The sequence below is a fragment of the Colossoma macropomum genome, unplaced genomic scaffold (assembly GCF_904425465.1).
Source record: "Colossoma macropomum unplaced genomic scaffold, Colossoma_macropomum, whole genome shotgun sequence".
NCBI classification, from domain to species: domain Eukaryota; kingdom Metazoa; phylum Chordata; class Actinopteri; order Characiformes; family Serrasalmidae; genus Colossoma; species Colossoma macropomum.
Window position 1 is genome coordinate 27,509,441 of NW_023494788.1, and position 59,541 is coordinate 27,568,981.

General features: G+C 39.3%; 2 protein-coding genes across 14 annotated transcripts in view; both read left to right on the plus strand.

The window, feature by feature from the left end:
* ablim3 (actin binding LIM protein family, member 3) overlaps positions 1 to 599 on the plus strand; it is a 95,471-nt gene extending 94,872 nt beyond the window's left edge. For all 7 annotated transcript variants that reach the window (XM_036568985.1, XM_036568987.1, XM_036568988.1 and 4 more), the window contains one exon: positions 1 to 599. This exon is cut by the window's left edge and continues 1,012 nt beyond it. The gene's annotated coding sequence lies outside the window, so the exon portion shown is untranslated.
* Positions 600 to 4,551: 3,952 nt separating this feature from the next.
* afap1l1a (actin filament associated protein 1-like 1a) lies at positions 4,552 to 48,851 on the plus strand. 7 transcript variants are annotated; one of them, XM_036568994.1, is made up of 20 exons: positions 21,801 to 22,346; positions 22,465 to 22,512; positions 30,105 to 30,254; positions 31,357 to 31,440; positions 31,529 to 31,614; positions 32,241 to 32,352; positions 32,833 to 32,931; positions 33,426 to 33,634; positions 35,363 to 35,542; positions 35,758 to 35,841; positions 39,813 to 39,876; positions 40,309 to 40,461; positions 41,152 to 41,363; positions 41,818 to 41,963; positions 42,071 to 42,128; positions 44,736 to 44,841; positions 45,496 to 45,663; positions 46,706 to 46,881; positions 47,314 to 47,439; positions 47,842 to 48,851. In XM_036568994.1, the coding sequence occupies exons 2-20, from the start codon at positions 22,476 to 22,478 to the stop codon at positions 47,866 to 47,868; spliced, it is 2,277 nt and encodes a 758-aa protein (XP_036424887.1). In that variant the 5' UTR covers positions 21,801 to 22,346; positions 22,465 to 22,475; the 3' UTR covers positions 47,869 to 48,851. The 7 variants fall into 7 exon arrangements, with proteins under 7 accessions (XP_036424888.1, XP_036424890.1, XP_036424886.1 ...); XM_036568995.1 differs by lacking the exons at positions 21,801 to 22,346; positions 22,465 to 22,512 and adding an exon at positions 4,552 to 4,666; XM_036568997.1 differs by lacking the exons at positions 21,801 to 22,346; positions 22,465 to 22,512 and adding an exon at positions 4,552 to 4,666 and having other exon boundaries at positions 30,105 to 30,230.
* Positions 48,852 to 59,541: the final 10,690 nt, after the last annotated feature.

Consider the following 59,541-nt stretch of genomic DNA (forward strand, 5'->3'; position numbering starts at 1 on the left):
CTTTGATTTTATTTTTAATTATTTTATTTTTTCTTCAGCAACCTGTTTTGGACTTGTTCCATTTTGGCTTATGGCATTAAGTTAATACTCATACGCTATGTCACATTTGCTCTTTGTTTATATCGCAAGCGTGCTTATGGATTGATTGTTCGGACAATCAGAAAGGCGTCCACTACGATGTGTAATTTTACTAGAGTGTACATGAAACTATTGCAACAAATAACAGAACTGACCACTATTGCACTTAATTAGGACCTAATAGTGACGTCCTTAATGCCAAGGGATAATTATGTGCATTGTGTATAATTATATAAGTTTTGGACCTCACAAACAAACAGGTAAAACAGGTCTCTTTGTTTTTTTGTTTTTTTTGTTCCGCCTTTGCGTGTAGTGTTTACTGCCTGTTTGCCATTAGAATGTTATGAAGTGTTCTACCGGCTTCATAGTCAGGTGGGAGGTTGAAGTTAGAACATATTTTTGATTCTCCCTTTTTTTAAACAGTACAGCTACCTGTCTAGCTAACTTTATTTATCTGTCAGTACAGTTTCAGCAAAACTATGTACATCTTATATTTAAATAAAAAGGTTGTTTCTTGTGTAGGAGTGTTCTATGTGTGTGTGCTGTTAATACTACGATATGACATCTAGAGCAGTGTTTAACACCTAAACATAGAAAAGGCAAGAATAAAGAGGCCAAAACAAGTTCTTTGTATGATGCCGTAAAAGAAGCCCTTTTGGTTCCCTAAAAAGCTTTCAGTATGTGGTTCTTAAAAGAACCATTTCTGTAAAAGAGATGTGTGAGTGTGAAGGCCCTCATCATAATGTAAAGGTTCTAAAGAGAGATCTTAAATTGGTACAGAACCCTGACACCCCTTACAAAAAGTTACATGAATTTTCACATGTGAAAATCATGTCAAAAATGTCATGTAAAAAACTTGTGATTACTTGTAAACACATTGTTTTTGCACACTTAATATGTGAATTTTCTCTAAGCGATTATGTGAAAGTTCTTTAAACCTTTAAAAGGTTCCTCAGCCTCACAAATCTTTTTCAAACATGGTTCTTATGAGAGCCAAAAAGTGGTTCTTGTACAGCATCACTCAAAGAATGCTTTATGGGAGAAGTATTGGAGACACACATGCAGTGCACTTTCAATTTTCCTGCCATTTCAGGTTTGTCATTAGTTAAGTAACAAGCTCTTCTTGGACTGAATCAGGTGTCTAAAAGCAGGAAAAACAGTGCAGGTGGGGTCCCATTTCCATTTAAATTTATTTAATACCACCAACATTGTACTTTATGGGTGGGCAACAACAATATTTTATCATTATCATGACAAATTTCATCACAACACAACAACTGCATGTTGCTGTTGTCGGAAGAAAACCTTGTATCTCCAAAATGATGACTTTACAGCAGAAGGAAAAAACATACTTTACTGTTAATGTAAGGCAATGGAACCAGATTTTTTTCCAAGCAATTTTGTGTGATTTCTTTTGGTCCATTCAACATGAAATTTACACACAACATAGAGAGCAACAGGTATTTTCAAATTATGTCAAAAACTTAAAAACATCAAAAATGGAGATACAAGGTTTTCTTCTGACAACAGCGATGTGTAATTATAAAGAGAGCATAATTTGTCCTGTGAATTTACTGTAGCTCAGTGAGTGAAACACTGAACAAAAATCATTGTACTCAGTTTTTGATAGATAGATATTATTAAATGTGGCACTACTAGAGCTTTTCTTCTGTTTCAACTTATCAAATTGCAGCTAAATATCATGATATGTATCATGTAATGTGAAAATGTCTTGAAGCATCATGATATCTTTTCTGCCATATTGCCCACCTCTTTTGTACTTACACTCACTGACCTCTTCATGAGGTCTACACAACTAGATGAACTATTTCAGTTTACAGTTACAGATATCTGTTGTCATACACAATTTATTGTTGGTCACCACAATGTACACAAATGGCCAATGTGGCTGCAGGAGAACACTTAAGAGATGCCATCCATCTAGGATTTTCCTTAATCGGCCAGGTTTTTGGCTGCTTGTCCTGAAAAAAGTTCCCACAAAATGTCCAGGAATCCAAGCATTTTTACATGTTAGTAGTTCTTATGAAGTATTTTCTGCTTCTTTTTGTCCAGTAAAATCATTTTTTTACAAAGTATACATTTGTATACCCTCAAAGAACAATTGTTTTAGAAACAATACTGCTGGTAACATGTTTAGGCCCTAGGCAGTACTACAACAAAAACTGCTTGTGTTTTGTAGCTGAACTGACATCTATCTACAATAAACTGCATCATGAGCATATCCATCCATCCACAGAATTTAGTAAAAAAAAATCCTCTGATTGAATGTCCAGGAATTTTACACAGCTTAGGTGGTGACCCTGAGCAAACTTAATATAACTTACCTGTTTGAAGAGGCCACAGACCTTTGTGGATAAGATTCTAGATTGGTGACCCCTTCACTACCTTATTTCTGACCACAGCAGTGACACTAGCATGGTAGTGGCATGCTAGTGAGTGCGGAACTGTTGTGAGTGTAACAAGCATGAGATCCACCACCCAAAAATATACATGCTGAAAATATTCAGCCCAGGTTTGCTGACTGTAACTAAGTCTTGGGCAGTGGACAGAGATTAGATGAAGCTTCTTTTTCCCATTACACCTTAAATGATGTAGCAGTTACATTCAGATGCCTGCAGAATATCCCCGTTGTGGGACTAATGAAGGATTATTTTATCTGCACGGGCGAAAGATTCACGTATCACATTCAGCGCAACGGTATGAATCTGGTAGCCTACTGGCTGTTGGAAGTAACCAGACCAGAACTCAATAGGGTTCATTATTATTATTATCATTATTATTTGTATTACTGAAGCAAGCACTTAGGAAGACAATGAAAATGTTACTTCCAGAGGATGAGGACATATCCGAGCAGGTAGGCATTGAGAAATGCTGAACTTAACTTACTGAGCTAGCATTAGTTTGTAGCATGTCGACGGTGATGGTTTACTCACATTAAAGACTAGCCACCAGAGCTCTCTGCTAGCCACCTTGGTTGTCTCAGTGTAGCATATAAATTATAAGTATGCCTAAAAGTAGGAAATGAAAGAAGTTATTTTGCACAAAGGCAATGCTGGGTGTGTGTAGCAGGAGAAATACAGCTTTCTGAAGTGAGCTTGTCTGCATCATGTGTGAAAACAAGCCCCAGTCCAGCCCTGGGCAGGGGGACGAAGGTAAAAAAAAAATTATTCGAGTGAACGTTTTGCAGTTCGTACGCATGTTTTCTTTTATTCGTGGTCACAATTTCTTAAATCGTTCCCGCGCTTTCTTTTAATCGTGGGTGCGTTTTGTTTACTTCGTGGGTACGTATTCGTGGTCATGTTTTATTTTTAACTATTTGTTATTTTGATTCGTGCGCAAACAAAATAAATCTAGTAGATACAGGCCGCTAACAGCTCCCTGAGACTGTCTGACGGGTTTTGATGTGTTAAACTGATGAGATAATGAACAGAGATGCTCATCAGGTCTGATGTTGATTTGGGGATGTTATGAGGAAACTGCAGCTCATCTTCACAGCAAACGGCCCACGATGTTTCTGCTCCCGCGTCAAGCTGCGGTGTTAGAAACCATCACACAATTACAGGAAGATCAGAGTTTCAACATCCTCACATCAATATATCTACATCTAATCCATAGATCTATTAAACTCTCTCGCCACTTGACCTCATCCCACATGAATGTGTCTGTGTGTGTTTAATTTGAGTTTGCTGAAACGTTGACGCTGATCATTTCTTCCTGTAATTGTGTGATGGTCTCTAACACCGCAGCTTGTCGCAGAAGCAGAAACAGCGCTAAGCGGCCGCGCTGCGTCTCTATCTCTGTTAAATATGATCATCAGAAAGTGCAGTTTAGTGAAGATTGTGGTTGTAGTTTATTGTCTTTCTTCATTTCACCACCAAACTGCAGCTGCACTGATGAATCTGTGGGCCGTTTGCTGTGAGGAGGAGCTGGAGTTTCCATAACGCCCCAAATCAAAATCAGACGTGATGAGCGTCTCTGTCCATTATCTCATCAGTCTAACACATCAAGTCTCAGGGAGCTGTTAGTTACTCCTGCACAGGACAAATAACGCGACCTGTGTCTACTACATTGATTTTACGCACGAATAAAAAACAAACAACGTGAAAAATAAATAATGACCACGATTAAAAGAAAACGAGAGAACAAAATCGTGATCGAATAAAAAACGTACCCATGAAGTAAACAAAACGTGCGCACGATTAAAAGAAAACGAGGGACCGAATTAAGAAATCATGACCACGAATAAAAGAAAACGTGCGTACGAACTGCAAAAAGTTCACTCGAATTCATTATTTTTTTACCTCCGTGCCCTCCGGGCCCCCGTAAGTAAGAGTAAAGCACCAACGATGGACAAGCCGCATAAACCAGTCAATGAAGCGCACTAGGACCCAGAGTCCAAGTCAGAGGAAGTGGCCGCATGTGTTTGACTTAATTGAGGATGTTTCAGTGCAGTAGCTGTGGCTCTGTCACAGAGCCCGCAGGAGGCTGTGCGGAGTGCAATGCTCGGTCCAGACAAGTCAGGGATTTTTCTTTGACGCTCCACACATGGAGGTAAACAACGGAACATGTGAGTAGATTGTTGCTGTCATCACAGCTAATCTAACAACGTTGCTCGTTCATTTTTATAGGTGTTTTTTTTGGAAGACATCTGAAGGTAGTAACAACAGGTGGCTGGTGCTATCTGCACATTAAATGAAAAAGTACAGAGGAAACATGTAGCAGCATGCAGGCTATCTGCACACGACTTACCTTTAATCCTCCTGGACGAATTTCTCCTGCATGTTTCTGTAGTGAAGGTGTGCATCCAATGGATTACTCTATGAAGAGAGCATGCTTTCCTCTTTATTTTGAATACGTCATTGTGCAGAATGCAAACATCATATATCCAGCTGAAAAGTCACTGAACCGCATTAGCAAGCATAATAGTCAGCATTCCCCATCCAGTCAATTGTCAGCTGTCCCCCTCTTTCCGGGACGCTGCTGCTTTACTGTCTTCAGCTTAATTCGGAGCTTCATGCAGACCCTCATATTCAAAAGTTAAAAAGAGCTCCTACACCTGGAAAATAAGCCCACGTGAGTAGGAGAATGATTAAGAGGCTCTCAACTGGGGTTACTTTTCAATTTCTTCTGGTCTCAGCTTCTCAGACTGGCCTTCACCACCACCACTCCTCTCTTTGTTTATAATAAGTAAAGCCAGTCTTTATAAGAAGCTGAGTTCTAACAGGACCCCCATGGTGAAGGGTTTGTAGGTTTAAGATCTCCTGGAAGTCCTTGTGTTTTAGTAGCTTTCTTGGCACAGTGCTTTCCGCAGGAACTGTGGAGAGCTGCTGTTGTTTTCGGTATTTTCAGGAGCAGACAGCAGGAGCTGGTTTCTTGAAGTGTTTTTTCCTTCTCAAAAAGCCCCTCAAAAACAATGAGGTGGTTCCATCAGTGGGGCAGAGACTAGGTGAGGATTATCAGTTTAAAAAGCGTAACAAAGTCAAACATCAGATCATGGTTGCAAAAGGTTCTGTGTTCAATGTTGTTACTATGTTTAGGTTTAGGGTTAGGATTATGTTCTGGGCTAAAGTTAAGATTATATTTAGGGTAAGATTTAGGATAAGAGAAGTAATGTTAATTGATACTTAATAAATCTTAATCACAAGTTAAAGTGATTGATGTTAATTAATACTTACTTAATATGTCTTACTGACAAGTTCAGCATCTGCAAAGCATCTACAGTGGATGATAATAATATGTTACAATGAATGATGAGTTGTTAGCACATTGGTCTGACCATATGCCTTTATACTGTACAATGACATCATCTACCCAACTACCTCCCTGAGCACCATCCAATGATTCCATAGCCATCTGGGGGCTTGTGTACCATCGTAAAACACATACTCACACATGTACAGGAATGCCTCATTAGAGGCATGAGGCTGAATACCAGAGGCATGAGAGTAATTAAAGTTCTGATCTTGATGTGTTCATATGGACTGCAAATAAAGACTACTTGATTACATTTTTTTTGTTGTTGAAAAATAATAATAACCGAATCCGTGAATCAGGAATGATTAGTTGGCAATTTTCATCATGATAAGTATAAGTGGTCTCTCTTAGAGTGTCTGGTGGACACCAGGGCTGAATAATTTGGAGAAAATATGTAATTGGCAATTTTCCCAATATTGTGTTTGTAATTTAACTGTGATTATTTTCTAATAATGAAGCTCCAGGCCCTTTTTTGCCACGAAGACCAGCACATCCATTTTTTGCTTGCATTAATAGGTAAAAAGTAGAACAAAATCATTCACCTCTATTGGACACACACACATTTTGAAACATTTTTCTATACTTGTTTAAATCATTTTGGAATCTTTGCAATCTCCATAACATTTTGAACAAAATCATGAGAAATCATGTTGCACAGCAATGACTGCTGGGAGGCAGGGGAAGTGTTGGAGGGGGTTTCACAAAGCAGGATTTTTCAGCTTCACCAGATAACTTAAGCTTGAAGTCAAGCCTGTCCGATAGGAAAAGAGCTGAGCTGATTTTCCTGTTGAAAAAACCTCAACTCTGGGTTTAAGTTATCTGACTAACTCAGAATTCCTGCTTTGTAAAATACTCACCTGGAGCGAGATGGTGTTGGTGCTGATTGTTTGCAAACTTTGGTGTTCAAACAATGCAGATGCATTAAATAGCATAATTAATAGAATGTCTATTCTCCACAATACACCTCATCACAGTTTTACGTTGCAGTATCACAATATCATGATGCATCGTTACATCCCTATTGTTTGACCTTCTTTGGAAACACTTCTTTATTCAAATCAATCATCAAAACAAGTGATATATCACTTGAAAGCTAATATAATCTGCTGGGACATACACTGTGAATACACTATATCACCCTCTAAAGTGGTTCAAGGATAAGAAGCTGCCGGCGCAGTCACTTGAGCAGCTTTACCTGGGGATGTGTTTATGCGCTATATCGTCAGGTGAACACAGGAGTGTCAAACTTCTGTGTTGACCTGTATTCCTTTATCACCTCCTCCTCCCTCTGCCAGCTAAGGCTCTGTTGGCTACAGGTTAAGACCAGCTTGTTTTGTGGTGCATTTAAAACTGTTTTTTCTTTCTCTTTGGAATATTTGGCATTCTTCCTGGTGGATTTCTTCTCTCTCCCAGAGTGTGAGTCTGTTTACACAAACACTAGAGAGAGAACGAAAGGGAAAAAAAAGAATGTAGCAGACATCCCATAGGGAGCAATGTTGTTCCTGCCTCTATTTATAACCAATCTTGCTACCAAAATGGCTTTTTGTTTATGGAAAAGTAGACCAATTTTTTATTTGTTTTGTTTTTAAAGAGTCCATCAGGTTCAGTTAGTTGTAGGCATTCTGGGTCTCAGGTGAGATGAGCTTAATCAAGTTATTTGCTATTCGGCAAGGCTAAATAAAAATGTCGCTTTATTGATTTCCCGAAAATCAATGTGTGGATGCTTTTCTCATTAAGTGACCCACATTTGTTTTGAATGATTAAACGCAGAGCAGAGTCTGTTAGTTAGCAGAACTGAATATTCTTCAGGCCTTCCTAGACGAGTGTTTCAGGTAGGCGTGAAGGGGAATATGTCTGTCCCCATGGAGCTGTTTTATGTGTGGGATTGTCTTTTTATTTCAAAAGCTGCACTGAATCATATTTATTGTTTCCTCCATCTTTCCCCACAAACTGTGAGCATATGGAAGAGCTTATGAGTGTCAAGAACAAAGATGTCCTGTCTTGTAACTCTAATAATGACACATGAATCAAACATGTATGTAGACTAAAACTCCACTCACCACTCTAGTACCTTATATTTGATCATGGAGATCATGAATGCCCGGCATTATATGGGCCAGAGCAATGAAAAGACAGTGTTTTCTGTTTGCTGGAGTTTCTGCATGCCTGGACCAGTCTTGATTCAGGCAAGCTCATCAGGGCTGCGAGTCAGCACAAAGCAGTCTGTTCCCTCAGGCTTATGGGAATGCCACACTTGAATTAATACATGGATATGGGTTAGCAAGCTGTAGCTCAACAATACAACAGTCTGTCAGTTCTCCTTTAGAGCTTCAGCACTGAAAGGCAAAAAGCTTTTCAGACTGCATTCTGAGTTAGAGAGTGACAGGCTTAGCTTAAAACAGCTTTGTTTGCATTGACTGTTTTGTGTACCAGACCACTTATCTCACCTCATAGTTTATGATATGGCAAAAATAGAATACCAAAATATGTAGACCTGAAAACATTTTCATGATACACAATATGTATCACAATGTTTTGTTTTTCTGAGGTTTGATAAGCAGGAATAGACAACACATTTTACAAATGCTTTAAAATGAGTACAATAATTATTTTAAAATGAAGTGTTTTACGTACTGGACAGTGTTACATCTAATTATGCAATGTAACAACCAATTAAGCGGCATCCTCTGACATTGTAGGATTGAGCCAGCCGTCTCTTAGTCTTGCAGATGATCAGAGAGTCTGGTGTGTTTTGTTCCTTTCTATGACCAAGAACCTCCTACTTTGACAGGAGCGGGCCATCTAACTGACTAAAACTCGGGATTTGGGATCATAAATAGCTCTTGGACCAATCAGGGCTGAGCTTCTGACCAATCAGGGACAAACCTCTGATGAAGCTGGACTCCTGAGCCTTTTCATGACGTCTGTGGCATCAATCATGTGAAAAATTGCTTTTTAGCCATATTCCCCAATAAGCACTTATACAGTGGCATTGCTTTTTACTGTTATAAATGCCTTACGTTATACTTATTTACGTAGCATGATTTTTTTTCTTCTTTGACAATTAGCCATCCTCATGTTTCACATGATTGGCTCATCATGCTTTCATGTGCATGTGCATCTAGATTAATCACAGCTTGAGTATCTCTTGCTGAATTTACAGAGAAAATTGTACCCGCAGCCATACAACTAATTAACTGCTGTTCCATTTGTTAGGTTTTGTGAAGCTGGAACTAAGTCAGGAACCCTGTCTAAGTTGAACATGCTTCATAAGACAGGCCCCAAGAGTAATGATTTCAATGCAATATTGAAAAAATAGTGTTTCACAATTAAAAATTACATTGCTGATATGCCCTTCGTATTTTCAGAGGGTCTGTCATTTGCTGTATTCCCTGAAAACCACTGTCAATGTTCAGAACTTGGCATCTAATTCATCTTATCAGATAACAGTGGGTGAGAAGGGGAAGGGGCATATGCTTTGCAAGGACCCACACTTTAATGACAGGTCGTTTTTGTGAACTGATAAATTCTAGTGGTCAGGATTTTTGGATCTTATTTTGTTAGCCAACTGGCTTGGCCGGCATTTAAGAAGTTCCGTTTGAGAACTGTATAATTATACATTTTTAACACAAAGTATTAAAAAAGAATTGCAGAAAATTGCATCAAGCATGGGAATGTCTATATCATTCCTAGTGACAAAGAGATTATATAGTCATATCCTTCACCCCATTTGGCAGTGACAACTGCATGAAATGGACTGACAGCAGCTCCCATCTCCTGCTTTCAAGTCTAACAAAGGAGGCTTTAAACAGGGTTTGGTCCAGTGTTTAAGGCCTGTAACATAACTTCAGTGCTTTTTAGTGATGGTTAAACCACCCATGGTGAGATTCTGTTGTTTGCGGTTGCCATGGTGATACCCCGGCGTTCAGCCCTGCCCAAGACATGACAGTAAGCAGAAGCTCCAGCTGGCAGCTAGAGGAAAGCCAGAATGCATTATGCTGTAAACATCAGCACCCGATGCTGGTCAGCCCACAGTGATTTTAGGGTTATGCTCTCTGCCTCTCAGTCTTTTCCACCCTGACTGGATAATGCTATGTGTGCACATCTACATGCAGGTGCAGGGAGGGTTTAGAGTGGCGTGTCTGATTTATTAACCTGGCTCTGAGCAGAGCACTCATTAAGTCTACGTTTAGCGGCGTTGACCCACTAAGCCTGATTTCTCAGGGTGTATCTGAAGGTGAGGTTGGGGAAACATGCTGACTTTGTAGCTGCACTGTAACCATTGGCTTCATATGAATTTGTCGGGTCTGCAAAAGTGATTTATGGAATCTTCCACTCAAGTATTTGGCTCGATGGAGAGCTGCCGTGATGTTGTTAAAGCATAGTGTCTGTACACTTCCTCGACATCTCTCCTCTGTGTGTGCTTCCTCTCTAGAGCTGATCTATGAGGAGAGGGCAGGGGTCGAGACTGCGCCCTAGTGAGGGGAATTTTCCGACTTTCCTTAAATTCGATGCGCACACATAGAGCAGACACACTCCCATGGACATCCTCTCCATGAATATTCCCAGGACAAAGCCTCCAGTCTTTGTGCGGCCACAATGTCGAAGGGTTCTGCACAGTCTTAATAGTGTCAGTGGAACACAGTAGTCCTTCACAATGGAAAAAAGCAATGGCCAATGGAAGGCATAGCTGCAGAGTGAAATCATGGGGGTTTTTGAGTGATAAGCAATATGAATTAGCCTGGCAGAACTGAAGGCCTCTTTTGTCCCGGAGCGTGGCTGACTCACCCTCTTCGTGCCATATTGGGGCAGGCAGTGAAAGAGGGCTTAGGGGCTCTGGCTGGGTTGGTGGCGGGTCACTGACCTTTATGGTCTGACAGCACCAGAGCCAGCATCCTTCATTTCCACACTCATTCACCCACTGCCATCCCTTCAGACTTCTGGAACCGAAGCTCAAGAAACTCTTCTGAATGTACTGTAGCGATGGAATGGTCACAGGTTCTATTGATATAGCACTGTATAAAACCCATTGATAACCATAACCTTTCAAAGTTTGAGAATTCCAGTTTAAAAGTGTCACTCTCCAGTGTCCACTGAAGAGCAGGGTAAAAGAGGGCTAACAAAGTATGCAGAGAAACAGGTGGACTACAGTCTGTAATTGTAGAATAACAAGGTGCACCTATATAGTAAGTGGAGCTGATAAAATGGACAATGAGCGTAGACACAAGGAGGTGGTCATAATGTTATGCCTGATCGGTGTACGTCGCACACCAGCGCAATACATGTTTACATAGAATGTAAATAGTAAACAGTAGTAGTGCTGGTGATAATTAAAAAAGTTGCATAAATTGTAATTTATTCGTTGGCATTATAAAGAAATACAAGATTCTCTATCTATCAAAGTAGTACCTAAAGCTGGGAGCACATATTGAATTTTTGATAATTATTGATAACGGCCATCAAATCAATAGGTGTATATTACACATACACAGCAGTAAGCTGACACAGCATGAGTGAGTGTCACACAGGAGCATTAGCTGTCACACTAGGAAAATTGCATCTGAATGTGACAGTATTTTCCTTTCTTAATTTTAGTTGAATGTTTAGTAGATGGATTTGTAGTAAAACCAGCCATAGACATACAAAATACTGAACAAACAAAATTGCGAATCATCCCTAGTAATACCTCTAGCACAATGATTTCAGTATGTATAATTACTTCTTAAACGTTTCAGTATATTTTAACATAACTGCGATAACATTGAAAACTAATATTAATTTTGGTCACTGATATCATGTAAAATTTTCACACTGTTCCATCCCTACAGTACCGGTGATGACGGTGAGTTCCACCACCTACCTAACCCACTGACCTCCCTATCACTGCCTCCTCCAGCTCTACAGGCTCATATGACATATAACAGCCTGCAGGGGATTTCCCACTCTGCCCAGCCCACTCGAGCAGAGAAGCAGATAGACTGATGAGTTACAGCTACCAAAGCTGCGTCCAGCTTTCGTCTTGAAGAGCTGCGGCAACCTGTTGCTTGATGATCAGTAACATTATACATGTCAAACGTTAAGCAATGAGACTAAGCAGTCATGCCGCTGGACTGATTTTTGTTTTGCAAATTCCATCTCTCTCTCTTCCCCATGTGGCTGGGTGCGAGCTTCAGTGGTTACAGTGTATGTGTGTGTTTTTGTTAGTGTGTGTCTCCGTTCACTCCCTCAAACCCGATATCATTTGCAACGAGTGATCTGGTTGGATTCTCTACTTCTATCCTCCCTTCCATATTCACTAATGCATGAGGTCTGTCTCATTCTGCTTTTAGTGCAGACTATGAGGCATTGATCTGAAGGTTGTGATTCAACTGCATTGATTTAGGTATGTTCGAATCAAATTAAAATAATGTACAATGTTAAATGTACAAAGATTAAAATGACGTACGTGTGCTGGAGCTACAAGATATGGACAAAATATGGTAACCCCTTAATGCAGGTCAAGTTCATAAGGTTACATGAGAATTATATAAGCCTTTTATGACGGCTGACATAAACATACATAAACATTTATAAACACGTATTCCAATAAGTGGCAGTTGGCAGCTGATGCTAGGTGCTGTTATAACAGTTTTGAGGTGAAATGACATCGCATGTTATGACAGTTGACTTTGTAGCTCATTGTATTTTTGGTTTGTCAAACATGTAATGGTGAACATGTTACACAGCTTGACAAGTGAGACTGGTTGCAAAATCGAGTACTTCTATGCTTTGACATTTTGTGGTAACACTGAAATGAAGCTCTACTGTACTGTACTTGCGAAGGTTTAATCCTAATACTCTGTTTTATATATTTTCTCTGCCCCTTAAGTAAAATGAGTATCATATTTATGCTTATAACATCTTTATGAAGCCCTTTAGCAATACCATAACACTGAAATGAGTTTTGTATATTTTTTCCCTGCCCTTAAGTAGAGTGAGTTTCCTTTTTTCATTAATAAGATGTTATGAATCCTAATAGTAATGCCAAAACACTGAAATGAGCTATGTGTATTTTATTTTATTAGCCTTTGAGTAAAATGAGCAGTTTGTGCAGTTTCTTTTTACTAAACATTCTGACACTCGAAACACTGCTTCACTGACTCACGTCTTCCTCTCGTTCTCTTAATTCTCATTGAAAAACGATCTTGATAAAGGATTGTTTCAGGCCATTCTGTGTCGTCTTTGGGTTAGAAATTTTGTCAGGATTGAAATGCCCAGTAGTATTGTAAGACGTGCTTCATTAGAAACAGGAGACAAACTGTGAAACTGACACAATGCCACTGAAAAGTCAGCTGTCATAATGTACTGTGTCATTTCACACCAGAAAGGATTATAACAAGTGTTATGTCAACTTGACACTGAAGCTGACAAAAGCAGCCTTTATGACAACTGCTGCTTATTGAAATAAGCCTTTATAAATGTTAAAGTAGGTTATATTATGTGTTATGTCAGTTGTCATGAAGTGTTACCCCAAACACTTTTTACTTTACTATTTGGAAAATGCCAAATATATGATAAGAGGCTGGTATATGTTGGTGGCCTGACAGGTTTGATTATTCATCTTAAATATTTATGTATAGTCATACTATTCTCTCATGAGCGTGACTGGCGAGCTCAGAGCCTCAAACCTGTTTGTTGCAGTGAGTTTTGACAGTAGATGAAGAGGGGAGCACTGTTGTGGTCACTCACAAGCGGAAATGTTTGGCTGGAGGAGGGTTAATTTCACTCTAGCCAGTGACCCTTTAGGCCATAGACCGAAAGCTGCATTCCACAGGGTGGAAGTGATTACAGTTTCAGTAGTACCGTTGTCTTCCAGTGTGTCCTCTGGCCTTGGTACCAGGTCCAGGACGTGCTGCACCTTCCAAACATTATCCCTGCCGAGCTGCTACTAGGGTGGTCCTCCTCAAGTTCAGACTGGCCTGTACCTCCAAAAGCTCCTCAGTTCTTTGCTCCGCTCTCTAAACATTGGCAAACTAGCCAAATAAAATCTCTCAATAAAATAAATAAAAGCAAAAGCTAAAACCATAATAGTGATAAATAAAACAATAATTCTAATTTGTTACACCCTTAGCATCCTGTATAACTCACAAAAGCTGTATTTGAACAAGAGACGGTTGCAGATTCTATAGCAGCACATGGCACGTGAGCAGCTGGGCTTTAGCCTAACTATTAACACATTGTTATCACCTACTGGATATATTCTTAATTGCAGTAACCAACAAACTTGAAGTTATGGTTAATTATGAAATGTACATATACTGTATGAATGATATCTACTCACATTTGTTTAAGTGGTGTATTTTTAAAAGTAATTCTGAATTGCACCACAATAATCTAATTGCATCGTATGGGATCATGGTCAAATTTGTTCTTACATGAAGACCTGAACCGAAGTAATTCCAAAAGCATTGGAATAGCACAGTTTGTGAGGATTTAAAGAGATTTACACCCCTACTGTACAGTATAATAGGCTCCTGGCAGTGGTGCAGCCTCAGGCCGTGGTGGGAAAGGGGAGAGAGATGAAAGCTTCCTGTGTCCCGCTGAGCCAAGGCTTGCCTTCAAAGCAGGTTAATGCTTAAACAGGTGAGTGGGAGTATCTGGGCTATAACTCTGCCACTGTGTGTGTAGATGGGCTGAACAAGGCGACCTTGAGAAGGCCTCCTGCTAATGATGAGCTTCCTCAGCTTCAACCACCGGCTAAACCTTTTCACTGAAACAGGACTTATTAACCGTGGCAGCGCCTGCAAGGCACTAGAGTTACGTAGGAACACTCTCTGCAGTGGCCCAATTACTACCAGGCATTGCATTGCTGTGCAGGATCATCACCATTTAAAGCAATAGCTAATCAAACATTAACACAGTTTTCCTCGTATCCCAAAATTCAAATAGATTTACTTTTGTAGTTTCTGACACTGTATGGCAAAAATGTACAGAAGTGTGTTGAATGGCTAAAAATGAGGGTTGCTGCAACTCGCTGGCCCTGTAGTCAGGAGATTGTGGCCTTGTATTTGAGAAACTGTGAACTCGATTACTGGATACCTGAATACCTCAGTCATTTATGGCTGACAGCATAATAAGTCTCACTCTTTCTGGATGGGTAGGATGGCCTCTAATACTAACTAGCGTGGGCATCTTTACGCTGATGTAACAGAATTGGCAGTTAGTGTTCTCCAAGAGAACTCGGTGCTTAATGATATTAAGTTAGTGGCAGAATCGTGCTATATGGGAGGCCCAGCTAGCAGGTGGATTTGGCCATGATTTGCTGATGACAACAGAATATGATATGATGACAACGATGATGACAACACTATGTGATATAATGTATATGATTACATCCTCTGAAGACATGTTCTTTAACAACTTAACCTGGTTTGAGACAACTGTGTAGTTTTGCTAGTTGCTAGTTGGTGTAAGCTTCCATTGCTTGTTAGCTACCTTAGCCTAGTAGCTCTAGTACAAAACTAAAGAAGCCAGCTTCACACACCAAACATGAAATTTTGTTTGCTTAAAACAGATCTTTCATTGCTTTAAGGTGACACTATTCAGATTTTGTGATAGATAATAATATGGAGAGAAGTCAAGTAGCTGACTTCAGAATTAATTAGATTTTCAGTGAACTGTGGCTTTATTGTGGCACTATTCAGGTTTTTGATGTGTAATATTATGGGTCGAACTAGTGTAGAAGGTAGCTGACTGCACTTATGGCCTTTGTTTCAGATGTTTGAGAGTTGTAATTTTTGAGATGGAGATGCAAAGTGATCTAGAGTCTTCCTAAGCATTAGTGCAGCCACATTTGGGAATGAATGCCTTGAGATAGTTAAAGTTAATCAGTACTGCCGAAAAATGTAGGTTTTCCCAAGCTTTACTATGCCTTGCACCTTCAGCGTTGTGTGTCTATGTACTGCTTTATTTTATGATAACCTGAAGCATGTTCTCATCCATTAAAAGCAGCAGGAGTGACATGCAATTTCCTCTTTTACCACACAATGTGCACCAACCTTAATGTAGTATATGGCTCAAGTCACACCCGGAGAACTGTAAGCTTTTCCACATGCTCACCTGCTACCTTTTTTCTCTGTGTATGGTTTATAGGGCAGACATTAAGGAAAGAATTGCAGATACTTCTCTGATATAGCCATTACTCTTTATAGGTTTGAGAAAGCATAAATATTTGAAAAAAGACAAATGTAGGTCACTGTCAGGCCTGAAATATTCAGCCTAGAATCCTCATTGTATTGTTCTGATAAAATACTAATCATCAGGCTTACAGTAAGTAGATGTGGAGAGACAGAGTAAGCGCAAACAAAATGGAACAAGAGGAGGAGTGATAGACTGCAGAGGAGGAATAGGAAACAGAAGCAAGGGAGTGATAGTCAATGTCATCGGCTCAGACAGGAAACTGCTGCTTTTAAAGTGCGCTGCTTACCCAGAGTGTTTTTCACCGGTGTAGCCAACCAATACAATCAACACGCATATATATAGAAGTGTTGTTTTCTATTTCTACCACTTGGAGTGGGTTTGTTTGCTTGTGTACGTGCAGTTTAATGAGGTAGGCAGATGTTCTGTTTTCAGACATACAGTTCTAAAATTAAAGGCGCCAAAAAGGGTTCCTTGGAACGAAGCCATGGAAGAACCACACTAGGTTTCCCAAAGAACCATTCACTTGAGTGTTTCAATTGAGTTTATTAGAAAAACCATCTGTACTGATGCTCAGAAAAGCATATTGTGATGACTGAGTTACATTAAGGCTAGCTTGGTTGTTTTTATTAGCTTATAGAACAGTGGCTAGGCTAGCCGTCAGGATTGGTTGACACCACAGGAATTTCCAATGATTGTATCATGTATTAGCGTAATGCGTGCTGGGTATTCTAGTGAAAGATCATTTCTGAGTGAAAATGAACCATATTAAATTGTGAATTCTGTAAAATCGATGAGGCTAAGGGATATTATGCTTTGCTACAGAATACTGAATAACATGGTAAACAACATATTAATCTCACCATATTAACATATTAAATTAGTTTTAGGCCAGGATGTTCTTTAAACAACTCTTTTCAGACAAGTGTGTGTATTCAGGCTCAAGGTTTACACCGTGCTAATCAATGGCCTATAAGCTTCCATTACTTATTAGCTACATTAGCCTTGAGGCTCCAGTGCAAGACAAACAGACCACTTGTAAACAGTGTTCAAACAAAAAAAAAATCAAAATGCATGATGGTTAAACAAAAAGCGATGGAGAATTGAGTTGAAACAGTACTGTGCAAAAGTTTTAGGCACCTAAGCACATTGTTTAAAACCATTTATCTTGGTAGTGAGCATGTTTGTGTTTGTAAAAACACCACATACCTTTGGAATAGATGTGAATAAACATAAGGACAGTTAAAAAGTAACAGGAATCCCTTTAAAAAAAAAAAGTAGTTGCTATCTCGTAGATTAGTTTGAAGAACAAAGTTTGGTTTCACATCTCCCCCGGATGACGCCAGCCATCACATGGATTTGTTAAATCCCATCACCAGCACACTTGATTTAATTTAGTGCAGGATTTATTTGCCAAACCAGGTATTGGATGAACAGTACAAACAATACAGGGCTTCCATGTGGAGCGTTTGGAAAAGGTAAAAAAAAGAATACATTGATGTACATAAAAATACTACTTTTTGTATTCACATGATTTGTATTTATTGTAATAGTGGTGTTTCAGTGCTAATAAATGCCAGATACACAGCTTAACTTTTGTACAGTAATGCATATCTAATAGATATCTCAGCATATATCATGTAACAGTTACATCACAATTGAAGTATGTTATGAAAAAGGGGGTTTCCCTCTTTTCCCCCCTTTAATTTTTTTTTTCTTGGTAAGTGGCATCCCCTTGCACCCCTTTCAAATTGAGCTCTGGCTGTAAGTGTGACTAGCCACTGTGACTTCACTGTATGCACTCCAGCAAACTGCACACAGTTGAGAGGTTTTCCCGTGGGAATGTCAAGGTGTCCAAATAATAAGCTTTTATTTTTCTAATCTCTCAAATGTGGGAATTTCTGTGTGATGTCAGCTGTTTTGGAGCTCTGCACGGACTTGGCTTTCTCTCCTGCAGCTTTTTGGGTGCTGCTGATGTGAATATGACTGGAATTCAGAGGGATATCTTCGTGGCTGAGTGTGGTTAGGAGAGGATTACAATGTTTGGAGTTGCTTTCACAGTTACTGCCAGAAACTATAACTCCATCTTAGCCTGGCTTTAGTATCAGAAAAAACACTTTCTTTTTTTTCGTTACCTGGCTGAGTCACAGTGATGTTTCTGATCCTCTTCAGCGATCAGTGACTAAGCACCCAGAATGCCATCACACTATGTGGTACTGATATGATGTGGATTACGGCCTTTGTACGTCATCTTGCCGTAGCATCTCCGCTGAGTCACTTGTTATGTCCATGTTGAGAAGGCACACATCAGATTAGGGGGCAAAGCAAACATCCTGTAACAGCCCAAACATCTGCCTCACTGCAGGATATCCACATTTGATGAGAGACATGAGGTTTATGTTGGAGGGCTTTCCCTTGCTATTGACTTTGGGAGTGCTTAGGCAAGATGTCATCTCGCAAATCTGATGCGGTATAAAAGAAAGCTGTGGGGGGATTGTGTGGAGAAATTCGAAACCCACTTATGGAGCCTTCTCCCTCTCCGAATTTGTGCCATTTAATATGGATGGACTGCAGCTGTCGGTCTGTATCGCCGACCCAGTTGTTTGTGTGGCTCTGTTAGTGCATGTTCTTACTTATGTAGTTTCAGGAGGCTACAGACTTTCTGTGTGTGTGTGTGTGTGTGTGTGTGTGTGTGTGTGTGTGTGTGTCCCTGGGCACCTCTGAGGAGGTCACAGGGCAAAGTGCTCCGTCATTGTAATGCTGTCCACTGTATGTCAGCTAGGGCAGTCTGCAGAGTTCAGTCACCCACCAAGCTCTGACATCAGTAGAGTGAGTTATAGTCTTATTTACAGCAGGCCTGGACTTTTCAGCACTGTTAGAGCAACAGTTCAGCCATAAAATTACATTTTCAAAATTCCACTCTAACCCTAAATGTAGCTGATTGGCCAAGACATGTTTGGTGTTTGAAGTTTGCTTCTTTTGCACTGGAGCTATGAGGCTATCCAGCAATAATGAAAGCTTATACTCTACCTATTATCACTTTTCAAACAGCATGTTAAGTCATAACTCACTTAGCACAAACCACATTAGGTTGGTAAGTAATATCAAACAGACTTGTTTGCTGACACTGTATGTAATATGACATACTGTTATCTAACAAAATACCGAATAGCTAAAAACATCAATAGCAGTCAATTTTTATTTTGGTATTTTGTACATTTTACAAAATGGAACATCACAGTGTTGAACATGAGCAGCTCTACAATGAAAAAAAGTGTTATTTGGAAGTTACATGATTGAAATGTAACTTCCAAATGTCATCGAACAAATATGTACCTAAATACGTCTGTGTATCTAGCATATAGGCTTCCATTACTTGTTAGCCACATTGACTGCCTTTGGGTTAAGCCTACTATTGTGTAAACTCTTTAAACTCTCGTTAAGAGATGCAGGGTCATTGTGATGTGCCAATATCTGGTCAAAGTGTTTCTGGACTCACTTATGATTCACTTTCTCTTTTATTCGTCTTCTCTTAAAATGAATAATAAAGTTTTTTTGCTTGGTTTATTGCTGCTCTTTTATGTGAGATGTGAGACCACCATGTTTGAAATTGTCCCTTGTAAATAAATTACATAGTTAGATAACTGTGCTGTTTTATGTACAGTTAGATCATTGTTGTGGAGGGATGTCTGGAGTGAAATTGCTCTTATCTGTTTTGTTTCCAGCATATGGCTCATACAGCACTGCGTCATCTTTCAGGGTCTCAGCTGTCTTTTTAACAAGAATGATCTTAATATGCTTTCGGGAGTGTTTTAACTATAAGAACAGACAGAAAAAGTGTCTGCTTTCATGCTTTCAGAAGTAGAAAGATGGAGCCACTGATATGAAGGGCTTATCTGAGCATGTGTTTGTGCGTGTGTATGTACATAAGATGATCCACACACACGCGTGAGCGTGCCCTTCAGATATTCTGGCAAGTTGGATCCTGCACAGCAGTCTGGACTTTTTGTCAGTGGGCTGGAGCGGCCCGTGCACGCCAGCAGTTGACTCCACTTCGCATGAGAGAACTCAACAGAGAGAAGTGAGACTCACCTGAGCATAGCTGGAGAATGACTCCTTTGTGTATTAACTTACAGCGTCTTGAAGCCTGGAGTGCGCTCTGTGGAAAGGCCATAGTCCTCACACAGATAAAGCACTTTGCATTCTTGTCTACATATGGAGCAGAACAAATGTTCTCCGATCACTTCTCCAATCATTTTTATATCACATTTTGTGGGACTGTCACAGTGAGAAGGTCAAACCGGCTCAAATTACCATATAGTTATACTTTTCAGAACAATACTGAAAGTGTAGAGTGAGGTTAAAGAGCTGGCAGAAATAAAGCCTGCTCAAAGCTGGTCAGAACTGGTGAATGAGGCATGCCTTCACACTTTTGCTCAGACTGAGGAGGGGGAGGTGTGAGTGTGTGTGTTTTTGTTTTTAGACCTTTGTGAGGACCAGATTGTTATAATGATATTAGCATGAAGGGGGGCACTGAGGGTGCTGCGGTACCACTAGATCTCAGGATTGTTTAACTATGACTGATAAAAAAAATAAGTAATAACATTAAACTGAACAAAATCATTTGAGAATAGTAAAGAGGTGTGTTTAGTTGTTTTATGGTGGTGCAAAATGCCAACCTCACCAACTCTTGGCCACTAGGAGTAAAACGAGCAGATTTAGCTGTCCAGATGAAAGTGTTTTAGGCTATTTCTGAGCTACGAAGCAGCCTAATATTTCTTTTTCACTTACAATTAACTGGTGTAATTATGTCCCATATTTTGAATACATTAGTTGTTTTTTTAGCCATTATTTTTCCAGCTTTGTGCACGTTCAAGTATTGAATCAGTGTCTAGCTTAAATGTGGACATGATATGTTACCCACTCTGCACATCAACAATCTGGATGATACTGCTCAGCTCAGGTGTTCAACAAGTTCATCCAGAATGAGTAAGAGCCAAGAAATCAGGATGTGCATCAGCAATATGATGAATTAGTTATGCATTTTGTCATATCTTGCCACATAATAGCACGCTATGGCATGTCCCGTTTAATGTACACTAGCGTTCAAAAGTCTGGGATCACTGTTTTCAGTTAAATCTACCAACTGGGATAAATCTATGTAATAATGGTATTGTGATGCTACAACTGTACGCCTTCACAGATTTCAAGTAACTTGTTTGAATCTGTCACAAAAGAAATCTTAAATATATTCAGAATGTACTCAGATGATTCCATAATGACAGAAAACTGATGGTAGAGGTGGATGATATGACAAAAATATCGTATCACGATAGTTAAAAACATTTTCACAATATGTATCATGGTATTTTTACATATAGACACAGTGCACTAGTAGTACCACATTATACAGTCATGTATTGTGTTATGTATTGTACCTCATTCAAAAATCCCTCAAAGCTGAAAACTCCTTAGAACTTCAGTGTAAATGGGTGGAGCTAAACTACTGTAGACTGAATAGGTGGATAAATATAAATGTGTTGATTCTTGTGGCATCACAGAAACAATTACAAGTGGGCTGTTTTTGTAATTTAATTGTAATATTGACTGTAGGGAATGGGTAGTAAATGGTATGTTTTGAACCTTTCAACAATGTTTACATATTACTTCAAACTTCTTTATTTCAAAAAATCAAGGAAAATTGGTTTTCCATGATATAAACCTTTTAAATGACAACTAAAAATTTATGACAAAAATACATAAATAAGAAAATAGCACCTTTTTTATCAATTTGAACTTTTTGAACACTAGAATAAATAAAAAAAATATATTTTGCGTGCATCTCCAACTTAAAACACCTTCATGCGTCTCTGCGTGTGAGGATATTTTTTACAAGAAACACTTCTCATTTTACCATAAATGTACCTGGAAAAGCTAAAAGGGCTAAAATGTTGCCTTTTGGTTACTGAGGTTAATGTTAGGATTAGCTTTAAGTGTGGACATACATTACTGAGCTATAGAAGTACACGAGTCAGTGGAGGTACTCACAAACATAGTAATACCAACCAGTGCATGTGTGGGGGTGTGTTTACACAAAGCCTATCCCAGGTACTTTAGAGTCCCTGAGGACTGCAGATGGAGATTGGGTGCTTATACTAGCTGTGCACACACTCTGTGAGCACCCTCCCCCGATGATGCATCAGAGCAGAAAGGGAGGGTAAATTCCCCAGTTACAGCTATCTTCACTCACCTCCATGAGAGAGAGAGAGAGAGAGAGAGAGAGAGAGAGAGAGGAGAGGGAGAGTGGAGAAAGAAAGGTAAAGGCAAGACAGTCACATTGCTGTCTGACTCAACCTCAGTTTGCAGTTCCATTGTCTCTGGTCAGTAGTTACACATTTACAGCTCCTTTGTTGCTGATTGTATGATTTTCTCCAGCCTGGTAGAAGATGGTGGGCCTGGCTGCCTCCTCAGCAGCTGTTGCTGGTAGGTGTTTTATTACTCATTCTCCTCTTTTCCGCTCTTTTTCCTCTTCTGGCAATGATGTAGTACTGGACAGCTCTTGCCTTTGCTCAAATGACTTCCCTAATGGCTGGAGCGAAACGTATCAGTTAGTTGGACTTGGCTGTAAATAAGGAATAAGGAATATCTGAATCAGACTGTGCTAAATCAAATCAAACACCTGTTCAGGCTGAAGTGAGAAACAAGTTATTTACTGTCCTTTTCTACGAATAGCTTCATAGATAAAGCTGTTTTAACTGCTTCTTTCTTGTAAAACCTGAGCCAAACCTGCTTTACCACCCTATTTGTGCAAGTGTAAGTGCAATACACAAAGATTTTTTCCACATAGGTGTTTATCGCATTCTTGGGAATTGCTTTCTCAGTTTACTGTCTGTGCTTTTGTCAGCTTAAAGGTGTTTGAGTGGGCTTTTTCAGTGAGGTGAGGAATGCGTCCAGGCTTTAAAGCCCATTGTGTGAGGTGGCGAGTGCTAAAAGGACTAGTTCAGCTGAGGGGAAACCACCAAAACACTGCTTCCAGCGCCAGATTCCTCAATACAACTCGAACATTCCGGCACCAGCTACATCTGCACTGGTTTCTTTTTAAAGTGAGCGAGAAAGGAAAAATAGATAATCATCTGCCATAGGCCTCTCAGATCTCGCTGACAGACAGGGTCCCTTTAGTACAGGCCTGATCTGAAGGAAAACAACAAGCACCCCTGCCTTCAGCAGAGCCCGCAGGTTGGCCGGCCATGGCTTGGAGTGCTGGTGTCGGTTTCTGTGTTTGCAGTGCAGTGTTTTGATGTGATGTATAATCAGAGAGGACCACATGTGTGGCTCTTGGGAGGGGAGTGGGCATGTAGGCCCATGTTGTGCTTGGCTTTGGAAGTGACCCTCCACAGGTGCAGCTGAAGATAAAGAGGAGCTCCATGCGTTTGATCTCCTCCAGTGAGAGCGTATCACTGTGGGAATCGTATATGCTTCACTGCACTAGTGTTGCTTTAAGCTGGCTATAACTGGCCCCAAAGGAAGCTTTTTTCATTAAGATCTTAGAACGTGCTGTGTAACCTGGCTGGGGTAATCCTAGGCCTTACTCAACAGTTATGCTACTTTCTTAAAAACAGATTAACTAAAAAAGCCATGACGTGGAGAACTCTGCAATCCAGTTCTTTCTGTGTTTGCTCAAGGCAGTAAAGCTGGGCGATATGGCAAAAGTATAGCATCATGATACTTAAAACATTATCACAATTTGCCATATGTAATTTTTATGAGGTTTGTGAAGTTGGAATGGACTGTAGGGCCATGTTAAAAAAAAAAAAAAGATATGAAAAATTATGAAGAGGCAAAATAGGACACTTTATAATTTGTCTAAATCTGCTTTTTTGATACCTTTGTTCAGTTTTCTAGAATGCTGACAATACCTGGACAGTGTTTGCCCTAGAGTATGTTTTTTCTTAGGCCAGGGTGGAAGAAACTACCAGAGATGTCATGTGTATTAGTAGTGTCATCAAACACGTGCAGGGCTGGAGCACTATCATCTCACTATCATCTCACACAATACACTAAGTTCATGTTTAGTTTGTTAATGTATGTCATTTATTACATACATGACAAATATAATTATTTGCACATATTTCAATAGAATATATAAGAATAATGCTACTAACTCTTAAACCAGCACTTAATATAGTTTGGACTATCAATTCTAAAAAGAACCTCTAATACAGTCATATACAAAAGCTTGAACACCCCCCCAGTCAAATGACATGTCTTGTTGATTTTAAGTGAAAACACATTCTCCACAGGGAACAAACTTAAATATGGCATTTTTTCTGCAATTATTTTGCTGAGTTTAATATATTGAAAAAAACAAAACCTACGTTCAACTGAAAAAAGAAAACAGAAATTATACATTAAAATGTGGTGTGTTCTCTGTAGACAATGTGTAATCTGATCACTGATCTACTTTTGATTATTAGAGCTTGAGTAAGTTGTAGGAAATTGATTGAATGTCTGATTTGGCTTATGTTCACTCATCAACAAAATGATGAAACACCACACTTAAGTTTAGTATTAAACACAATATTTCAACAAAACCACCCCAAATTTCAGTTTGCAGAAAAACTTTATTTCTTTAAGGTCCAAAAAGTTATGTGATTCAAGCCTACTGCATTAGCTAGATGCTGCTCCTCTGATTCAAGCCAGCTCGCTATGCCACATGCAGCTATATTGCGCTGCTTTATCATGTTGCTTTAACACACAGCTATATCAATGATCGGATCCTCTCTGGACTTGGGTTCTGAATATAGTGCATTTTGCATTTGACAACAGATTGAGAATTTTACTTTGGCCAAAAAATTGTGCATTACAAAAATGAGACACTGCAAAGTAAACACTAGCATGTCAGTTACATCATAATGTCTATATCTCATCCAAAACGCAGTGTGGTGAATTTCTGTGGTCGGGGAAATTCTGCATATTGTGATGTCATTATAACGGTATCATGTTGAATTGCCAACCCCAGTTCGTAGCTGTACAGTAATTTATGGCTTACCTATAGAAGCTTGAAGGCTTTCTTTGGTGTCTGATACCTTCCGATACCTTGGTTAGATTCTCAGTTACAGCTTATTTCTGACTATAATAACTAGATTTCACACTCAAGTATCCATGACTAATACACCCCACCATGCTTCCTCCTCAACCATCACAATGTGATGGCACCCCTACTCAGTCTGCACAGCCTATGATTCTATGATTTTCCGAATTTAGGGCATTTCCGAAGACGCTGCCAAAATGTTACCCACTCCCAGTTGTTGTGGCACATTAAGTTGCTATTCAACCATGTCTCCTGAAAGGGGTCATCATCAGGGCAATGTGGTGAGCTAAACCAGCCTTTTTTCTTTGTGATGGCAAGAGCTTGTGTCAACAAGTCTGAATAGGGAGGTTTTAAACATTCAAACACGCACGCTGGAACAACATATACACACTAGTGGGAGTCTACCCTGGAGGCAGCTGAAGGGCATGAGGGGAGGAAGCAAGGTGTTTTTTCAGTAAGCAAATCACCAACAAATAAAGGCCTTTCTGCTCACAGCTATGGCCTTTGGATTGAGAAAGTCAGCTTTTTTCACTAGCAGCTCCGCTGACCTAAATTTCAGATAAATAATTTCAGTGAGTGGGCGTATGCATGCAACTGTATATGTTTGTGTGTGTATGTGTGTGTTTCTGTGTCCATAAACTCTTCACCTTCCCCATGGAGAAAGCTGATGTTGACTCGTTTTGACATGAAGACCTCTGGACCTCAACACCAGCTCACTGGAAACCCACGTTTCACTAATAGATCTCAAGGCATTTGTAAAAGAGGGCAATGGCCTTAGTAGGGCTGGGCAGTATGATATATTTTATTGTTATTGTGATAAATTATATCACATTATGCTTTTCTAAGCACATTGTTGATATCTTTAGTACTTAAAAACACTGACCAACTGCGTGTTACATTACAAAGATAGCATGATTAGGCTTGCCTAATTTCATTTAATACAGTACAATATGTGAAATGTTTTATTTTTTTTGTTTGTTTTTCATAGTATTTTTTAATGTGACACTACTGTGGCTTTTGTGTTCCAATTTACTAAACCTCAGACAAAGCTAGATATCATGATAAATGTTGTGTACTGTGAAAGTCTCTTCAAATATTGTAATACTAAATATTTGCCATATTGCCTGTCCCTGGGACACAGTATCAGCAACATTGCAGCAAACAGAGGGTCATGCAGAATGGTTTGGTGTTGAAATGTGACATTCTAGAGCAGGGGGGTCAAACTCAATGAGTAAAAGGGCCATATTTGAAACCTCTACAAATCTGTGGGCCAGATAAAAATAATGTTTTTGTTTCATTTTTAATTAATGTTGTGCTATAACCCAAAGTGGCCATTGTTTATTCAAAATATTCAAAAACTTCAAAAGTAAAATATAGGCACTTGTAGTAAACCTTGTAATATTACATTTTAAATATTTAATATTTAATAAATACTTGAAATATTTAAAATTTAAATGTCCCCAGGAGCTTGGTCTTTTAAACCTACCTATCTGCTTGAACTAGACACCTGATATCCATTCTTTGCTGCAAGTTCTAATGTGTTTGCTGATATAACTGGTGTGGAATTGCATAGAATTATGTGGAACTGAGGTGTAACTGCTGTCTCGTAGATTGTTGTGGCAGGCGAGTCAGAGTGCAAATATTGTTGCAGTGCATCCTGGGGACTTTATTGAAATACACCATTACATTACACTAAAACCCTAAATGGCTTTAATTATATCCCAACAATTACATTATGCTAAACCTTTAAAAAATTTTGAACATTTAAAGGTTCCCCTAAAAGTTAATTGATATTTTTGCCAATGTTCTATACAGCTTGCCCAAAAGAGGGCATTTGTGAGCATGGGTAGGTCATCTGAAGCATGTTCCCAAGCCCTGTCATCATGCATAGTCTTTCACCTTGAGATGAAAAAAGTGTCTGTTAGCTTTTCCTCTTGGTGTCTCCAAACATTGTTTTTAGAGCGTGGATTGTTTTGAAGGAAAACATGAAATGATCCAGAAATGTACTGTCCAATCTGTCTCCTGTCTATTTTCTTCTTGTTCTTGCTCACTTTTTCCCACTCTACTCTCTGCCTGTAAATGAATTAAAGATTTGTGAGCATAACTGATTGTCTAAGGAGCTGGCATATGAGAACGATTCAGGTCCTGACCCATCACGCCTGTTTATCGCTGTAAGCCCCCAGGCCCTGAGGTGGATGCCTTGGCTGGCCTCCCCCACTGTTCAAGCCAAGCTGTCCAGCTGTATGATGGACACAGACAATCACAGCCGCTCCTTTCTGAGCTTCACTCCCCCTCTCTCTCTCTTCCCCTTCTCTAGCAGCGTGCAAGTGCTGCGGCCGTGCTGTTGATTATGAGCTCATGTCCACTGGGTCAAGAGGTGTTCGCAGAGCACGTTTATTTTCCTCAGACAAAGCTGGGAGAATCCACCCACACCGGCAGGCCTCCTGCCGGAACGCTCGCCCCTCGGGGACGTTGATGAAACTCTGATTTATTATTACACTTGCTTTTGAGCCCCCCAAAAACCGGGTGGTAGGTTTGTTTGAACTTGCAGAGCAGGCGTTTTTGATTGTGTTTTTTTAGTTCATTTGCTTACTATGCAGGTCCAAATGCATGGGTTCTACATTAGCAATTGTTGATCTCCAATATGGACTGGGAGTGTGCAGCTTAGGAGGCATTTACTGGCGTGCCGATTGTGCAGTTTGTGGGCGGCAGCATCTGTTGCAGCATCCCAGGAGTTTTAGACTCTGCATGTCTTTCCTCCAGCAGCAACTCAGCTGCTTAGTGTGAGGCGCAGTTGTGGTTATCTTAGGACTGAGACTGTACCTCAGACATTATTAATAATAATAATAATAATAATAATAATAGTAATAATATCCATGACTGAGAAAGAGCTAGGATTTAATTAAAAGCTAAATTAAAAAGATATGTTTCAAATGTTTCTTAAAAATGTGTCCCGAGCTTAAGCACCTAATAAAAGGTGGAAGTAAACTTCAAAGTTTAGAAGCATAATAACAGAAAGAGGCCTGTCTGTTGTTTCTGCATTTCACAGAAAGTATGTGCAGAAAGCCAATATTTGCAGATATTTGATCACATGTCAGAACATAAACAAACAGACATTCTGTATTGTACTCAACCGAGAAAGCTTGCCATTTCAAACAGCTTGGCTAACTCCTCACACCAGGAGGTGACCGTGATCTGTATTTCTAGTCAAAAATGGAACAGAATCATATAATGATCTGAAATTGGATGCATGTAAGTACAAAAGTCATAAAACTCACACATCCAGACAGCAATAAAGTTACGACGTTAGGCACGAGTTTTGGGCTGTAATTTCTTCAGACCTGGATGTTTGCATCATACATGGTCACATGACCACCGTTTATTCACATGGAAATTTATGATATTGTTCATATAAAACAATGATGCTGTATATGTGAACATAAAATGCTTTAGACATGTAGCTGCCATTATAATCACCCTTTTAATCAGCCTGCAAGATCTCACTTCTCTAACGGTTGAAAGGCTTCCCAAGCATCTCACTGTTTCATGATTCAGAAAATGTTTAACATGGATATGTGCAGTAGGAGATTAAATACAGGGAGTAGCAGTGGTCATCTGTCTGGGAAATCCAAGAAATTTGTTTCCAGATGGTACTAAATCTATCAAACAACCACAAAGTTTGATGAAAAACAGTAGGTAGTTCAGCCTGGAATTTTCTCAAGGGAGGAGAGAGAAAAACACCAACATGGCTGATTTGGACAGAGATAAAATCACCAAGGAGCACCTTTTATTGAGCACCCAGGACTTCGTGTAACTAGCCTAGCTACGCTGAAAAAAAGAATGCTGACTTTACTTAATTCAAATATGGACGGTTCCACATGAATAAAATATATTATGTCAACACAATTCAGACCAAAAATGAAATGAAAAAAATGTTGATTTGATATAAAAATGTAATTGATGTACTAATCTAAATCAATTCAAATCTGCACTTTTTTTCAGTGTTTTTGCATGCTTCGTTCTCTTCAGTTTCTGTTCTGATTCTCCCGGCTAGGCTGAGCAGCCAGTCAGAATTTTCTCTCACTTCTGGCAATTCATCATCAGTTGAATGGGGGCTGACACCAACTAGTGCCAACTATGCGGGCACGCTGCTAAAAATTAGGCCAGTCTTCAGCTGTAGACACCCAACAAAAGCCCAAAAGAGGCCAACAGGTGGCTAGGTGTGTCAGGGCCCTTGAAGCAGTTGGGGGGCACAGCGGATAACTTTTTTGCTCTGCAAAAATGCAAGATTCAGTGTTTGATTCTCTAGACAGGAAAGCCTAAGCTATACCAATGAGGGCCCTTGGGAAGGACTCCTAATACATCATTCCTCTACCACTGCTCTGTTAAAAATGTTCAGTGTAGATTTGTATCTTTTGGGCTTAAACGATCTCCTGATGTGGTCAGGGTGTTGGTTAGAGAGGATGGGCAGCTTGCCATAAGTTAAAGGGCATGTCTTTGTTTTCCATGTGCATGTGTGTCATGGGGGCGTTACGTTACCCCAGCCGATCTCATCCCATAGAGACCTGGACGAGAACTCCTGAGCCCCAGTGGGACGTTCTGAGGTCCAAACCTGTTCCAAGTTATAAGCCCGCTAACCTGTCGTCATCTTCCCTGCCTATAACTCATGCTCTCTGCTGACAGCACTGAAGACACTCTGTGGAATATAATGTTACAGTGAACCCTGTATCTTGATCTTACTCTCTTCAGCTCAGGAAGCACATGAGAGGCAGAGGTAGACAGACTTATCCACCATAAAATGTGCATTAAATCAACATTACTGATGCTCCTCATGTCTCTCCACTGACGGTTGTTTTTATTTGTTCTGTCATGCTGTGGTCATTAGGTGATTGAAGGTGCGATAATTGACCTGTTGTTGTGGCACTCATAGACAGTTGTATAGTCTGGTGTGTGATGACCTCTGATCTTGATATTTGACCCATAGCGATGGAGCTGTTGGTGAAAGAGCTGAACGTGCTGCTGAAACTGCTGGACCATGAGACCTTGAGTTCCGCTACAGAAGAGAAGAAGAGTGCTGTGAGGAGCCTGCTGAAACAGCTGCAGCCCTCAGGTGGTTCTTGGCGACTTAAAAAATGTATAAACTTATTGATAAACTCAATTTCTCCTAAATAAATTGATTAAAGATTGATTAAGTAGTAATGTCATCAATATTATCATTTATCTTCATTTGCCATGGATCAAAGATGCAAACACTGCCTATTCGGTTAAAAAAAAAAAGTCACAAAGGAGTTTCAGTGGCCGACCGTAACTTTTAGAGCCAGGCCTTAAGTTTGGGCCATAAATGTCAAAACATTAGGGAAAAACCCACCTGTATGACAATGCTAATTTCTGCTAGTGTCCCTATGGGATTTCATGCTAGATTGAACACAGACATTTTAAGCTTCTAAAAGTCATTCCATGTTTTACGTGAAGCTTGTGACAGAAATTAAAGCATATATCTTACTTTGTAGCAGTTTTACAGTCACTCTTTCAGTAAAGAGCTATGGTATAGCATTCTGTTCCATTTTTGACTATATGTTTTCCATCGTCAGCAATGCATGTACTTTTAAAAATTTAAGGATGATTTTTTGAAAATAAATGAACTAAAAATTACAGTGATTTATTTTGTAGTTCCCAGAAATCATTAAGCCTCTGAAGGCCTAGAAAGAGTTTGAGACACTGGTTTAGCTCAGAGCACCAAGCAGCAAAATGAGCACGCAAATGACATTCATATTGGTGTTGATGTAATCATTTTCAGAACTTGATGTGCATTTTTTGTTGTTGTTCTGTCTGTAAACTCGCATACAGTGTGAAAAAGGCCTTAAGGCTTTGTCACCCTTTTTGGTGAAAATGAAAACTGTCCTAGATCCAAAATACCTGTGGTTTTACATAACAGAAAAAAAACATATTTATCTACCATTTTGTCCTTATATATTGTTTTTTTCAAATATTGTTATTGTCCCACCCCTAACAGTTTGCATGACGAGTGCATATGTTGAATGTTACTGATCTCAATAAAACACAGAGCCTGAGATACACAGCTGCGCATATGCATTTTGTCACATAGTTGTTCATATATCTTTTAGTAAAGTTGTTCATATTCTGTCAAATGGGTAGACTTACACTAATTCCCATTACATATAGCCAGATTTAAGGAGACTAGTTTATTGATTGATGCTGACTCTCTTACTTTACAGTTACTGGAACAGATTACATGTACATGAACACATCCGCCTACAGAAATGGGACTAGCTTTGTGGAATCCCTCTTTGAGAAGTTTGGTAAGTAAGCGCAGCTTTGACGTACTTGCGCTCCCCATTGTTGCTGATAATTACGCTCACTGAAAGTGTTTACATATCCCTTCCACAGACTGCGACCTTGGTGACCTAAAAGTTGAAGTAGAAGAGCAGAAGAAAGACCCAAGCCAAACACACCAAACATCCCCATCGAAACCCGTAAGGACCCACCTTCTCATAAATATCCTGTTTCTTCGATTTCCGAGCATTTTCCCTCAGGCAGCGGTCATGTTTGAGTGAAATATAAGCTCTGGTGTCCGTTTATAATAAGGGTGGTGCTCTGTCATGGTGAGGTATGGCAAGAAGATTAATCACCCTACACTGTAGCCTCTTTTCAGCTGCACAGCAGACTCAGGGCCAGCTAGCCATCTTCAAGTCAGTCACTGTCTCATGTCACTGTCCAGTCATCCCCGTGGCCATGTCCCTAAAGGGCCATGATGACTTAATGAAGGAAAGCTCTCTTCCAGGTTTTCCATATAAACATATTGTACACATTTTCTGTGTGGAAGCTTATCCTTGACTTGTGCCTTTATTAAAACAATGCTCATTGCTGGAGACTGACATGTATTGTTTTGCTCACTCATGCAGCATGTGGGTTTTCATTTTGATTTGCTGCAGGGGTCACATATCCTTGTTATTGGGCTAAGTTGCTGAGTGGTGGATCTCTGCCATGTTGGTTGGCCTCTTAGTGAGGACTTGTATGGAAAAGCAGATGTTGATTGTAAGGAAATGTGTGGAGCCAGGCAGATGGTTTAACGCTTTTGTTTCACCCGCTTTTTGACCAGAGGACAGCAGACTCACCACCTCCCCTGCCCAACACCCCTCCTCCAGAGGATTATTATGAGGAGGCTGTGCCACTCAGTCCAGGCACACTGCCAGAGTACATTACCAGCCGCAGTGAGTTTCCCCAGAACTACTGCTCCACTGAAATGAATGTCTTTTTTTAGCACCCATACCTCCATACGTAATGGTTCTGTGGAATGTTCTGATATCTAAGTAAGATATCATCAAAACCTTACATCTCCATTTTTGTCATTTTTCATATTTTCACATGCTTTTAAAATGGCAGTTGGCACATAAAATGTGTCATAATTTTATGATGAATAGACTAATTGAAATGGCCCAAAATTGCTTAAAATAAAATACTGTTACATTAACTTCCATTAGAAGTTAAGGATGTTCTTTAATTCTCCTGTAAAATTACTTTTTCATACATTTAAGGTTTTGTTCCAACAGCAACGATATACTTCTTAAAAGATATACTGATGTGCACTTTATTGTTTTTTATACAACATTTTATTGTTGGTCTTAAACTATAGAGGAATGTAACCATTCTTTACAATGTGACCTTAACCACCTGACCCTGCTGACCTCTAGGTAGCTCGAGTCCTCCTAACTCCATTGAGGATGGGTACTATGAAGACGCAGACAACAACTACCCCACTACCTGCATGAACGGGCGGCGCAAAAACTCCTGTAAGTGTGGAACAACACAAATGTTGCGTTTGCATGCATTTCTCAGTGCTTCTAGAAGGAGATTTTAATTAATATAAAAAGTCTGTCACCAGGATATTGTGAGTTCGATCCCTGGCAATGCTGCAGCCATCCTCGGCTGGAAGTCATAAATCACATAACTGGCCTTGGAAGTTGCTGCCACCCCAATTACTCAACATGATGCTAGCCAAGCTAGACTTCTGTTAGCTGACACACAGAATTGGCAGTTAGTGTTCTTTTCCACGTGTGCCGAACTGTCCAATGACATTGTAATAACAGCTATTCAAAAAGACATGGTGGCTCTATGTCTCGTAGGTAGCACTGTGTGATGGGGAAGTCCTAGTTAGTGGGTTGAATTGGCCATGAAACAAAAAAGGCCTGATCAAATTTTATTTTCTTGTTGCAGAACTGTTTGTGGAGTTAAAGTGTTAAGAGCTAAGTGTTTTATTTCCTAATGCCACATCTTTATTGCCCAGATAATGACTCAGATGCTCTTAGCAGCTCCTATGAGTCATATGATGAAGAAGAAGAAGAGAAAGGTCAGCGTTTAACTCACCAGTGGCCCTCAGAAGAGAACTCTATGGCCCCAGTGAGGGACTGCCGCATTTGTGCCTTCCTGCTGAGGAAGAAGCGCTTTGGCCAGTGGGCCAAACAGCTCACTGTCATCCGTGAGAACAGACTGCAGGTGAGCAGCATCCAGCTTTACTTAGAGACATTATCTGCCCTTTTCAAACATAATTTAGCAGTTTGTAAAAGAAAGCAAGTAGGGTCTATTTATGGTTATGTAATCATAAGTATGTAAGAGATGTAATCATGCTAACCAATCCATTGTTAGCCTTCTAAGTCACTTTAGAGCAAATCATGGGTGATACAGCAGGTAAAAAACACAGCATACTACTAAACAACACTACTGTACCAGCCATTTTTACAACGCACGATATGTATGTGAGGTTCACAAACAAGCTGGGTCAGAAAAAATGCATCAGTAAACAGGAGTGCCTTCATTTTTTCAAGAATTCTATGTATTTCAGTAGTTAAATAATAAACAAAGTGTTGTTTGATGTGAAATGTGCATTGTAGAGAAACTTACCGACTCAAACAAACCATTCTGAATGACTTTGTTTACATCTGAATGATTTGATTATGCACATTATGCATACATTTTAAATAATTGGTGAATTCCTTTTCAAAAATAGCTATTAAAAACTACAGCACAGAGGAATCCAGTGTTAAAAATGAACTATTTAAGAAGGAACAGGAGGAAAAATCAAGCAACTGATAAACATAGATAGGGAGGAAGGAAGGAATGAAGGATGGGTGGAAGAAAGGAAGGAAGAAAGGAAGGAAAATTGCAAAGGAATAAGAAAATTGCAACGTTACAATAGCAAAACATATAATTGAACATAAACTGACATATTTTAGTCAGAAACAAGAATAGACATAATTTAAGCAGAAATAAAAATAGACATAAATTAGATTAAAATATGAAAGTATCGGAATAGAAGTATAACTTTTAGCATATTTATATAAGCATATACAATATTGGTTGCACTTACATGAGAGCAGATATTGCACTAAGTGGTATGGGGTAATTTAATACACAATGAGTGTAAACATAACGAGAAGAGCAGCAGTATTTACAGCCTAAAGTGTGACTAGTGAAGTAATTTAGCACAGTTCAGGCAGCAGTAGATCGGTACGCAGTAAGGAGACTCGTTGTAGAGCCTAATAGCAGTGGGTAGAAAGATCTTACATGGCGCTCTTTAACATAGCACAGCTGTGCTTTTCTGTTTTTCCATTGTAGTATGCAGGGGGTGTGAGGTATTGTCTAAGATGGCTAATAGCTTGTTGAGATTCCTTTGTTCCGCCACAACCTCCAGAGAGTCCAGCTTGACCCATACAACAGAGCCAGGTTTCCTAATAAGTTTGTTCACTTTGTTCAGAGCACCTTTGTTAATGCTGCTGCCCCAGCATAGAACAGCTTAGAATATAACACATTAGCTACAGCAGACTGGTAGAATGTCCAGAAGAGCTTAGTGCACACACCAAAAGACCTCAGCCTCCTCAGGAGGTACAGGCAGCTTTGGCCTTTCTTGTACAGAGCGTGTGTGTTACAGTTCCAGTCCAGTTTGTTGTACCAGTGCACACTACCTGTATGTCTCTACCACCTCCAAAACCAAAATAAACAAAATGGCATGGTGGACTGACATCTAATCAGTCACTATTTGAAATGTGTCTTTTTTATAATGCAGTTGTTCTGTGTTATAGAAATATGGATGATACCCATAATATACTCAGTAAAGCATGTTGTGATGTAATCATGATAGCGATAACATGACATATTTGGTCATCCCTACATTGTGCTGAATGGTAATTGCACTCAGCAATTTTTGCACCTTGTTTTCCACGCCAGTGCTACAAAAGCTCCAAAGACCAGTCTCCCTACATGGACCTGCCACTCAACCTGTGTAACGTCATCTACGTGCCAAAAGATGGGCGGAAGAAGAAGCATGAGCTGCGCTTTTCCCTGCCTGGAGGAGATGCCGTGGTGCTGGCCGTCCAGAGCAAAGAGCAGGCTGAGAAATGGCTCCGGGTAAATATTATAAAGGACTTTTCAGGTCATGCAACCAGAGCTGTGTGACCATCCATTAAGAATACACACACAGTTTAATAGATGTATCCTGAGCACAGGCCAGAGACAATATTGCACAAGAGAAGAATTCCTTTGGTGGAGGCACCCCAAGTGTAGCTGAATCTGTTCACGCACTGAGGCCTGCTGATGTGTGATTTTTCTCTGTGTGGTTTTAGGTGGTGCGTGAAGTAAGCAGCCCAGGGAATGCACTGGACAGCTCGACATCTCCCATGATCCCCAGAAAGATAGAGTTGGACAAGGTGAGGGCCTATTGAACTTTATATTACCTCAAAGTGGATCTCACACATGCAGCACATGTCCTATACAATTCATCCACACTCTTGGAAAGCATCCATACCAAAAGCATAACATGCATGGGGAGGCATAGAAGACTTCATGTTTATTCCTTGGTCATCCAAATGGTGATCTCACTGAAACCGTAGTGCTAATGAACAAATGATCTGCCTCCACAGGATCAACTCATGATTATAACAGCTGACACCTTTTCCTTTCTGGTTTCACAACTTCCAACATTTTGTCACTATCACAACAAAAATTGACATCACAAAACTGATGATTAATCACAGTCTAAGTTTGAACCTGGAACCTGGATTAACAGAGAAAGTTGATAACCGCTGTTGTAAAACGAGTCTGTGATCCAACTACAAGCCAACACAAATGGCATAACGTTAATGCAAGGAAACAAGCAAACCTTTATCTTTTGAGCTTTTTCTCCTCCTTTTCTTTTTTTTTCTATTTTTCCACTTCAGAAAAGTATGTTCTTTCTTGAGACCTTCAATTGAGCATCTAGACAACGGAATAGTACAGTTATAACTTGGAAGTTGTTGGGGATGCTTTGGTGGCTGTTGTGCCCTAAGCAGCTGTATATAGATAGCTGGCCATTTTCCTCAAAATACCCCACACAAACCAGTAAGCTTTGGCACAAACGGTAGTCAAGAAGTCTACAGTTTGAGTTGGTTGTGTTGGTATGTAACAGTGTTGAAGTTTAATACTGAACTTCCTTTCATGCGAGGTCATTTCAGTGCACGGGAGAATGAGCTTGCTTCTAGCATGTACGTAGCATTATTTGTATATTGACTGTTAAATGGCCTCATAATATAGAGAATCTAGTGACACTCAGGGGGATAATGTATACAGGATGTATCAGGCTTGGAACATTTTGGTTTACCACAGGGTGCGATGGAGGAGATTTTAAAAAACGCCATTCATTTTTCCCATAATGAAAATCTGGAATTCCTAATATGGGCAAGGCGGCAGCTACAGAATGATGCATCACAGCAGAGGTCTGTGTAAAAGGCAGCTACTGTTTTCAAATAGTGTAAAAAAAAACAGAGACGGGCAAAGCTTCATTTTGAACGTCTACTGTTGCTGCTGTATAGATGCTTAGTTTGCTTTTAACTAACATTTCAATTAAAAATCTATTAAATTAAACTGAACATTACACTGAATGTAATCAATGCTGTTAACCCTGAGCCTAATCCTAAGCTAAAACCTTATCTCAGACTTATCGTAAAACAATCTCAGGCATCAGGCAGCATATTTGTAGCTATTAAGTGTGATTCTGTGAGGTCGCTTTTAGAGGCATTAAACTCTTCAGATATCTGGTTCCAATCACTACCTGTGCAAACAATTCTGTCTGTACATTTCTCTATAACAGAGCATTTCACATCGAACTTTGTTTACATCTTAATGATTAAATTATGCAGAAATTTTGAAAAATCTGTAGAATTCCACTTTAACTTTGTACCAGAATCTAAACTTAGAGGACTATAAAAATAAAGTGAGATTGATAAAAGGAGGTGTTTGAATATGACAGTGATTTACTAACCTGTAGCTTTAAAAGAGAGAATGTCTGTCTACCTTTTAGCGTGTGACTAAAGCCACTTCTCCTGCTTAAAGTGAAGGCGGTGTGTATATGTGTGTAAACACACTGACAGTGCATCTGGGAGGCTAACTGCTCAGAGCATGCTCACCATCTGCTCTAATTAAGAGGTGTCACACTAAGAGCAGTAAATCGTTCGCTGGCAGCTGTAAATAACACATAATGAGTGAGAAAGAGAGCTGTTACGTGAGGCAGAGTGATGTCAATAATGGTGCGCGAGTGCATATGTGTATGAGAAAGGAAGAGTCTGGAAGGAAATGGAGCACATTTAGCCTGATTTAGCATTGGGCTCTGAGGGGTAGGCTGTGGTGGGCTAGGGAAGCTGCTGCTGGGAGTCTGCTTCCTGACTAAACTCGTTCTGGAGCTGATTCCCCACTGGAGCTTTGAGACAAGCATTTTTCTTCTGCTCGCTCCCTCTCTGTGCCACTGTTATCCACATGTGTAGACTAAAACAAATGGGCTACACCAGTGGTCCAATACGAAAGAAAGATGTATGTACATCTGTTTTCTTATACGCAAAGTACATAATGTTCTCAACTTTAGTTTTGGAGTTCCCTTGCACACTGTTTTCCCTGTTTGATACACCTGATTCAGCTCAGGAAGGACCTGATCATGACTCAGATGCAAGGAGAACACAAAACTATGCGATACAATGCCTCTAGGTCTGGAGTAGGGAGACATTGCTCTGCATACCGACATTGACTCAGCAAGGTCTTTCTAATAAGATTAGGTGTGTTGAAGTAGGGAAGACGACAAAAAGGCCACTGAAAATGGACTCAACTGAAATATAAGACTGAACAAATATTCCAAAATACTGTATTAGAAAAAAGTAAACTAAGAAACCTTTAAAAAACTTCATAAAAGAATTCAGAAAAACACAATGTAAACAAAATTTAAATAAAAAGAATTTAATTCATTATATTTATTTAAGTGCATTAATTAAGAAGATGTACATCGCAATGTAACAAATTGTATTGTTGTATCGTGACTAGCATGTTAGTTCGTGGCTAGTTTATTAAGGCCCAGCCACACTGACATTGCCAGTCAATTTTTGTGAGTGAAATTACATTCATGTCAAGAGAAATTGCCACATAGAGCAATTCTTTTTCATCCCAAACCTCTGGTGTGTGAAATTTCATGTCAAGTTGTGCTTTAAAGAACTTTGACAAGGCAGTTTGCGTCTTCGACCCTTAGTACTACTGTTTTGGCTTCCTTGACCTTAGAAAGGGCGGCCCATCAATGAACCTCCAAAAGGGAGGAAACCTTTTTCCCCACTTGCTATAAATATACACATGGAAGGGAAACTTCATGATACACAGTCAGGAGACTACTTTCGTGGTTTTATTGTTTATGGTAAGCAATTTAACAAGTTTGCTAATTACAATATTAGCTTACTGGCTAACTGCACCTACACACAAGACATACCACTGCCACCAACCATGCCAGTTCATTACATTTCTTTGCTACAGATTGGTGTGCGGCAAGTATATAATTATCAGATATAATTATGTTCACTTTTGTGTTTATACTGTTTATAGTTAGCAACTTAGCTAGCTTGTTAACTGCACCAACATGGAGGATTTTTTTGTTGCCAGCCTTTGGGTCCTGCCTCAGGCAAGCCAATTTTGCAAGGTGACACGAACTGCAAATATCTAGTGTAACTGAGGCTTTAGCTCGGGGCTAACGTATTAGCTTGTGGCTTGAGCATTAGATTAGGACACTATAAAGCACAGGTTTTGTTTCAGATATCGTATTTTTAGAATGTCAAATGTTCTTATGAAGTCAAAATAAAAACATTATCATATGATGAAGAACATGTTCAACCACTCTTTTTTTTGCTTTGTCACAAAATGTAGAGAATTGAGACACTACTATATCATATCAAATGACCTTATGAATTTTGTGAATTGTTACACCTCAATCTCTTTACATTTACTTACATTAAAAGTTAAGAAAGGTTGTGTAAAGTTACCATTTTTGATATGGCTTTGTTAGGGCCTGGGTTTGATTCCCCAGCTAGTTGACCAGGGTCCTCTCTGTGTGGAGTTTGCATGTTCCCCCTGTGACTGCATGGCTTTCTTCTGGGTGCTCTGGAGATGCTAAATTGCCCCTAGGTGTGAATGTATGTGTCTGCCCTGCAATGGACTGGCAACCTGTCCACGGTGTTTCCTGCCTTCTTTCCAATGAATGCTGGGATAGGCTCCAGCAGGACAGGGATACTCCAGGAGCAGGAGTGTGATCCACCAGGCTACAGTGTTTTGTGTTTGTCTTTGTAATGCAGCTGCTAGTATTTGTTTGTTCTATTGTGACGTTTTTTCTGTCCTATAGAGACTGTCTGCTGACTCGGACAGTGTGCCTCATGGAGAGAGTGGCCGAGAGTGTCGGGAAAACGGTGAGATTCCTTTCTCTCTCTCAACTTTCCGTTGAGAGTTGACCTCTATCTTTTACATGCCTCCTTTGCCTTCACACAATTAGGTTAAAAGCCTTGTATTCAGCTTCACAATGGCCTTATTCCACCTTCCATTTTCCATCAAAGACAGGAAGTGGCTGAGCAGGATGTGTGTGTGTGTGTGTGTGTGTGTGTGTGTGTGTGTGTGTGTGTGTGTGTGTGTGTGTGTATGTGTGTGTATCCTCCTTTTGCCCTGTAAAAGTGTTTCATACAGTGTCTTTGACCTAATTCCTCTACAGTGCCATTAGATTTTCCATCTTCTCTGACAGCCTCCAAAGGGTTCTTATTTTAATGTCAAGAGCAGTAAGAAGAGCAACCACTTGTCTTTCTTTGAGCTTGATTGCAATAGAAGTGAATGTATTTGTGTTTCTTTAGGTAAGCCCAAGCGGGGTGCTCTTTCAGAGCTGACTGGCACAATGAGCAGAGCAGCAGGGCTTAAAATCACCAGGATCATCAGCTTCTCTAAAAGAAAGCCGCCTCTACCTGGAGATACTCGAACTCCGTCTTTTGATGAGGACCCTCGTTGTGGTAGGAGCCATTTGTTTTTGTTGCACCATTACTATCCAGAGACTCCCAGCCTCTCCTGCTGGCTTCATACTGTGTATTTGAACTTGGATAATACGTTACAGTCTTCACAGTACATCATAGTGTTTTTACAACAATTACATGGTGCCATGTATACTTACTGGGCACTTACTATGTAGGTGCACCGTTAGAGGCTATAGCTATATTTTTTCAATGTACACTTTGTGTTAGTCATTCTGTGGATCAGTGGTGCACAACTCTGGTCCCGGAGGGCCAATATCCAGCATAGTTTGGTGATTTTACATGCTCAACCACACCTGATTGCACTCTCTGTTAATCTGTTAATTGGCAGGTTTAGTGGGTGTGTTTGAGAAGGGAAACCTCTAAACTGTGCTGGACACTGGCCTTTCAGGACCAGACTTGTGCACCCCTGCTCTAGATTGTCATCAGTAGTCAGTTTCTGACCACAGGACCACTGTTAGCTTGATATTTTTGGTTGGTGGACTATTCTCAACCCAGCAGTGACACCTATATCTGATGAAATGGCCAATCAGTATCGGTACCTAATAAACTGGCAACTCTAGGGTTAAGGGCTAGGATTAATTGTAGGCCCAGCATTATTTAGCTATACTCATAAAAAAGTTAAAGCGAATAACCCACAAATATAAAAATAAAATGCATGTGCTTTGGCAGGTTATCTGAGTGTTCTAGTGAATCAGTGCTGGAAGGAGCAGTGGTGTAGAGTGAGATCTGGCTCCCTGCTCCTCCACCAGGAGAAGGGTGATCAGCGCAGCCCCCACACCACCATCACCCTGCGCGGCTGTGACGTGGTCCCAGGGTTTGGGCCCAAGCATCCGTTTGCCCTGAGAATACTGAGAGGAGGCACTGAGGTGGCAGCGTTAGAGGTACTGAGGATTACCAGAGGCAAACATGGGCTGCTACTGTTTAATCATTATCAAACGTATTGGATTAATGAAGAAAAATTACTTTACCCCACCTCCTCATCTAAAAGTAATCCCATCCGAACAGTGCAAGTCTGCTGTTAACAAAGTACAGTTTGATGGAAGAATTGTTAAACCACCCTTTACATTGTACCTAACACCACTTAAACTGTGAAATCATTGTAATGCATGGCCTCTCATAACTTCTTGCTTTATTTTTTTGCTGTCATAATAAAACCTCATATTTCAGAAAATATATGGTAAAAGGAAAAAATGTTTATAATTTAACATCAGTTAATGTAACTTCTGCTGTTTAAAACTTCTATTATTAATAATGTTCACACAGTGTAAAGGGCAGCTGAAAAATGAGTGAGAGTGAGATTTGTTATGACAGTGACAATTTGTATGTATGTGTTAGGCAAGCTGCTCTGAAGAGATGGGTCGCTGGCTGGGTGTGCTGTTGGCAGAGACCGGATCTTCTGCTGACCCGGAGTCCCTGCACTACGACTATGTGGACGTGGAAACCATCGCCAACATCCGTACAGCCGCCCGCCACTCCTTCTTGTGAGTGAGCAAGAAAAGAGTGAATGGAATCGATGCACTTGTGGGTTTGTTTCTGTCATTCAGAGCTTTCCTCTTCTCATGGTGTTTGTTTTCTCTTTCCTATTCAGATGGGCGACCTCCACAGATTCAAGGACGTACGATGAGGTCCCTAATGAAGAAACAGAGGTTTGTAGTCCAAAAACAAACATGCATTCATACAATGCTCTCCCGGCCTGAGAGACCAGTATCAGCTCTCTTTTCAGAGCTACGCTGCTCTTACTTAGCTCTAATATTGGTCATAATCCTCCTAGACAGCAGATTCCCTTTGAAGTTTGTGTGTTTGTGTTGAGCAGTGAAGGATTACACCATCTGCCATATCTGCAGCTGTTTGAGTTTGTCACAGCGCTGCTCAGCCGTCTGCATCAAAATATGACACTTCTTTCCTTTTCATAAACCAAGGCAAGAAAATGCTTTAAGAGGATCAGAAGAGAAGAGACCCTCTGTTTGCCCTCATTCTGCCTTTTGTCTGTTTATTTGAGAAACGAGCAGTGCATGTGTGCAGGCAGTAAGCAGAGGGCAGACAAGGCTGAGTCAGAAGAGCCTCTGGCCTTTGAGCAGCTTGTTAACCCCCCACTGAACCCTCTGCAGCACCAGCAGAAACAGACCCCTCTCCAGTGTTTCAAAAGACCATACTTTTATCCTAAAACTTTAAGATAGAGCAGTGGTCTGTATGGTATGCTTACAATAGGCACAACCTTAGTCTCAATCTACTATTTTTGCTTTAATAAAATCAGCCTCAGTATTTGCTAGATTAACCTGAGTGTGGTTTTATTCTAGCCAGTCTGTAAAGTATTTCTCAGCTCATCTTGTTTGCAAAATTGTTTGCTTTTTCCGCCTTCAATGGTGCTGACCAAAAAGTAGCTTGTTTAGAAGCAACCACAGGCCAAATGGACTGAAGACCAATATTGTCCTATAGAAGTTATCTAATGTATCCATTTTCTGTTTGTGTATGTGCTAAAGTAGAAACAACCTGTGCTTAGCGGAATGATACAGTTACTGTGAAAAAACGTGATAAGATAAGCATGGGCAGAATGCTTTTCAACCAATCAGACTGTGCTGTCAAAATTAACTGTTATATAACACATGTTGTTTTGAACTGTGTTGCAGCATATTGCATAATGTGGTATTGTGTTATTGTATTGTGACAAGCATGTTTTCTTATGATGCTACACTGTGTGATACACTGTATGTCCAGAAGTGTCTTGACATCCGTTCTAATTAGTGAATTCAGCTACTTGAAAAGGTACACCCATTACTGACAAAGGCACTTAGTTGTGCATGCACAGCTTGTGTAATATCCGTAGAAAAGCACTGACCAATAGAATGGGTTAGGCTAAAATCAGCCAAGCATTGGCTAGAGAGGAATAAAGTCCCCCAGCACTGTGGAGTATGGAGCAGTGGTGTTGAGTTATCTGTAGTGGTGTAGTGCCATCAAATACGTTTGGAATGAGTTGGAGTGGTACAGAAATCTTTTGGTCCAGAACTATGTGATGATGATTATGTAACATCATCTGACCACACAAATGCTTTTGTGGCTGAATGCAGTCAAATCTTCACAGTTCCAACATCTAGTGTAAGCGTTCCCAGAAGAGTAGAAGCTGTTACTGCAGCAAAGGAGGGACAAACTCCATATTAATACACTTGGTGTCAGAGGAAACGTTAGATGAGCAGGTGCCTACAAACTTTTAGACACACAGTGTGTTATATTAGAGCATTAGATTGGGACATTATAAAGCACAACTTTTGTTGCAAATATTGTAATTTTATAATGCTGAATGTTGTAGACAAATTTAGACATGAACATTAATGTAAAGTACATTTTCAGCTATACAATTTTGCTGTATCAAAAAGTGCAGTGAACCAAGAAAGCTCTGCATCATAATGCATTGGATTCTGAATTTTGTGAATTGTTCCACACCTACTACATTGCTATGGTTATCAGTGACTTTAAAAGCTTAGAAATAATGGCATGGCCCACACATTGTATTCCCTTGTTCTGATGTCAGTGAGCAAGTCTTTCAGGAGTTTAACCCCTTTCTGCTGCCCCTCTAGTGGCCGTTCCACTAGTCGAATGGAAATTGACTGATATTTCGAATTAATGTGTTTAAACAAATTATTTTACGTTATAACTCTATATCAGATAACTAGGACACTGTTAAAATAACTAGGACACTGGTATTTTACACGCACTGTCTCTCTGCGTGTAAAATGTTGTGACTCTGTGTTGAGCTGCTAGCAAGCAACAAGGGCTAAAAACAGTTCACACCTTTCCACAAAGATGGCTTTAACAATTGTTGACTTGCTTGCTCATATCATATACATTTCCCACAAAATATATTCAATCAATATTATGAAAGAAAAAATACATAGTGCAAAAATTGTAGGACCTCCTCTATTTTGCATTTTACCTGTCACCTTTTGGGTAACAGTTTTTCAGAATGTGCTTAAAACAATAAAATAATTAATTAATAACAAAAGACAATTGCGAAATCATTAATTAGGCAAAACCTACTGTTTACACCAAGGAATAATGACAAAGATGGTGATAATGAAAATAAACTGAGTGTTACAAAATATGCACAATGTATTAGTTAATAGCTGTTTAGTGTTAACGAAACCAGGTATTTTTGTACTTAACTGAAAAGTGACAGTGGAACACAGAAAATTTCAAATAAAGGCAATGTGTCCTGAACTTTTGACAGGAATTGTCTTTTTCTCCTTTTCCCTATAAAGCAGGTGAATAAGCGGCTGAAGGATAGCTCTCTGGTGAAGCGCCGCTCTGCCAGCAGTGACAGAAGCGTGACCAAGCCCCAGATGAGCCTCAAGCGCCATGGCTCCAGTGAGTCACACCGTATTACCTGCATATTGCTCTAAAATCGGAATGAAAAACATGAACATAATTCATATTTCTACATATTATGATTTATTCCAGTCATTCCCATTCCTGGCCCTGTAACATTAAAAAAACATATTTTGTTGTTTTTCTTGAACAGATCCAGCCAATCAACTCATCAACTTCATGAGGTTAATTGGGTGTGTTAGAGCAGAGAAAAGGGCCAGTGTTAGGGCCAGACAGTGTGCTATTATACATTTAGGATCTTTACTATTATTGTGCTCTTCTGTGCAGAAGAGTCTAACTTGTCCCTGGTGTCTGTAGCTCACCCTCATGGTAAAATGTATTAATAGAGGGTGAAAAGGCCTTATATCCTGGGGAATTTTAACAAGCATACTTGCAGCTTCTCCTTGTTCTCACCACTTTTTAGAGCGGTCAGGGAGAGTTCCTGCACAGTCACTTCAAAGGGCTCTCTAGAGTGGCCCAGCAAGACCGTGCAACCTGAGCTTTATAAGCTGTTTGAATTTTGATCTACAGCACCCTTCACCCTGTCCTCTTCTTCTTGCTGTGGGCTTGGTGGAGGTGTTAAGAGCATTGCCACCTTCTCACAGCCTTCTCCGGCCTGACCCCTGACCTTGTCCTGGCCTTTTTACCTTTCAGACGCGAATCAGTATGGGCGGTATGGGAAAACGCGAGCTGAGGAGGATGCACGCCGCTACTTGAGAGAGAAAGAGGAGTTGGAGAGAGAAAGAGACAGCATCAGGAATGCACTGGTCTCACTGCGCAAGGACAAGCGAGAGGCGAAGGAGAAGATAAAGGGGGCATCAGGTCAGAATCAGACAGAGCTTACGCCACTTTCACATGATTTCAGGGCCATCATTTCAACAAAGCAGGACTGTTTTTCTGTTTGAGTTCTAATGTGGCTTTGTATCTCTCAGAGGGAAGAGATTATAGAAGCAAGAACAGGCTGTTCATAACCTTAATAAGACATTTTTGTTGAACCACACATTCCATTTCAACTTCTGAAATGATCTTTTTTATGGTCTGTTTTAAAAGTAATGCATGTTGCCTCCTGTGGACTAAACTAGTAAATGTTTTCTTTTACTACTGAATATTTCTTCTGCTTTCTAAAGTCTATAGCAAGTGAATCTCTAGCTCCATCTATTGGCCAAAGCTTGAATGCTCTCTAGGGGATATTTCCAAAAAAAAAAAAAAACACAGCAGCCACGATCTAGAGAACATCTGCTGTAGACAGCAACAGCAGATGCTGAAGGGCTTGTTTTCACTGATTCAGCTGAGAGCCCGACTCAGAGGGTCTCATTCTCTTGACAGGAGTTAAGCATAAACGTTTGTTGATTTTTGATCATTTCTGTGTGCAACAAAGAAATTACTCCACAGTAAGGGTGTAAATCTTCATCACAGCAGCTCAGTTTTATTATGATTCTTTAGGACATTTTAAATTTCAACATGATTTAACTTCATTTAAATATTTAGGAGATTATTTTTAAAAATACACTTAGAAATGTGACTGGAAGAGCTACCAGCACCGTGTGGTAAAATATCACCATGCTGCAAGACATTTACTCGCTACACGTTAAGCATCACAGCATTTAGTTTTTCTGAAGTTTGATAAGTTGGAAGAGACACAGTACACTAGTTTTACTGCACTTAAAAATGCTATTGGAAACTATGAGTGAAAGGATTCTTATTCAGCATTTCACATAACCAGTTGCATACAACAGTACAACAGATTTTTAGAAGTAATTAATATACTACACTAATTAGTATAGATTCATTTCTTCATGCCTCATGACGGCCCACAGCTTGATGTTCTTGCTGGGGGTTTTAATGCAAATGTTTGCTGATACAGACAAGCAGAGGCTGGCTCTGGAGGAGCGCGTGGCCCAGCTGGAGGAGAGCTGCCGTCTGAAAGAAGGAGAGCGCGTGGACCTGGAGCTCAAACTCACCCAGGTTAAGGAGAACCTGAAGAAGTCTCTGGCTGGAGGAGCACTGGGGGCACCTATTGAGACCAAGCCCTTAAGCAAGGTATTAAACAGCTCTATCACAGGGTGTTCAGTTCTGGTTCTGGAGGGTCCAGCACAGTTTGGTGAACTAATATCTGGTAATTAACTGATGAATTTTCTGATGAATCACCAAACTGAGGTGGATAGCGGTTCTCCATTCAGTAGCCACCCCCTCTACACACACACCTCCACGCAGATAAACTGCACGTCACTTGTCACTTTTGAAAACAACAATCTGTATCTCCAAACTTGATAGCTTTATAGAAGAAGGAAAAGAGTTCTGAAATTTGATGTATGTAATATAATTTAATTCCAAGTAATTTTTTACATTTCTATTGTTTCATTCCTCATGGAATATTCACACAGTGTGAAGGGCAGCAGGTGTGTTAAAATGGTTTCTTGTGTATTTCGTACCTCTTGTGACACTGAACTGGCTTACCTCCTGCATTTGTAGAAGAATCAGAAGACTGAGATGCAATACATTGAGTCGTTCCTGCCGGTCAACTGCGCCTCCGAAATGCGCAAGCGCCCCCCATCCATCTACGCATCTACTAAGGGAAACGTCATGCAGAAGGCCAAGGTAAACAAACAAATACAGTGCAAGGCTAAACAAATTGGTATTCATAGCATTATTCATCATATGGGACGAATAGTCGAATAATGTAAGGAGCTCAGCATACTGCACCTCTCGATGGGATTGCATTAAACACATTAAATCAATTGCCAACTGGGTTTTAATGGTCCTCATCAGTCAATATGGGCTCATCCTGTCAGGAAATTTGGACCGGTTTCCAAAATCGTTTTTGTTCTGCCATGAAGATAAATGACGAGCATGGTGGATCTCTTTTATAGCTCTAGTCACCTGCCTCTGCACCATTACCTTTCAAAATGGGTTTGGACAGCAAAACTACTATTTAGGTTGTGCCAAGAGACGTCCTGTCTGTGCTGGAAAAGTTAAACACTGTGCAACCTTTTCTTTCAGGAATGGGAATCTAAGAAAGGGACCTAAAGGAAGTGGTGATCAGCAACAAACCTTGGACTGAATATGTTGAAGTGAACACAAGAGCCTGCAGCAATTCCTTGTGCAAACGCATACAACTGCACATCGGATAACATTCAATTACTTACCCTATTGATTGTCTAAGACAGTATGACCTGGACATTCCCATTTTTGGGGAAGGAGAGTGAGTTCCAAATATAAAAATTTAATTTTCTTTCTGCTAATTGAAACAAACCTGACAGACATGACAAAGCAAAACTGCTGAGTCACATCATCATCTTGTCTTGGAAACACACTGCAACTACCCAGACTTGTTTCACCTAATTTCTCGAGGAAATTGTATCTTTCCAGGGCACCAGTATGGAATTAGGTTGTTTAACAGGCCTATAGTGACAGAAGTAGACTCCTAAAACCAATTCAGGAATACGCTTTTTGGTATCAGTCATGTAAGACAGTCGTTAATCTGCAGGCAATATAAATGTTGCAGGGCATAAATTAATTTAGAAACGGGAGAGATTGAAAGTGCTTGATCGCTGTCAGAGTATGTTAGCCAGTTTGGGGAGGTTGTTTAAGACGCAAAGCAAAGAAATATGCAAAATTGAAGATGAACATGGGTGATCCACTTGATTTTGTACTTACTCACTTTGAAACGCTTTCCCTTTAGGAGGGATCATGACTGCTGTTTTGTAAATAACGTTTTTACTAATTTGTGACATTTTATGTCTAAAAAGGCTTTCTTCAAGGACCTTAACACAACCGGTGCTATTAATATTGTGCCTTGACAGTTTTACATGCTTATTCTGTGCTGTAACAAAATAACAGCATATATGGTGCATTCCCTTTTTACCTAGCCACGTCTTTTCGCCTATCATCCCCCCTCCTTTAGTATCACCAAGACTGCCATTTTAATGTGAGTAACACTTGCACTTTATTGTCTTTTGACATTGAGATGGATAAGGGGACATTTATAATAAAATGCATAATTTGTGTTACGTGAGTCTGCCTGCTCTTTACGCATCACTGTCAGAACAAAACCTTATACAGCCTCATTCACAAAACAGTTGGGATGCTGTACAAAATGTAAATAAAAAACAGAACGCAATGATGTGCAAATCATTTAAACCCTATATTTAATTGAAAGTAAATACAGACAACAAATCATATGGGAGATTGAGGGAGATGAGTGAGATGGCCATTGTATTTTATATTTATTGGGTAGTTGTGGTTACCTGCCTGGACCTCTCTTCAGATATGAAAGGTTAAATAAAGATAAACAGATTAACTGACTTCTGTGTTTACGTGTTGGGGTTGCTCAAGCCTCTGATCCGCGCCTTACCAGGTAAACAAAGGCAGAGGCAGCATTATCACTATCATTAGTTATTTCCATTCTACTGTCTATTTAAAAAACTAAATCAGGACAAAATAATATGGTCATTCAAGATCTGATGAGATACCAGGTAGCAGTTCATACACATTTATTTGGTATGGTATTTCCTTTTTAAAGTAAATAAATGTTGCATCAGCAAACTGTAGAAGGGGCTGGAGAGTAGTTTAACAAAAGAGCAGCTGAGAGAGGACAGTAACTGACCATGCAAGCAGCAGAAACATTAGAAGAGGTGAGAGCTGGCAGAAAGGGACGGAGAGTCAAAATACTGTAAACGTTTTTTACAAATTAGTGTTCTGATTTACGTGGGCATACCAACAGATACAGATATGTTATTATCATTATTATTATTACTATTACTATTATTATTATTACTGTTATTACATGAATTACGTTTTAGATAAAGGTATTGCCTTTTTTTTGTTTGAATTGGCAAATTGTTTACAGTCTATAGTGCAGGTGCTCTGAAATATAGAAGACAGGCTGTGTAATCATGTGATCATGTAACATAGGTCATGGGCTCAGCTCCTGATGTTGGTACAGTCTAGTCACACCCCTGATTCATAGGCTTTGGTGCTAATGTAGAGGAAATGTTCATTCAGCCTACAGGTCTTTTAGGTCACTTAGTCTCTGTGATATGTACAGCTGCTATAAGTTCTCCAGGATGAACAAATTAACGGCACTCAAATCTGATTAAAAATTCTTTAAAAATGCATATGTGCCTACATAATGGTAGAATTTATCAATAAATCTGTGATTATATAATTTATTTCTCTTTACATTACAGTGAATCAAGGCCAATAGGAACAGTTTTAACAATAAATTATACCAAAATCCACTGCGTATATACAGGAGACCAGTCCATTGTAGAAATGTTTTTTTTTTTATTTATTTATTCTGGAACAGAATATTCATTATGGGCCTTCATTCACTGTGATGAAGAGTGTTTTTATCTGGTATTTTAATGTATTAATGATAAGATTATTTGTTGTGAAATTGTCAACTGCAATGCCCAAAATGACCACCAGATGACAGCGTGGCTACCTAGATCTCCTGTGCCCTCCTCTGTTTAGCTTCAGACTCCAAGTCACTGTTCCACTTCTTGTTTAATTTATATAGCACCTTTCTGTGTTTATAGTCAAAACAGCTCCAGCGTTCCCTGAAACCTCACTGACTCTATACCAGCAGATTTACCAGCGCTCACCTGCACATTCCAGACTTAGCTGTCAGTGTGTAGTCGTCCGGATATTGCAGAGTGAGTCGTGGCCCTGGGTCAATTTTGTTACTGATTTTTGCACCACAGTAAGCTAGCTACCATATTAAGCAGTCCTAGGAACATCGTCCAGTCTTGACCTGGGGACATCGTAGAGTTGTGTTGACCCTGTGATTTCATTATTATATGCTATCAAGGTGCAGTACATTTAATAATAAAAGCAGTAGCAAAGTTTGACACAGACCATAGCTATTACAAAAAATGAACTGCAATATTCGGCTTCTATTGAAAATGACACACAACACAGATGCTTAATTAAACTCTTATGAATATGTAATCAGTTATCTTAATTCTACAGTTCAGTAGATCTTGAGGAACAAGATTGGTGACAAGCATAAAGAAATCTGTACACAAAACAAAATTTGAAAAACATAACTTTAAGTCCAACAATATCCCACAAACTAAAAGCTGTGATAGGAAACTAAGGTAAATGTGTGTGTTATACACAGTTGACTTATTACTGAATTGTTACAGTTACATCCTGTTAAATAAAATTGAATGAACAAAACAAATAAATGTTACTTTATTCAAGAATAAAATAAAGTTGCAATAATGGTTTGAACAACATATCAATTTTGCAAGTACAAATATTTGCATTTTTTTTAATACTACCCCTGCATTATTTCGGCATTTCCCCAAAACAGCCTGTTGTATGTGAAATGTGGTATCTGTAATTATTCAAGCATGATTTTGAATCACAGTTAGACTGCAGTCTCACAGGAGTCTGTAATGTGGAGTACATTATTTTGATTTAAAGGGCTATTAATGTATTATGATGAATTTATATGATAAATTTATAGTAATGTTTTGTCTTTGAACAAATCTGGAACATGTGAATTCTATGATAAAGTTAGACGATTAGAATATTTATATTAGAATATTTATATCAACCACATCACCTTATGATATCTTTCATCTGATCACTAGAGGGTTCTAGAGCAGTGTTTTCAAATCAAGATCTAATAGTGAAATTGGTGCTTGGTCCCTTAGCATAACCTACATATCTTTTACCTTATAATTCATGCATTAATATAACGTCTGCTCAGTGTTACTGCACTAGTCTGGACCAGATGTTTCTTAGTTCAATTCCTATCTTAAATGTCTTTGTAAAAATTGTGGAATGGAACCAATATGATGGCAATGGTGAGTGTGATCAAGTTTAGAAGGTAAATACTTGAGGTTTTTTGCAGTTTTTCCCAGCAGAGTTCCACTAATTACATTTGAACTATTTGGATTAACATGGAATTGCTCTTAATCTTTTAGAAATCACCAAAAGCTAATGGTTCCAAATATCAACTCATTACCACTAAATTCTTTGAGAATGCGAGTGCTTTTCAAAGTTCCCCAGGCAATTGGACAAGTTCATTCATATATCTGTTCACAACATGAGCATGAAAGCAGTAACATTTTGGTAGTTATAGTGTGCTACAACCAAAATTGCAAATTGAAGCCTAGTGTCAAACTCTTGTTTTTTCTAAATTAACCAGGTATTTTCATAGAAAGTTCACCACATTGATAAGATTTTTTAATTATGCAGTGTACCACAACAAAGACAATTTGACCCATTATGAATATCAGTACATGATTAAACCAACAAGATATGCCATGTTTGGCTTCAAAGTATGTATAGTAGGTTTGACAGTGATTGATTTTGAATGAAATACATAAAACATGAGTTTCTCTTACTCTTACTTAGATTAAGAAATACTTACAGTGTCAGACTAAAGTAAATAGGACTTAGGACTTGCAATTACATGCACTTTTCTCGAGTTATAAGTAGTCAATTAGAATTCAGCTTAAGTTCAGTATGTCAGTATGAGGTGAATAACACTAACTGTCAAAAGTGCTACAAGAGTGTTTGCAAGTGGGACATAATTGCCATGTTTTTTCACATCCAAATCAGCAATATGTGTTGATCATTATGGGTTACGACAGTAATTGTTCAATTGGATACCTTAATACCAAGATCTTGCCACTTTACAACATACAAAAACACTGTCTAACTATTCTAACCTTGTTGTGGCACATTGTATGTATGCAAGGTTTGGGGAGGGGGAATGCAACCACCACTCTTGGATCTTTATTGTAAACCTTTATTGTGAAACTAGATACAAAGAGATACACAGAAAATGAATCTTTCAATGCACAAACAAAACCTGAGATAGCACATCAGAACATAAACAAAAGAAAACATGTTAAGCTATGTGCAGGATATTTTGTAAAACATACATGTGTGCACACATGCACAGAGTTCTAAAACTTGCTTGAAAGGCACAAAAAACAACTCTCTCTCACACACACACACACACACACACACACACACTAACACTCACACTCATGCAGACAAATCCATCCAATGCTCCTTTCGATACACAAACAATGAAAAGAACAGAACATACAAACATATAAGTAAACATAAGAGCCACTTTTTTCTAGAATAAAGCATTTAGAAAAACATATAGAATAACCAAAGCTTAAAATCATTTACCCACTGCTTTTTGCGATATGTTTCAGAACTTTGTGAGTATATGTATGTTCTTAAATGATAAGAAACAAGAAGCAATTTGCATGGCATTGAGTGGCAGTTAATGGGACTAACATGGTGACAGAAAAGAAAACCAAGGTAATAATTATTTAACATTTCCCAGGACACCTGAATTCGGTTTAATTATAAGCCCGTCCTGTCATAGAGTCAGATAATATTGTCCGACAAAGTCTCACAGTGCATTGTGTTCAACCTGCCCTTGACAAAATTAGTTGCATTCTGCCAGCATGATGAATGTCAGTCCATACCATTACACTACTACCTCTTAAGATCAGTATCTCATATGCTTTTATCAGCATGCCTTTCTCAAGTCCTTCATTACACCCTGGCCCTCCCTCCTGTTTAAAAGAAACCAAAAACAAATTAATGAAAGCAGTGAGCAAAATCCACATGCATAAAAAGGAAGTCAATAACAGTACCTTGGTCACTTTCTCTTGCTACCAACACTACTAATACTTCTACCACAGGATTCAAAGCTCTTTAAAAAGGAGCAGTTGCAGGACGTTATTCCATTCGTGCAGAATGTTCTGAAAAAGCTGGCACGCACCCCGGCACAGTCACTGCTCTTTGTGGTTGTAGAACATTATGCCATTTCTGCAGAATAGCCTGATGAAGCTGCCACACACCCTGGTCAGCCAACTTTCAAAGAGGAGCTGCATTCTGCATTGCTTCTTACATTGCTTCTATCTAAAAAGATCAGCCTCATGGACGCAGGGATCACTGCTGTACAACAGCAAAAGGCAGTAAAAAGATTCTTGATTGAACAATTCCTTTCAAAACAGAATATTATGCTAAAATTACTGCAACTACAAAAAATATACAGAGTAACAGAACCTTAAAATTATTTTACCCAGTTTCACTGTTGGCATAGTCACTGCTCTTTGCCATATAGAGGCTAAAACAGCCTGTGTTCTACAGAGTCTGTATGACAAGAAAATGAATAAAAAAATAAAAAGAGCAATGGTCAGAAATAAAAATATTTCAGTAGTAAAACAAATACTGTTTATGTTATCAACAGTAATCTTGCAGACTTTCAGTACCTTTTTTGTGACCATTTCTTCTAAGAGGAATCACAGTTTGACATCTCCAACCCAATGAACGATTAAGCCTCTGAAGATGAAGTTGTGATATGATTGAGTGTACAATGCTTCAGTGCTTTAAAATCGCATGAGCAGCAGTGGCTGGTTTCAGGTGTCTCAGATTTTCATTATAGTATGTTTATTCTTTACTGTTCCATGAAAATAAAAATATATCCTACACATAGCTCTTCAAAACAAATAAATAAAATAAAACAACAAAAAAAAGTAAAAAATCAGCCCAATGAGAAACTGAGGTGCCCTTTACTGCTTCACAGCATATAAGGTTCATTTCATATATTTGTGCTCCCAAAGCACTTGAATTGTTGAATAAAACAATAAAATAAACTTTTGTATCAGAATATTTAATCAATAGATTTTATTGTAAAATATAAACCTACTAATGTGGACAAATGATTTGAAAGGTAATATAGACATTGTTTACTTTGAAGAAGTCTAAATATGCTGTGAACCAGTTATCAGAGTTATTCATGCTACTGAATACTTTCTCCTGCATAAATATCATTAGTGTATATTTACAGAAGTGTGGACAGTAAGCTTTGAGAGCAAGCAAGATATTTTGCTCCCAAGAATGTTCATTAAATTTTAGTCTGTCCTCAGTGTTAACTGTGTGTGTATTTTCTTCATAAAGAGAAGGAAATTTCATAGTGGTTATAAGTGTGGTGTTCATATTGAGTTCAGTTTCTGTATGTAATTAGATGTAAAAGAAGTGAGCTCTGACAAGCAAGATTTATATGAATTAAATGATTATTAGAAAGATCATGAACTCCACACATAATTGTGTGTTCCTGTAAAAAGCTGTAGACAAAATAATCACTTATGAAAATCATCAGCCATGATCTTATGATGGTAACAGCCCTGCATACAGTTTGAATTGTTAAATCTTCCTGGAGGACTCGGATAAGCCAGACTGCTCCTTGATGTAATTGGTTATCACAAGGTAAGAACCATAGCATATCAAACAAAAAAGATGCAAGTGTATTAAATAAATATATATGTCAGGACTATCTAGAATTATATATTACTTCACTCTCCTCTGTTTAAAACTTACTTCTTCTCTCAATACTTTCATTCTCCTCCTCACTCTACTTAACATTAAACTCTGTCTTCAGTATTATTCTCTTGTTGATTTTTCTGCCATCCTTATGCCTTTTACCCAAATTTACAACCTTATAAACAAAACTTTTTTTGAATATTAAGAAAAAAGGGAAACACACTTAGAATACTAAGCACTTTGATTCAACAACCCCATCTAGTAACACTAAGAATATCCTGACATTGAATAAAGGGCCTTAATAAGTTTCTTCCAATTTCAAATAGCTCAGTGTCATACCATAACATTTTAAAAAAGGCCTTTCTGAATAAAAAATATCTTTAGGAGAAATGCATTAAATGTATGTTTATTTTTCTCGCTGTAGGACACACGGAATGTTGAAGATATGCAGGTTCCCATAATGCTTTTGGGTGATCCTGCCTATCCCCTGTTGAGCTGGCTCATGAAAGCTTACACAAATAATGGCCGCATGACCCTGGAGCAGTGGTACTTCAGTTATAGACTAAGTTACACACGGGTGACTGTAGAGTGTGCTTTTAGATGTTTTAAGGAAAAGTGGCGATGTCTCCTCAAGAGGATGGACATCAACCATACCAGAGTCCCCTTTATTCTTGCATCTTGCTGCATATTACATAACATCTGTGAAATACATGGTGAAGAATTTGTTTAGGAGTGGCTGGAGAATTTGGGGGATTCAGAAGACAAAGTGAACCTGAGGTTGCTCAACAATGTTGGAGTAGCTCTCACTAGATATTTCAGTGCAAAGAGACTAGAATATTAAGCATCCATAACCAGTATGTAAACAACAGATCACCACTTAATTCTTTACCTGTTCTGTCATGTCATCAGATGATTGTCATACTTCTTTATAAACCACTTGGACTGGCTTATATTAAATATGAAAAAATGAACCGCCTAAAATGTCAAAATTTACATTAAACATATGAACATTGATATCATATGATTTCTTCATCAGAGGAAGACTCTTGTGGTAAGACTCGCGAAACGCTTGTTGTCAATCAAATGTAATGTGCTACATGCAGAGCTCTGTCTTGCAATTTCAGGAGATATGCCAAAATCCACATTCACCTGGGCATATTCATTCATTTATTTGCTTTTGGTCCCAGCAGTGTAGTGTTTTCTTCCTGTCACAGAGAAAAAAACATTAACACAAGAGCCATATAATTTGTATTTAATGAAAAGTGAAAAGAAGCTGCTTACCATCATGGGGGAGGGACACTGATCAACTGAAGTACACGAGAGCTCCTGCAAGCATGATAATCGTCCCAGCTCTAGTTCCTCTGATGAAGGAGGAGTCTGAGGAGGATTCTTCTGGGGAATCATAACACAGCTTTGTCTTTGCTTTTTTGCAGGATCTGGAGTTGCCCTTGATGTCATCGGCCAGTGACCTAGCAAAGCTAATTGCAATTGCAGCCCTCTGGATTTCTCTCACGGCAGCTGTCTCTGAGACAGTGTTTAAGGGGATGTAAAATTGTTCTTACACTGCCTCAGAGTGGCGTATGGATCTTTGGACCTTGCACCACTTCTGGGGGTGATGTCTTTTGTCTAGAAATACACAAAAACATAGTTCTTACATAACATGAAGTCCCTCTCATAGCGAGGAATGCTGGAAGACACAAAGCTTTTATGGTATGACATACTCACATGACAAACCAAGAAAATTCATATTTAGCGCAAGGTCCTTTTTCCACCCCAGACCCTTCATGTCATGTTTGTCATACCGCCTTTTTGGTGTCCTGTTCTCAAAGCTATGTAGTCCAAACTAGGAATTCAATGTGAACTTGCATGATTTATTTTTCAGCACTGCTGTAAAAGCTCTCACTAGCCAGAGCGAAATCACTGAGGTATGAGAAAACATCAACGATTGAAAAGGCTTGAAAACCACCCAAAATCTTCCCCCACATGAAATTCCAAATAATCTCACAGACAGGACAGCCAATTTTGGTGGAGTCTGGCTCAGGCAGATCCTTTTCTGGTTTTTGGCTGGCACAGCCATGATGAAGAAATCCCAGCTGAAGGACCAGGTGGAGGGGAAGGACTAGATGGAGTGGAAGGAGTCATTCCTTTTCAGAGTGTCAACCAAGTAGTGATTTGGCAATCACGCAAAGTGAGAGAGTGGGTTGAGTGGATGGAGCCTCTTCTTGGTCAGGGATGAAGTAAGTGGGTGACTCCTCAGTCAGTGTTGTTCATTGAACAAGTTCATATTTTTTGTGAACGCTGAACTGAACAAATCAGTTCACGAATAACGAATGTGAACGTGAGCAGAGTTCACTCTCACGTTTTACAGCACACTGCATGACGCTTACATAAATACAGCCCAGCATGTCTGGTGCTAGTGGTAGAGACATAACTCTGTTTGTTTGAGCATTTGAAACAGTTCTATGAACACATAAGTGTGAACTCATGAGCACAAGAAATCATTAACAACTTTGATGAAACCATTACAAAGTTTATGCACCCAATTGAAGCTCACAGCATTTTGTAAAGGACCTGCTGCCTTTGTTTCCCCAAAAAGTGGACAAGCTTGTACTGGTTGTTTATATTAACGGCACAGTTGTGACTTTTTGTCACAGTAATGGCAGTACAGGTTATTCTGGAGGATCCCCAATGCAGAGCATGTTTTTTTCCTCCATTAATCAGAATGAATCCATTTTGTAGTTATGAACTGCTGCATAAGTTAATATTGTCTAAATAAAATCATGTACAGTACACTATTTCATTGTCAGCATAATATGACACATTGTTTAAGTGTTAAAATATATTCTCAATCTCAACATTGGTTTTTAATGCAACAATGTTTTAAATGTAACTCGTGTGTGGTTGTTTAGTGATATAGTATAATTCATTTAGTTTATTTAGTTTAGAGTAGCAATGATTTTGGGCTGATGATGTATGGGTAGAAAGAAGTTCTATTGAAAAAGAAAACCGGACTATTTATTGAGGAAAAAATGAACACGAACTAGTTCACATTCACAGTTTTTTTTTGGGGGGGGGTATTTTTTTTTTATTTGAATTAAGTTCACAGTTCCAAATATGAACTAGTTCATTTTCATTAATATGAACTGAACTTTGAACTAGTTTATTTTCAGTGTGAACTGGCACAACACTGTCCTCAGTCATAATAGCTCACACAGGAGGGTGAAATTTTTCTGTTTTGTCTTGTAGCTGTCTCTTCTGTGATGCAGAAACTCTTGAATCAAGTACAGCTAAAGCCATTGATAAAGTACCGCAATGAAATGTCACTTAGAAATTTAAAAAGAGCACCTCCAATATAATAGGCTAAAAACAGCCCAGTGAGAAAAAAATTACCCGATGGTTTGTCCCGCTGCCTGCTGGTCAAACGGCATACCGCCATAAGTGCAGTAACAAACAAAACGTTGGATGGAGATAATATGCAAGAGAGAATGAATCAGCAGAGAGACTGAAATTGAAGTAATTAAATCCCACCTTTAATAATCTCAATACATCATGTACCAGTAACAGTAAATAGATGAATGCAAATGAAATAACACACTGAATGATCAAACATAGTTTAGTAAACTAAGCATTGCAGTTTGAATGCCCATAGACAGTTTAACTGAGAGAGCACCTTGCAGTTTGACCTCCCAACGGTTTAGTGTAGGGAACACACTGCACAGTTTGATTGGTCTTAAGTTTCATTCAGAGAACACATTTCACAGATTGACTGCCAAACACTTTAGCATACAGAATGCATTGCACAACTTGAATGTCCATACAGTTTAGTGTAGAGAACACACTGTAGTTTGAGTTCCAGCCAATTTAGCATAGAGCACACATTGCATAGTTTGACCTCCCAACAACAGTTGAGGGTAGAGAACACATTGCAGTTTGAATAACTATACACAGTTTAGTTTGGAGATCATCTTTCACAGTTTGACCTCCTAACACTTCAGGGTAGAGAATGCATCGCAGTCTGAATACGTATCCATAAACTGTTTAGAGAATGCATTGCACAGTTTGACCTCCCAACAACAGTTTAGCGTAGAGAATGCAGTTTGATCAACCATACAAGGTTTAGAGAACAGCTTGTACAGTTTGACCTAGCACTTTAGGGTACAAAATGCATCGCAGTCTGAATACCCATATATAGTTTAGAGAATGCCCTGCACAGTTTGATCTCCCAACAACAGTTTAGGACAGAGAACACACTGCAATTTAAATACCCATACACAGTTTAGAGAAGGCTTTGCAGATTTTGACCTCCCAACAATAATTTCAGGGTAAAGATGCATCACAGTTTGAATACCAATACACAGTTTAGAGAATGCATCGCAGTTTGAATATCCA

Excerpts from the sequence above, each read along its gene's own strand:
- afap1l1a (XM_036568993.1), top strand. The coding sequence starts at position 22,476 with ATGGTGGGCCTGGCTGCCTCCTCAGCAGCTGTTGCTG. Across the intron at positions 40,462-41,151 it reads TGATGAGGACCCTCGTTGTG|GTTATCTGAGTGTTCTAGTG; the intron begins GTAGGAGCCATT and ends GTGCTTTGGCAG. Across the intron at positions 45,664-46,705 it reads GAAGATAAAGGGGGCATCAG|ACAAGCAGAGGCTGGCTCTG; the intron begins GTCAGAATCAGA and ends TTGCTGATACAG.